This window comes from Clytia hemisphaerica, unplaced genomic scaffold (assembly GCF_902728285.1).
Source record: "Clytia hemisphaerica strain Z4C2 unplaced genomic scaffold, Clytia hemisphaerica genome assembly, whole genome shotgun sequence".
NCBI lineage: Eukaryota > Metazoa > Cnidaria > Hydrozoa > Leptothecata > Clytiidae > Clytia > Clytia hemisphaerica.
The window spans coordinates 992,802-1,044,138 of NW_027104274.1; the positions used below are offsets into that span (position 1 = coordinate 992,802).

General features: G+C 34.8%; 2 protein-coding genes across 2 annotated transcripts; both read left to right on the forward strand.

The window, feature by feature from the left end:
* The first annotated feature begins 16,912 nt into the window (after positions 1–16,912).
* LOC136816779 (voltage-dependent calcium channel subunit alpha-2/delta-3-like) lies at positions 16,913–26,622 on the forward strand. Its single transcript, XM_067073100.1, has 7 exons — positions 16,913–17,694; positions 20,360–20,527; positions 21,444–21,597; positions 22,122–22,204; positions 22,587–23,492; positions 24,035–24,592; positions 25,125–26,622. The coding sequence occupies exons 1-7, from the start codon at positions 17,064–17,066 to the stop codon at positions 25,967–25,969; spliced, it is 3,345 nt and encodes a 1,114-aa protein (XP_066929201.1). The 5' UTR covers positions 16,913–17,063; the 3' UTR covers positions 25,970–26,622.
* Positions 26,623–44,845: 18,223 nt separating this feature from the next.
* LOC136816781 (uncharacterized) lies at positions 44,846–47,822 on the forward strand. The gene has a single exon (XM_067073101.1). The coding sequence runs from the start codon at positions 44,983–44,985 to the stop codon at positions 47,734–47,736; it is 2,754 nt and encodes a 917-aa protein (XP_066929202.1). The 5' UTR covers positions 44,846–44,982; the 3' UTR covers positions 47,737–47,822.
* The last annotated feature ends 3,515 nt before the right edge of the window (positions 47,823–51,337 follow it).

Below are 51,337 nucleotides of genomic sequence, written 5' to 3' on the forward strand. Positions count from 1 at the left end.
ATTACGGTCCGCAAACCATATTGTCGAATATTGTTCGTCAATATATTGTGTAGTCTAAGTAGCCCTTAAGTGGGACTAAAATTTGATTTTCTGATTTTTCCGACCCTTAGCGGGACTTTGGAAATACAAAAAAGGTACCCTTAAGGGCGTCCCATTCCGTACCCTCCACTTGCCTAAGTACCCCCCCCCCCCCCCGGCAATGTGCCTTAAAAGGTTAAATCTTTCTAGTGCTGTTGTTTTCTTGCATTTTGACTAATCTTGATGACTGTTGATGGACCTTAACCAGCCAGGCGAGCAACACTTTTTGAAAAATGTGAAAATTTTCAACCTTTTTTTGAATTCAAAATTTCAAACTGGTATAAAAGCTTGTAACTTGAGAGTTAAGCAATAGCTTTGGTGCCATTAAAAATGCATACTTTTATAGGCTTTCTTAATGCATTATGTTTATGTCCTTTTAAATTAAGTGGTCAGGAGTTATAGCCATAAGTCTGGGAAAATTTTGAACGTATATACACGTCAATCGGGTTTGAAGGGCCAAAGAAAGATTTGATCCGCTTTAAGAAATTTTCATTGCATCTATCGAGGAATAGATACCTTTAAATTCTTAATGCAATCTTATCCTAAACGTGGTTCGGAATGTTTTAAATATTTTAGCAAGTAGGATTAAAACAATTTGATACAAATTTATTAATGTTTATTTAGTGAAAATTAATTTTTCATTTTATGGAATAATTTATGAATATCTTATCAAAATTATTCCTAAGTAACCTATTCATAAAATTGTAATTATTGATTTGACTTCTATGTACTTAAATGTGACATTTTCAACATTGCCTTATATTTTATTGAAACTTAGGAGTCAAATTGAGCAATAACGCTGATACCGTTTTTTAGTATTCAGCTTTGTACAGTGTACTAGGACTGTTACTCTCAGGTACCTAATAGCCGTTCCCCCCGCTAATTAATTTTTCCACCCAGGACATTCTTATTCCAACCCCCCTGCTTATTAATTTTTGGGAAAATGTTTTTGAAAGTTCCCTCTTTTGTCCTAATTCGGCTGTATTAGCCTCATTTTCAAAAATTTATTATTAATTATTTCAATCCCCCCGGCTATGAGGTACCCGAGAGTAACCCTTCAAAATCGAGTGACGTGTATATACACGTTCTAAATTTGTCAAAATACAAGTCTCAGACTTAAGGCTTATAACTCTTGACCACTTGATTTAAAAGGGCATAAACCGGATAATTCTTTAAAGAGTATAAAAATACCTTTCTAATAGTACTAAAATCATTGTCTAATTCTCAAATTACAAGCTTTTATGCCAGTTTGAAATTTTGGATTACAAGAAAAGTTACAAATTTTGACATTTTTCAAAACATGTTGCGCGCTGGAATGTTAAAACAACCACGAATTAGTGGTTCAGTTAGATTATGTGATTTATCTGGTATTCCAATGGTGGTTTGGCGGCCGCCTACTAAAGGAGCTGGTCAATTTCCCATCGGAGAGTAATGATAGGCGGCCTTTGATGTGCAACATCCCGAGTTGGCTTCAACTAAATTTCTGCGTAAACCTAAAAATATTTCAGTTAGATCTACTAATCCCCGAAAACTCGGGCTTCGGTCCAATCCCCTGGCTCCCAAATTCTTGAGGCGGTTCCCGTTCTTCAGATCTTTGGCGTGTAAGATGAACATTTCTGCATCTGGTTGCCAGATAAGATTATGATTAATATACCCTTTCTCAGTTACGCGGTGGTGAGAATATTTCAAAAATTAGGGATAAAATGATAAGGAGCTTAACAACAGAATACAAATGTCTTATATTTGGCGGGTAAGATTCTTATTGTTTAGAGCATCGAAATCCACGTTTAGTTATTCCGATTTAGAACGAGCTTTCAAAGTGGATGAAATTTCAGGGTATTTTTTTCACCTGAGACTTTTAAACGTTCACTGCCAAACCCTTTTAAGAAATCGAAAAGTTGACCCGGTGAAATTTTATCAAACATTTTCGAATTGCTCTGACAAGAGCTTTTTTTTCAAACACCTTTAAATTGTATTTTGTACGCCAAATTTCGTATTAAATGTTACAGCGGGCGAAGGTTCCCAGTATGAGATTAAATTATGGTCAATTGATGTACAATAGGTATCTGATAACGAGTATACTCTTTGTAGTCGGCAGCGAGGGGTGGGCTGTATGAGGGGTAATCATTTTATTTTCAAAGATGGTTTCCGAAAGTTTTTCGAAAAATATTTCCTTGCTGGTATCTCGTATGTGGTTAAAAATTTTTTCATAAAGATAATTGATTTTTTTTCTAGCAATGGTCTATAATCCTTTAAATCTTCCTCCCTAGGGTTAAACTATTTGGCCCTTGTGGTGTCAGAGGAAAACAAGGAAATACTGCTTACTAAACAAAGTTTTTACAATTTTTTGTTTATCTTTTTTTTGCATAACCAGCCAAGTTCGATTAATGGGTTAATACGTAAAAGGACAGCAGGTATCAGGACTTTCATAACTTAAATTCGTATGAAAAAGCAAAAGGTCAATCGTTTAATTAAGAGTAAAATATTGAAAATCTCAACATAATTTTGTGACAGTGATTTAGGTAGATTTGATTCAGATTCATTATTCAATCCTTGAATAGTATTATATAGTGCATATTCAACATTTAAGTTGTCATGGTGTTTCGGTGCAAAAATTTTTCCCTATAAGAAAGATTTGAATTTTTTCAAAATCAACATAACTGGGAATGCCTCTCTGTCTCCCTATTAAGAATTAATTGATGATTGAATCGAGCTTCTAAAAAATGGAGTATTTGGAACTGAAATTGAAAAGAGATCTTTAATGTATTTTACAAGGTTAAATTTTGTGTTTGGAGGAAATTGATACATTTTCCTATACTTATTCTTCTCCAGGCCAGCATAGGCTGGGTTCGGACTGTTGATAGTAATTCTTTGCTCCTAGCTGGCACACACCGTTGTTTCAACGTTTATCTAGTGTTTAGTACGTCGTTATATGAACGTTGAAACAGCATTGTTTGCCATCTGGAATTGACAAGTCTGGATAATATTCATATGCTCAATCGAAAGAAATATAATATTGACAAACAGAATATTACATTTTTCCAAAAAATAAATTTAATGAAATTTATAAGAATGTAGACTTTTATTGACATGCTTTATGAAATATCTTCATTAATTAATAAGTTTAAAAAGAAGAACATTAATAACAAGAATATCTTAGATTTATTCTTAAAATTCTAAAAGGTGTATTCTCAATAGCCGATTCATTCATTGATTGAAACAGTTGGAAAAGTAGTAACATTTTTTTCAGTCATCAAATTTGGTGAATTCTTAATAAAGAGAAAATTCTATCACGTCCATCATTTTTCTTCTTAAAAACGTGTATTCAATAAAATTTTTAAAAGAAAATTGAGAAGAAATATAGCATGGTAGATTTGGTAATCAAATATGTAATATTCATCAATAATTCTGTAGATCGAAATAATACTTCATATTCTATATTCTAAAAAAAAGGTTCGAAAATCTTTTTCAATTCTTCTTTCATCAGATAAAATTTCTATTTTAAGACGGCTGATGAATCAAACAGAATAAGGTTTTTTTTACTGATCATCAAAATTTAGATGGACATGTTTTTTGATAAGATTTGATTTTATGATTTTATGATTTTTATCTTTGGTTTTAGAAAGAAAAATTGATACAAGACATTTTATAAATGTGGCTTTTGTGTTATAAATTATTGGTTGGCTTCTTGGAATTTGAGATTAGAACCCAATCTTTGATGGTTTTGATAATCTTGAAATTCAAGATCATTTGGTCTTGAAAAAAAGTATGATCCTTAGTTTGATAATTAGATTTTGGAAGATTTAAAAATGAGTCATTTATGTTTGGAGAAATGATGAGGCTCGTCCTTAAGCTTTAGAGATCAATTCGAATCGTGGACAATCGATATCTTTTTCCCTAATAATAACAAAAACAGTTTAGCGCGGCTTTAAGTGAGGTCTTGGTAAAACTTAGGGAATTAATTCCCATTAAATGGTTCTGAATTATGAAATCACAAACATAAGAGTTGTGACTTGATCTTATAAATATCTTTTGGTCATGTATAAGTTGTTGATAAAAGACTAGTTTTCTTTTGTTTAGTGACAATTTATAACGAACGTCAAGAAAGATATCAGCTTCTTTCTTATCCAATATGTTTTTTACAAAATTGAATTTTGAAGGAGAAAAATTCAACCTAACTACATCAAATCCTTCTAAGTCGAGCAGCCCATTTTGGATGACAGATTGGATCTAGCGCTTCCTTTGTTTTCACGCTGCAAGTTTTTCAAATTCTGACGGAAAATATTACTTTCAATCTAGCGTTTGTAACAACAAATGGCTTCAAGTCCTACATAGGAGATTCACCTCTAGCCTTCTGTTTTATCTCGTTGCCATCTCATTGCGTACTGAGTTCGTTTTTACTTTAAACATGATTACAATCTTTATCCGTTGAATTTAATACCATCTTAAATTTTTAAATCTGGTTACAAATCTTTTTATAATTAGCTAATGATTCACAGAAAAATAGTCATTTTTTCTCTACTAGATCATACGTAGATAAGCTGGTTTAAAACAGCTGCTGCCTAAGCAACCTAGATATACGGTGACACCCCTTGCCCGGCTCAACGACCTTGAACTTTCAATATACTAGAAATGCAAGTCCCAGAGGTGTACTAGCGTTGCAAACTGAAGGGTGCCCCAAATTTCGACTCTTGGACCCTTCGCGTACTATAAAGGAGAAAGTATAGAAAAACTACGACCACAATTTGATATTTCGAGGAAACAAATTTTCCTATTCTTTTTAGACCTGAGACTTAATTCTATGATGGTAATCTTGGGTACTGTTAGAAAAAAGTCTTTTTTGTCCAGTATTTTTAGGAAAATCAATCAGACTATACGATTAGTCTCTCTATAATTTCTCCTCTAATTAGAAATCTTAAAACGTAATCCTAATTCTACGTGTTTATCCGTACGCAAGGTTTTATACCTCTTTTAATTTCCTTAATCCATACACAATAATACATATAATGGGGTTATAGTAAATCAAGTCAGTGCCAGATTAGCCTTATATCAAAGAATGCTAGCAAAACGAGATTTAACATCGCAGTGGGTCATTTTCTATTCAATTATATGGTAGAGATACCATGCCTTCGTATGCAGTTTTTTATGATTTGTGCATACTTGTTTAAAAGAGTTTGAGGGCAGTTAATGGTTTGATGGGATTTGTTTGATTGAGTCAAGTGAACATTTATACCTTTAATTTATTGCTTTTAGAATGTGTGTTGGTATTTGGCATGATTTACGGTTTATTTTCAGCAGATCGCACATGAAAACACAGCTGATTGAGTGAAAATTCTAATCTTAGAAGGATTGACCAAAAGACTGACCATAAAAGGTCTTGTAATCTTTAGAAAAATTTAAGACGTAAATTGATCTACTCGAAATTACCTTTCCAATTTAACACTTTTAATGATACATCTATTGATACTATTGTTTTTGGAAGAGTTTTTCGCTAGATATTTTTGAATTATTTCTTCTTTTTTTCCAGTTCTCAGGGTAAGCTGTGATAGGGGTGTACTATTAATCTAATCTATAAAATAGCAGATTTTTTTCCAAGATGTCGAATAGGAATTCTCTGAATTAGTTTAATAGGTCTCTTTTTGGAAAAAAAATGGAACAGCATTTTTAAGAAAATGAAAAATGATTTTTCACTTTTCCTATTTTCACTGTTAATTTGATCAACAGTAAATAAAACTAATCCTCTTCACTTCATATCAGGTTTTTTTTTTCATCAAAAAATTCATAACTAATTTTTCACTATATACAGCAAAGGTGTGAAGACGACAAAATTAATAACATTTTCAATCAAGTATATTTTCTGAGAAAACTTTTGGCAAAATCAAGAGGATCTTCATCAATAGTAGTTTTATTTTGCAGTTTTTTCAAGAATCGAATCAAGTATTTGTTATTGAACTATTGTGAAAATATACTCTTCTGGAGGCTACATAAATATTCTGGTTCTCTTGGTGTTTGATTCTAAAATATATCATACATGTTTTTTAAAAAAGAACATCCAAAATTTTTGAAACCATCGTATTTCTTTAATCTTTTGAGTCTAAAGGTCTAAAAAATGTTCTCTAAATTATTCTTATCTTTACCGTTTGTGAATATTTTTCTGCGATTTCCTAAGATATTGGGTGCTTTAGAGTTTGCGAAGCCTCAAAATGTTCTTAACTTGTTCTTAATAATTTGGCAATCGAAGCCTTATGTTTTTGTACCTTAGTTTTTTCTTTTAAAATGCGATGCTGGAAAAATTCGAATGTCCGTCTGGTGTAGATTGAAAAAAACCAACACATACCCGGCGCATCTTGTCAATCTAAAGGAATCTCGAGTCTCTTAGATAAAATATAGCTTATACTTCATCAGTACGAACTATTACCGAACTGAGCATTTGACGTCAAAGCATTGCTATCTTAATGATAAATCTGGGATTGAACGAGAAACAGGCGTTGTTTGTTTTATCTTAACATTTTAAGGTTGTCAGATCAAAATGGCGGAGTCTTTTTAATAAATCAAGATTACAAGAAAACCTAAGTGGATTAGGGATCAAACACTTTTTTATTCAAAGATTTGAAAGTTTTTGCTCAGTGTTCACTCTTGAATGAAATTGAGTGATGTATTTTATTGTAGGATAACTGCATATAAGCTTATCATTTTCTTTTCTGATTTGTTGCTAATATGTAAGCGATTCGCCAAATGTTTCGATTTAAGATTAATTCATGGACATGAGGGTAGAAGCAATATTAATGTTTATACTTTTCGACTAAGGAGTTTCTATATATACGTTGACACCTTTATGAATTCGTCCATAAAAGGGCCCGTTTGGACGTTCCATCGAACGGTATATTAAGGAAGTTGAACGGTAGGTAGCACACTGGAGAAGCCAGAAACTAGAAGTCTTCTCCTAATTCTAAGATTGAAAACGTTTTTACTCAAATTATAAACAGGCTTAAAAGTTCAACTCAGCGAGACTAAGGGTTTAAGTACTACTGTCTGGATAAAATTTTAGTACCTTACCTTCTACTAGACATAGTAAAGCAGAGCGTGTATTGGCTAAAACTTTACGATGAAAAGGTATTTTAATAAAATCTCGTCTTGTTTACATATATCAAAAGTGGATTTATTTGGATTAGAAAGCTCGTCAATTAAGATTTATACACTCATAATCGTTTCAATGCTAAAACATTTTCTAGACTTTGAGTCGTGACTATTTGTTTTCCAGAAATTTAATTCATTTTTCTACTTTTAATATGTTTGCAGTTGCACTGATTCCAAAAGCTTGCCATATAAAGTCATAAAAATATTATTTCCCTGGAGCTGCTCTTAACGAGTGGTTTTGACATATAACCTATAGACATAGTCCGAAATCGGAAAATATTACTAAATTAAAGCTTACTTTGGAAATTATTTAAAATTGAATCTTCACGTTAGTGAAAATTGGAGATATCTACTTTTTCAGGTGCATGATTTTACACCCCTGTCTCATTGATTGACTTTTTTCTTCTTTGTAGTTTAAGTTAACCCTATTCATACTAGGCTTTTAGGGGCGGTTCAGAACTAGGGGGGGGCTTTTCCTGTACCACCCCTTAACTTTTGATCTAGTGGGTCTTTTTGGATGAAATTTGGCACACAAGATCCTCGTGACGTAAGGTAACTTTTGACAAAAAATTTTTTTGATGACGTCACTCATCATGCCCAAATTGAGCAAAAACCGAAAATTTCCTTTGTTCTTATAAATAGCTATTGTATTCTAACAAAGGCTTTAGAAAAAAGTTGCCTGAGTTTAAAATGCTTATTTTATCCTAAATATTCAATAAATTACGGTTTAAACGATATATTTGACAATGAAAATAAATTTGTACTGGAAAAGTGTCAATTTTTGTGACACCTTACTGTCAGAAATCTCATCATGCTCAAGGTGTGAAAATATTTAGATGTCAAATTTTTTTTTATTTTGAAGCTAAATAAAAGTTAGGAATTTACAGAAAATTTCACGGCAAAAGCTCTATTATTTCAGGAGCTATTAGCAATAGTTTGACCTCCGAACAGAAAGAGCCCCCCCCTAGTACGAATAGGGTTAAAGTGTAGTTAAAGATGTCATTCCAGAGTATTTCGACGTTATTACATTTTCTGGACCCATAGTCGTTGTGGATAGCGCAGACGCGTTAGGTAACCCTACAGTTGTGGTCCCCGGTGGGGAAAATACCCTATAAAATTTCACCCCAATAGGAAATTGCTTTTGATTTCGCCCCCTTCCGAAATTAAATATAAAATATTGCACTCGAGCTTGGATAAACCATCTCCATTGGGATTTTGATAGAAAATTCTACCCCTGCTGAGGGAAAAAATTCCACCAGTGCTGTGAGGCAGGGGTGTTTAATCTATAACTTGGAAAAAAGTAACTGACTAAGGAGTTGACTCCAACCTTGATATTTTGTCAACGAACCTCATCTAATATGTTTATTGTGGTTCACCATATGTGGCTGTGCTACTTAAACCAAGTTCTCAATTTGTTGACAAAACAATAAGAACAATGTTTATATTAAACAAATTTTTGTTCAACTTTTTTTTCATCACATCTGTGACCTTATTTTCATTTTGCTAAAAAAATTTCTTTAAACCAATATTATCTTTTTAAGGATTTTTCTTATCTTAACTTTGTGTCCCCCCTCTTTTGGCGATTCGTTAGTAAGTTTGAGAACTCCACTTTACAAATTCACCTTGATGTTGTTAATATACTAAAATTTGAAAACATTTCAAAGACTCCATCCTCGTTTGATTTGTTAACATTATATTGTCATTTATGATTTGTCAACTGTATTTGCAAGGAATGTTTGTCTACTAAAGGTAATTCATACTATTTGGCAAAGCAATACTTTAAAAACATATCATTCTTTTAAACTATCTTCTTTAGAATCAACAGTATTATTGCTAAGTGTTATCTGATTGACTTTTGATGTAAGGGAGTGAAAACATTGTCATCGTTCAGATTTAGTTGAAGTGTTTCGATAAGTACAAAACTTAATATATCAACTTAGAAGTCATTAGATTTAGTGATATCATGAAAGATAGAGTAGTATTTGATTGGATCTTGCTGTAGAGGATGATTATTGATCAGATTTATATTACATTATTGAAACGTCTTATATTTGGAATGCTCTTTCAGATTTAGTTAAAGTGGTTCGATAAGTACAAAACTTAATATCAACTTAGAAGTTATTAGATCTAGTGAGTATTGTTTGATTGGATCTTAATGTAGAAGATGATTTTTGATCAGATTTCTATTATACCATATTATTGAAACATCTTATATTTGGAATGCGTGCTTTCAATGCGTAAACATTTATCCTTCTTTGTCCGTTAGAGTGAAAGTAAACATGGGAAATATATATGTTCGAAATTTACCGTCGTCAGTTACAAACCTTGTGGTTAATGATACGATCGTCTAGGACAGAATTGAAAACCAAGGTCAAGTTTAGACGGGAATATATTTGGTCTGACCAATATGTCGCAATCTCGCCATGTGGACAGTTTTTAAAAAAGGGTTAAGTATTACTCTAAGAGAAAGAGAAACATTGAAACTTAGAAGCTAATACTTCAATGCGAGGGTCACAAGGATCTAATTTTTCAATGGAAATACGAGTCAGAGAGGAGTAAGCAACAAGGATTTAATCCCAGTGCTGCGTTCTTTTGATAAACCTTCACAGAAGGTCTATTATAAATACACAGCTCCAACATGGCTTCAAGCTGAGGTTTTTTACATATGATATTCAATGATGGATTTTAGTTTTTTGTGTGTGTATTTTGTTTGTTGTATGTCTTGTTTTGTCAACTATTTGACAACAGGGTGATATTGGTAGTATGTTTAATAAAACACATTCCTGATTGAATTTCAATGGCTGTTTTATATGAGATTTTCTGGGATGATTTAAATTGAATACTACTTGAGTTTTGGAGCATGACTCTATGCTACACAAGCACTGGTCTCACTGGTCTTCGAATTTGTTTCAATGTTCAGAGGTATACGCTCTTTATGAATGTTAGATGGACGGTGAAATAACGCCAAAATGTATCAATTAGATACAAATCGCTATGAGATGGTATTTTTAAAATGTTTTAGATGTTTTACTGTGATATTTCGATTTTGAGAGTTAATACACAATGAAAGCCTCTTGAACGTTAAATATCTTGGGTGTGAAAACACCATATCTCCGTATTCAATTCCAAGCCTCTTTCCCGCGACTTAATGACCATAATAAAATATTATATCTAAGGAAGTGGTTAAATGCGTGGTTTGATGGTATAAGCAAAAATGGGACAAGAATGTATACCTGTTGTTTGCAATTAAATGTTTGGAGTTGATTAGCTCCGACTTGAGGAAGCGATTAGCTTAGTGTAGTAGATTAAAAAGTGATTTTTAGCCTTGGGTTGTATAGTAAATCCTTGCTGTTTGAAATTCAGTAATTGCTGGATCAATATTAAGATGTTCTTACTTTTTTGATGATTTTGAGTCTCATTACTTCTTATTAAAATGTTCTTATCAAGTGTATTTCTTGTTATTTTCGAGGTAAATGTGAAGTTTGATGACTGAGCTAATTCTGCTTTCTCATTGCCTCAGTCATTAAAATTTTGCAAAGTTTGTTTGTAATGACACACTATAAAGCCAATTAACGTTTTTTGATATGGGACATCGATATAACAAACGAGAAGGGAGCAGAGATAATTATAAACATTTTTTATTCGATATTTTTTTCTCGCTTTAATCGTAATCTGTTGTTTGAACTAACAGAACTCTGGTAGGAAAGGTTTAAAGATTGCTTGAAGATTTTTACAAATAAATTTTTATCCTGGATAGCACTTTCTATTTTGATTGTTTTGATACTTCTTGTTTTGTCGTCCGGAATTCTTTTCTCGAATTCCATTCCAAAGTCGGAAAACAGCGCGTGATCAGATCAAAACGTGATCGTGATTTGAAAGATTTTTGAGCCGTGATGCGTGATTTGGACCCTTTCAAAGGAATGCGTGATTATCCAAATTTTGATTTTTTGTTGATTTGCGTGATCTTAATTGCAGACCAAATTGCGTGGTGTTGTGATCAGAGTTACCGTTGGGGGACTCATTTAGCCAAATAAACCAATCAGTGTTCATAGAACTGTAAGATTGTCGAGCAGACTTTTGGGTAGCTAGCCGTAAATGTAATTACCTACAGTTCAGGAGATTGTACACACGTTTTCTTTTATAAGAACATCCAAAATGTTTGAAGCCTTTGAATGTTCTCAATTTTTTCAGTTTTAAGCCTTAAAAATGTGCTTACCATGTTCTGATTTTCGCCATTTTGTGAGTATTTTTGCCCATTTTTCTAAGAAACTGGTTGTTTTAGATTCGGCAAAGCCTTAAAATGTTTTTAACTTGTTCTCAACATTTTGGCCATCGAATCCTTATATTCTTAAATAGTTTGTTCTTATAAAAAACGTGTAGAACTGTAACGCTGCTTGGATGAGATGGATTTTGTTTTAACATAATTGTGAGCTTATGTAAGAGGTTACCCAGCTGACACACAACGTTTTTTCGACGTTTATCTAATGTTCACAACGTCCATATAACGTTAGATGAATGTTGAAACAACGTTGTGTGCCAGCTGGGTACGGTACATTGCTTATTTTTAGAATCGGTAGAACAATTGGTAGAACAGATGTTTGATTTGACTCAGATGAAATCAGATTTAATAATTCGATGTAATGATTTTAATTATTATGCTTGCGCGTTAAGATAGTATCAGCTTATTTTTCAGATAAGGATCTGCAGCTAAAAAGATATGTTTATAAGACTTTCAACTTGATTGATTGATATGGTGTTTTTTGACTATATTATGTTTCCGGGAAAAAGGCAGACCGCACTTTACTACTGAAATAGTCACTTTCTAGATTCAGCTTTTTTCTTAAACATCCTGCTGCATTTCGTTTCATACTATATCCCAGCTGGCACAAACGTCCTTTCAACGTTTATCTAGTGCCCACAACGTCCATGCAACGTTAGATAAACGTTAAAACGACGTTGTGTGTCAGTTGGGGTTTTAATCTGGATGTCTGCTTTTAGAAGACTGGTTAGGGTTCCCTACATCAAAATTTTATACCTATGTTTCTAACAAGAAAAAAACACCTAGGTGCACACTTTTATTAGACGCCCTGCTATCCTTAAACATCTCGACGTGAGGAAATTGTAAATATTAGAAATTACTTGAAAAAAGTTTAAGATTTTACTTTCTAAGTTCAAAACAGGATTTATAACCCCGTATGTAGAACATCCGATCACCTGAATATTCTAGTTTGAATATTTCCATATTTAACTATCCAAAGAAAGAAACAACATATAGGGGTGGACCACTGTCTTTTGCTTTGTAGGAGATTTTTGCTTTGTTTCTCCTTTCTCTCTCATGGAATGCATATTGGGATAGTAAGATGTCTGATTTTTTTAAGACCCATTGATTGAATTTAGCTATAGCAAGAAAAGAGTTACCCTATATACGGGCAAAAATTCAAAAGTTTACTCAACAACCAAATCGAAAAATTTGCGTTGAAGATAAAGATTTCTAAGCTGGCCGCCTAAGAAAACTCAGCAAAAAGGTCTCGTGGATTTTGCGCCAGCTTGATTTTGTCTTATTGCATGATGGCTGTACCGCAGCGCTATCTGAGTTTTTGCAATTTTGGCGCGTTTAATTGTTGAGCGAACTTTTGGATTGTTATGGGTAAGTAAGGTAAATGTGGGGGGCGTACGAGGGTTGCCAACACCGAAATACCGACAGATTTTTCTTAAATCACCGTAATACCGACAAAATTTTCCTGAAACACCGACACCGACGTCTTTTAGAGCAAGCTTAAGATTTTTATTCTTAGTACGAATGCTCAATATCACGAGCGTAGTAGTGCACTAGTTCAGTTTTTCTTGGAGAAAACTATCGCCGATTCAAGGGTTTCAAATCTTTAAAGCTCAGTTTTTCAACGACTAGTGGATAAACAAATCCAGAATTTTTAGGGAACACTTTGAAGGGTTTAAATTGCTATTTTTACTTTAGTGCTTACTTTAGTTGACTTTGAAGAAAAACATTTAAAAAGTTTTTAAAAGATCTTTGCAAAAAACGAGGGAACAAAAGAGATATCTGAATGTATAAAGTAATGGAGGAGGAGGCGCAACCATGGTTTGCGCAAACGGAGAAAATTTTCCCATTTTTGTCCTCTTGTTTAGCTAAAAGAGATCTTTTTGAACGTTGTTAGAAGTAAATATACCTTAGCCGAAAGCACCGTTAGAAAAGGGCGCCGCAAAAGAGCTCTTGTTCAGTAGCGACCTGGCTTAATTTTCTCGATGGTGCAAACTATGAAATAGGCGCCCCTGGTATTATTTGTCCTTATTTGCGCCCTCCATTATTAAGTGACATAAACTGTAAGAGCAGTGAATGGTTGAAAGTAGCGCCCGGAATCTTTGAGTTAAGAAACTTGGAATTTTTATTTATACGAAGATGGTGGTAATGATAACTTGATATTTATTTCCTTGTAATTTGAAATGTAAAAATCTTCTGGACAAGGAGGCGCAACCATGGTTTGCGCCGACAGAAACTTTTCAACTTTCAACTTTCAATCTGTCTAAAAACGCCCCATATTATACCGATTTAGCACCAAAAATAAAGACCCTCAAATAAAATACATGAGCTGTTGATACTTGAAATTGAAATTTTGTACCTAAGGCGATTTTGTAAGGCGATTTGTTCTACACAACATTTTTGTTTTCTAAAATTTTCTCAGAAAAATTACCTGATAATCTTTAAGCTTTTGCGCCGCTGGTCTTAGTTTTTTCTCCATTAATAAAGATCAATGGCTAAAAAGAGGCAGGAATAAGGGGCACGGAAACAAGAAACGGGTTATTTGAAATTTTGGCGCCGCAGGCAAAAATCTTTGGTGTGAGAAAGGTCAAACCAGCTTAAAGCCACATTGACGCTTCTTAGCGAGGTCTGAATTGCTGTTTTAAAAAATGCTGATATTTTATACATATAGCACTTTTTTAAACCAATCATCAAAACAAAAGAACGCGCGCATCGTCATTTCATTGTTCAATTAAACAATAGAATGTCCTCTTTCTAAAATTACATTTTAACAACCCGAAAGTTTGCAATGTTTTGACTTTTAAGAGATGAATAAGAATAGACGATATCGGCTTTACCGAATTCTCCCCAAATGATTACCCATGATGCATTGCGCAAGAAAATTCACGGACGATAACCCAAACCCTAACAATGCATCATGGGTAATCATTCGGGGAGAATTCAGAAAGCCGATATCGTCTATTGAAATAAAGTGTCTGTGTTTCTAATGCAGTAGCGTGAATAATGTTATGCTTTTGCAGAGTAAGCAAAGAGCCTCATGTATGTATAGAGTGGCTTTAAAAGAGCTCCTAAAAAGGAGAAAGTTAGTCAGCATAAGACCACAAAAACCACAGCGAGCATCAACAAGTTTCGATCTTTTTGGTAATCTCTCATTTGGTGATTTATTCACGGCATGACATTATAACGGAGAACCCCTCCCGATCCCAAGAAATGGGTTTTCTAATCATTCACGGGTCGAAACCCCTGAAGCTTTAGCATGTTTCTCATTACATTGTCTTTAAAACGCTTTAACCAGACAGGGTCGCAAACCGATTGAAACCAATGAAACTGAAACAAAGCCACGTGGGTAAAAGAAGGCACAAGCATATGGTTTGCGCCGACAGAAAAATATTTCAGGAAATCTCATTTGGCTAAAAACGCTCTCTTTTTCACAAAACTAGTCATTTTACTACCCCATCCAGATAAATAGTTCGTTTGATTTAGGCTGAAACTAAACTGGTATTGAAAGCCTGCAAAGAGAGCTCTGCAAGGGGAGGACCACAGGAAGTATTTTATATTGAACGGCAAATGAGATATGATTCGAGGGCCAACCATGGTTTGGCCCGAGGAGGCAAAATTTGAAATTTAAGGTGCCAGAAATGCTGAAAAACGCATCTAAATCATAGGTTAATGGATTATTCCGTAAAATGAAAGAATTTAAAGATTGTTGATTTTTGATGAGTGCTGCATTCGAGACCTCGAGAAATTATGCAAACTTGGCTTTCTTTACCTGTTACCCACTATTATGATTTTTTTCATAAAGTGCATATTTCCCGTAAAGAAGTGGTTTAGAAACACCAACACCATTATGCACACAATTTTAAAAAGAGGATGAGACAGGGTAGCTACCATAAATAGCTATATTATAGCTACAATTCTACACTTCATAGCTCCCGGGGGGGGGCACTTAGGCAAAAATAGGTACGGGGACGTGCCGCTGGTCAGGGTACCTTTTTCAGTGTTGCAGAATTACTGACAGGGTATCTAAAATTGCAAAATTCTGATCTGACAGGGGCGCAATTTCATGATGTGTGTCTGACAGGGTCTGTTTTTGCCGTTTTTGCATGTAGAGTTCTTTTGCAAATCGTTTTGACGCGGCGGTGAGCAGGCTCCTGCGAGAGGCAAACACCTTTTTGCAAATACTTATCGCACGGCCAACACAGGCGCTTTGCTGCTGTTGTCTCGCACCACACCCCCGCCATTGTGCCCTCTTAAAGGGATCGAGGCTAATTTAGGCTAATTTCAAAGATACCTCTATTGAACTATTTAGAATAAATGTTCAGCTGAATAGTGGTACTAACAACATTGTTTCCGGAAATTTTTTTTGAAAATTGTATTCTTTTCGAGTTCGAAATCGAAGACTTCTGAGTCTTGCAGGGATCGTGCATCTCCCACACAAAGCGCCAGTAATGCTAGAGCGGGAATCGGAATCTTATGTGATCCTACGGTAATCCTGGAAACGGATATCTGAAATTTATCTACGTTCATTATTACGTTTTTTGAAACTTTAGCGTTCTATTTGTTCTTGTACATCTATAATATTGTATGACCTTTCTAGCTTTGAAACACATTTTGTGGAAGTGCAGAGTGATGATTTTGAATAATATTAAAGATATGTTTACTTTGTAATTTCATAACTCTCGTCGTCGATTCTTTTGGTCGGTTTTCCAGGTATTGAGGTTTAATGAGCCCCCCCCCCAGCGGTTTGCGTGATGGCGTGATTAGAGGTGCCGCTGGGGGGGGGGCCTCTTTAATGTTTATGCAATGCTGTAGTTTTTTAGCCTGGAAATGTTGATATCACGTTATATTTTACGAAAAACGCGAAAAACGTGTATAAAGAGTAGGTTTTTAACATAGAATCTGACAGGGTAGGTTTTCCAGGGTAGAATCTGACAGGGTATAGGTTTTTCACAGTAGAATCTGACAGGGTAGGTTTTTCATCAATTTTTTCTTCTAACAGGGTCTATTTTTCATCAAATTTCATTTCTGACAGGATCGACTTTTGAAACTCCAGCGGCACGTCCCCGTCGGTCGTCAAGGTCAGTGCCCCCCCCGGGTCATAGCTACAATTCTACTCGTCATAGCTACAATTCTTGTATAGATAAGATATTCAATAGCTGAAATGCAGATTCAAAAACTTTATGAGATCCTTTGAAATATGCAGATTCACCGCCAGTATTTCTCGAATCACCGAAATACCGACCCAAAAAATCAATTTTACCGTCACCGGAAGGCATGTCCAACACCGAAATACCGACACTTTTTACTTAAAACACCGAAACACCGACGCAAAAAAGGGTCAATACCGACACACCGACAAACCCGTACGCCCCCCCCGTAAATCGCCAGCCTTCTTGTTAATTGCTAACCTTTTGTTCTTTTAGTGTACTGACAGAATAATAACAAATAAAAGCAAAATTTCCAATTTTGGAAAATTTAGATTTGTTATGAAGAAAAGGAAGTCCACTTTGTAAACATTGGTGAGAGTCTGGGTGAATAAAAAAAGAATATATTTGGGATATTGTTATTCAAAATGACTGATTTCAAATACCTTGGATTTATATTGTTAACAATCTTTATACTATGGTTGCCTTTTGGTCAAGCAAGCAATGAAGTATATAATTACCGTCAGCTACGGGAATCTGACTTCCAAGGAATAGCTGATAAAATTCATACAAAAATCCGTGATTATGCTAAAAAGACTTTACAAGCTGAGAAAATTGAAGAACAATTGAAGAAATTGAATTACATTGTTAAAACTGTAGATGGTCAAACATTAGAAACGGATTTCTCAGCTGGTCTTGAATCGGTTTTTAACGGAAAACAAAAAATCTTGGAAAATATTAAACATAAGGCTGAAAAAGCTGAAATGGATTATAATTATGATCAAACATTTGACGAAGAGCATGCTTATTTTAATATGCGTGATATCAAAACACAATACAATGAAAATCAATCTCTGGTAATTGTACCCAAATTTTCAGATAATGTTCGTGTTAATTTCACGCATAGCTTTGTACAAGTACCGACGAACGTGTACGCGTACAAAAAGTCCGTTTTAGATCAGGTAACATGGGGAGCTGAATTGGATGAAACATTTGAAGGCAATTTTAAGAACTCGAGTGGATCGCTGTTGTATCAATACTTTGGAGATGCTTCTACAGGTATGGGAGATTTCACTTTTTGATCAATTTTTATATATCGTGACTTTTTGGCATGTTTATACTCACAAGATTTGAGTCGTTTAAGGGGATTCAGAACATTTAGTCAAATTTCGAAAAACGTACTTTTAGTGTCAAAACATTTTACCGACCTATAGGAGTATGCTCTGAAGATTTAAAGTAAAAATATCAACTTGAAGGCTAGATGCGAGCTTTTAAGGGGGTAGTCATATGAGAAATTTGAAATGTCATTTTTTAAACTTTTTGTTATATCTTGTGAAGTAGTAAATATTTTTCAATGAAACTTTCCACAATTGTAGCACAACTATAAAGGATATGAAAAAGTAAAAAAAAATTCTAAAAATAGCAAAGACGGGGGTAATATCGTCCAGGGGGTAAAAGCTATAAAAATATTGTGTCAACCTTTTAAGAAAAGCTAAGAAAGCTATTCAAAAATTTTTTTTTGGTGAAGGTTAGTATTATGAAAGTCTCCAGAATGAGTGGAAAAATTTTTCAAAATTTCAAGCCAGGGGGTCTGGGAACCTAAAATTTGTACTTTTTCAGTTTAAAAGTCAAAAAATGATTTTTTTGAAAAACTGCTTCATTCATCCTGAGGCTTACCATAATGGAAAACTACCCTGAAAATTTCAAGTCAATAGCTTTTCTCAATCCTGAGAAAAGGCTGACAAGGTGCGGGAAAACCCCCTAAAACGTGTGTTTTGAGAAAACGGCGCAGAAAGTTAAAATAGAGGTTTTTCTCAATTTTTCTGCGATACATAGACCGATTTACAAAATTTTTGCTGTGGTTGACCAAAATGGATTGACACATTTACTTTTAATGTTGAAAAGGTACTGGAAATACTAAAATAGTCCAAGTTTTTTGAAAAAAATGGCCTTCCACGTGCTCCGGGAATCTCCAAGTATTTTGCGTCAACTCTGCGTACAACGCGTAAACATGGCTTTACGTCAATAAAAGTGCATTTTCTCGTCAAAAAACATATTGCCAACAAAATATATCATCCTTGTGCTCTCTCAAATCTGTTTATATCATTTACAGTTGAATTTCAGTGTTGATCTTAGGGAAACGTGTCTTCAGGTTGAACGTCAATCATGCATAGTTTTACTCAATTTCCCAGGATCGCCTCCTGGCGCCATGAAGTGCCACGATTCATCAAAGACTAGATTTCCACTGGATTTAAGACTCATAATGGATACATCATTGAATGTGTTTAGTTCCTTGTTTCAAACTTTATTCATACCATGGTTCATAGTCTATAGTCCATCACTTTGAAAAGTTTTTTCGGTGTACAATAAGTTTTACTGCTCGAAAACATCAGTTCGCAGAATCAAATTGTTGCTTTCACTCAAATTATAGGCTTCCAAAGCTTTCCCAGATGTGAGAAATGAAATGAAACATTCAATAATATCATAATTCAATCCAAAACAATACATAAGCTCAGTTTCCATGTCAAAAACACAGCTGACTGCCTCCAAAATGTGAATGTTTTTGAAAATACCAGTTCTTCGGTTACCATCTTTAATTACGTCATATTTAGAAATCCCGGGGAAAAAAGGCGGTATTGACTTAGACGCCCAAAAAGGGCGTAAAGAGAGCTTTCGTTTGGTATGTCATGATGCTATGTTTAGAGCAGCCATACGGAAATGAGGCCCTAGCAACGGATGCGATTTACCGTTGCTAAGGAGAAAATTGTATACCAGGGCTCATAAGAAACCCTATATATCGGCAGATATTTATGCCACGGCCTTGAAATTTTCAGGGTATGTTCAGGAAGGATAAAGGATACTAAAAAGCCTTAAATCCCGAAATTGATAAATTTTTCACCAATTTTCAAAATCTCATATGACTACCCCCTTAAAGTTTATGGGGTAAATTTTTAGTCTTTTAGCAACCGTCCTACAAATACTGTTGGGGAAGTCTAATGAGTGCATCACATGTTGAATTTTTTGAGAATAAAACTTGTGATTAAACTGCTTCAAACATGTTAGAAGCTCTTGTATTACCCATGACATCAAAATTACTTTATTAACAAGAAAACTGGTACCATTGGAAAACCCTGCGTGACAGAGATGCACTTTGTTTACATGACATGACATGAGGCCCCCATGCGGTTTTCATGATGACGTGATAGGGACTTTTTTGCAACGTGATTAAGTGATTGGAAATTATCTTTTCGTTATTGGGCTTTTCCAGAAAAAAACCGTACACCCTCTGTTGAGGAGCTCCAATCTTTTGTGAACCACCCCCTTTGAATTCCAGACAATTTTAGGATCATACCCCTCTAGAATTCTGAATTTTTACAGATTTTCAATCATTACCCCTATGGAAAACCACTTATTTTTGGCGGATTTTTGTCTACTGCTATGGAATTCCACTGCATTTCAAACCATACCCCCTTGGAATGGAAATGGACCTCCTCAACAGGGGGTGCACGGTTCTTTTCTGGAAAAGCCCATTGCACAATGAGAGGTCAAAACATGATCGTGATTTGAAAGGTTCTTAAGCCGTGATACGTAATTTGAACTTTGTCAAAAGGATACGTGATCAGAGTTACCGCTAGGGGGCCTCCTATAGTGAATATTATGTTACCTTAGCTGTCTTTTAAGGGTATTATTACCTGAATAATATGTTACTTTCGATATATTCCAGGTATCTTCCGCATCTTTCCTGGAAACATTATGGGAGTGAAAGAAGATGAACATAAAACGGATTTGTACGATTGTCGGCGACGTGTGTGGTATATCCAAGCAGCTGCTAGTGCAAAAGATATCGTCATTGTCCTCGATCTTTCTGGTTCTATGATCGGAAATAATATTGGTAAGTATAACAGACATTTGAAAATTGAAGAGGATGATATACTTTCTCTTATACCTTATCGGGGAAAACTTCGTCAGGGAAAATTTTCGTCGGGGAAAAATATTCGTCACTTGGCCGAAATTTCGTCACTTTTCCCCGACGAAGTTTTCCCCGATACCCTTATCGCGTAATGGGTAATCAGGACCACTGTGCGCTAATGACGACTTACTATTGGTCCAAAGTTTTGAAAAATTTTGAAGATTTTTGCGTCTAGCCAACGGGAGGCCATTAAAGAGGTGCAATCAGTCCTTATTACCCATGATCCATTTCGACTGTGAAATGGCCTATAATACGGAGTGTTTCAAGTAAGTGAATTGCAATAAATATGAGTGGTTCGTAAAACTAATTAAAAGGGGTTTTAGCCAATTTCGTAGCCAGACCCACTCGCACCACTTTTTGATTTTCCTGTTGGACGTGATACAATCATTTTACAAACCTTTTGTGAACGCTATCATAATCATCAAAAAAGCGAGCTAAGGGACTGCGACGAGTTTGGTTTTAAGCAAGTCTGCAAATTTTATTTATATTCTAATTCTCAAATTCTTCTTCCAAGTTATGAAGGAACAAAACAAAATCTGTTTTTCTGTTTTTCTGCTTTTGGTTCGAGGAAAATGAGATTCTTTTTCACTTTTATAAAGAATGATGAAGGCGTTCTTTATATGAACGGGTAGAGGATCCGGTAAAATGTATAGTATAAATGCAGGCCCACGGGCTTTGATAAAGCTTAAAGCTTTAGGTTATCCTTCTTTATAGCCTGTAACAAACTCTTCTTTGCTGACTGAAAAGATAACGCCAAGTTTTTTTAAATATAAAAAACGCCCGTGGGCAGGGTGGTACAGGCAATCTTCTTCATTGATTTCACCTTTTGTGTTTCCAGGTATTGCAAAGATTGCTATCTCATCTTTGATTGACACATTACAAGAGAATGATTATTTTAATGTCATCACCATCAACACTGAAGTCAAATACATTGTCCCATGTATCAAATATTTGATCCAAGCCACCAAAGAAAATAAAGAAATGATGAAAAGGTACAAACAATTTCTTTCTAACTTCAACCTTGCTCAACCCCACTAGGTAAACTAAAACTTCGAAAAAATCCCCACTGGCATATACCTTATATAATAATCGCATCACCATCTTTGAGGCCTGTATATATCTCCGGGGAGCCACTCGAGGTAATAACCTACCGTACGTATTTTACTAAATATCCTCTGCACTGTAAGGGTCCGATTTCAAAGGCATATTTTTGGTTGCACGTACGGTCGTTTTTAAATCAAGTGCCCCCGGGTGTATATCTAACACGATATTGAACACTGTTGTTGATCAAGGTCCATCCAATGTGATGAGGGCGTCATAAATGTCTGTGAGTTGACGTTGCTTTGATATTTCGCCGAAATTTTTACGGATGAATGAGGAGATTTACACTATGTACTTTATTTGCCACTTCATTCCATTCTTCTCCACTCCATTACTTTTCTCACATGTCTTGACTTAAAGGCGCTTAAAATCAGAAATTTGACACCCCCCGTCCATTTTTCTTTTCTTCCAACAGGGTAGTACAAAATCTCACGGAGGCAGCCGAAATTGTGGATGTCAACAAAGGCATGGACGAAGCATTTAAGATACTAAATATCGGTGAGTTCTGGACTTATACTAGGGATTTCTTTTGCTTATTTTTTTACAGTATTCAAAATCTAATACAAGTTTTGGTAGCATATAACAAATTATTAGATCTATTTTCCACTATAGGAGAGCCAGATTTTTTAAACAATTAAAGTTAGCAGAGTAACAATGAAATTGATCATTTTTTTAAACATTATTTCCTTGACCTCCAAAAATATTGGTTCTTCTTACAAGAAAAGTGTTATATAATGTATATGCTGTGTGTATGAAATATATAAATAACTAACAACTCGAACAGATACGGGAAGAAGGACTTCATCGGAAGGAGTAAGGAAAACTAAATGACGCTCGGAATCAGAATACTGAGATATGTCGTACATTTTTCACATTGTAGGTCCTTCAATCAATCGTACATCTGCTGGTTGCAACAAAGCCATCATGTTCGTTACTGACGGGATAGAAGGAACTTACGCCGGACAAGAATCATTCGAGAAAAACAACCCAAATAAAGATGTACGGGTATTCTCATACCTTGTCGGCCGAATCAAAAACCCGAACGAGAAAGCACTGAAAAAGATGTCGTGTGAAAATAATGGTTTTTTCTATAAAATCGAAACATTAGGAAATATATGGGATACCGTTCTGGATTATATTCGGGTTATGAGTCGCCCGTTAATCCCGAATTTAAAAGACAGTGGTCGGAAAGAACTCAAGCCAACATATACACCAGCATACCTGGATAGTGCTGGTTTTGGCATGGTTATGACAATCTCTTTAAGCGTTTTCAAGAAAATAAGTTATATTCATAATGAAGACCCAAATGACGTCAGATATTTGTATGAAGGTTTCTTAGGTGTAGCTGGTACAGACATATCTTTGAAGAATTTGAAGGACCAAGTTGATCAATCCAAACTTGGTGTTTTTAGTCGTGGTTTTGTTATCAATAACAATGGTTTTGTTTTGATTCATCCGAAATTCCGTGACCAGTCTGGCTATCTTCCTGTTCCCCCAAATGTCCTTATCGATGAGTTAGAATCAGCTCAGGATCAAGAAGATACGAGTGCACTAAAGAAGCAAATGTTGAAATTAACGGCTGATGACCTTGAAGGTGGTCCTGTCGAATTCATTACCCGGTCAACTTATGATGATGGTCGAAAAGTGTATTCAGGCAAAACAAAATATTGGTATAAATTGCTTCCTGATGCTGATTTGGTTTCCGCCCTTGCATTGGATGAGATTGATAATACTTACTTAGCTGTTGATGAATCGACACTCGAATTAAAGGCGATCAAGGAAAAAGGTATCAAACATTTTAATCCATATCTGAGAGTGTGAGAACTCAATCTTGAAACTATAAATTTTTTGAGGCCATAATACCATCTGCTAACTTCTGTTACAATTTGACATTAAAACTTTTTTCACATGCACGTAAAATCTTCCTTAAGACCTTACGGAGAATCGTTCGTAAGACTGTCTTTTGGGAAATTCCCCGATATTACGTAGAGTTTTTATTGATAAAGAGGGTCTTACTTGACTTTTCCTTCCGTTCAAAACAATACGTAAGCTTGGGTAAATTTCCTATTCCTGAAGGTGTTAAGTAAAATAATAAAAGGTGATAAAAGGAAGAGATGCGGTAAATTCTCGCTCATTCCGATTTCTATCATTCTAATATTTCTATAATTCGAACTTGTTTCAAGTCAAGAAGAAGCTCTCTTAAAAAACTTTCTATAGTTCGAATCTCTCTGTTATTCGAACTGACACGATTCCCGCGTTTGAGTTTGACTTAACGAAATTCAACAGAATACAAATTGCTTTTAATACCAAATTCTTTCTTTTCTACAGGAATCGAAGCCTTAAAGCCACCAGTCGATGACTTTGACTATGATTATTGGAATTTGACAAAAACCAACACGTCATTTGTTACAATTGCACCATGGAATTATTGCAACTTACCCGAATCATTACATAATAAACCACTTGGTATGAAATTCTACCCAACGGTTGGCGAGATCTACACATTCATGAGTAAAAATCCAACTGATTATGAAAAGCATTGTAAAGATAAAGAGTTGGTAACTCGGCTTTTAGCAATGGCTGGTGTAACGAGTGAAACTGTGGATAAAATTTGGAGTCAATTCCAGTTTGATGAAGACCCTGATATGATTCAAGGAGCTTTCTTTGCAACCTCCAGTGGATATCAAAAATATTTGTCTTACCATAATCACACAGATCCTTCACCGCCCTTCAATCGTGATATTTTACGGACCAAAGTATTTGAGACTCCAATCACAAACCCGGATATTAATCTCTTTTTATCATCGTCAGCGCGTGACAAGACTGTAGGACCAGTAAAGATCTCAATCATGCATCCTTTTTGGAAGCAAAAGAACATTGCAGCAGGTAATATTCTTTTTTTGATTCTTTTTCTTCCACCAAAGATCAAAACGCACAGCTGGCACACAACATTGTACCAACGTCAATCCAACGTTCATAAGACATCCAGACGAGCCTGGATGAGCGTTGACTTAACGTTACGTTGGCATGATACCTCCTCTCACAGACCCGGTGGAAAGAGTTGCTAAAATTCCGTCCACAGTGAAAAATTATACTCTAATTTTTGTCCCCTCTTAGAATAATCAAATAAACAAATCCCCACTGCAAAATATTTTGCGATTTTTTCATCCCCTTTGAATTTTCTAACCTAAAAACAATGGCTGTAAAAAGTCTACCGGGTCTGTAAGGGGGTGTAAAATGTATCGCCAATAGAAGATAAATTTAGAAATTTGTTTTCATGGTAGAAAGGAAGGAAGAAAATTTGGCACAGACCTTCAAACATAGGAAGCGGAGTTTGTAGTCGACTTTGTAGAGACTTTATTCCTAAAAATAAAACATTTCTATGATTTTAAAATTTTTTGCAATTTTTTTATTTTAGTAACCGGTATTGAAATCAACAGTCAACTCATTTACAATTACTTAATGGAATCGGCAGAAATAAAAATGACTGAATTCAGTACATTAGCTATCTGTAAAGATACTGAGAACGCTTTTTGTGGTGTCATTGACGAACATGGATACATCATCACTAGCAACCAAGGAGAGGCTTACACAGGACAATTTATCGGGGAACGCTTAGGAGAAATAGTCGATGCTCTACCGTTCTTTACCAAAATTGAGCTTGAAGATGCACAAGCAGAGTGTCCGCTATCAGACGAAGTTTCCGCCGCAAATATTTTGCTGACGCCTGCAAAATTAATTTTCGGTTTTATTACCGGGCTTTGTAAAACATGTTATTGGTTGGTTATTCAATTTGGTATTGTTTTGATTTCATTGTTTGAGCATGCGCAAAGAGTTTATGCGGAAGTACCAAAAACAATACGGGTAAGTTGTACCAAAACAATGCCGTTTTACCAATTCGATATGAGTAAAATCCAGAATGGAAAAATATTCCAGGAAACGTATAAATGTGAAGATTGTTCGGATAAAACAAAGGACTTTAAATTAATTCGAATCAATGATACTAATACAATGCTATTGATGGCTGAAGCAGACTCTAATTGTTGTTATAAGAAGCGAGTTAGTATGAATCACGTTAAAAAAGACTCGACCATTGATTGGTGTAATCCGCCCGAGCAACCGTACAGGCGGTCGCCCGCTGTTTGTTTGAACGATACGACTTCAAAACCGGAGAATGCTAAATGTGGCTCTGGATTTGTTGAAAAACCATCAATTTTGGTTTTAACGATAGCTTTTATGTTAGTGTGTTTCGTTTTTGGATAAACCAAAGTTAAGCATCCATGTGCATAGTTATTGAGAAAAATATGGAATATTTTTATAAATGTGGAATTTCGCTGACTTCTGGCTTAGTCAGTAGTAACTCAATCACTGCAAACGTTTTTGTTGAGAAAATGGCTTTAATTATAAGGAACTTTTGAAATAATGATGAAGTATCTTAAAATTTGCGGAAAAATTTGCGTTATAAATGATATATTACATTTCCGTAAAAAATGTTTCCGTACGTTTCTAAAAGATGGCAAAATAATCTGAGTAAAATAACAGAGTTGTGGAGTTACACATTTCAAAGCTTGGGCAAAAACACATCCATCGCATATCAAGAGGATTTTCTTGGTTATTTTTGAGTTATTTTACCTTAAAAGACACTAGTTTCTAGCAATGAGGAATGAAATTTTGGGCAACTACAATTATAATTTCCTTAAAGCAATATCCAAAAATTTTCAAATTTACAATATAAGAATGTACTCTATAAGAATAATCAAAATGAAATCAGATATATTTCAAATTTAGGTCCAATTTGGATCCTTATCTAAGTAAGAATACCTGAAGAATATTTAAGGATAATTTTTCCCAAAAGAGTTAAAAATTTCAATAATGAAATGGAGAAAGATCATTCTTATGAAAAAGCGTGTATGTGCAAAATGGAATAACTATAGCGAAGGTGCCTCATTGCATGAAACAAAGGAAAAATATCAACCTATTTGGACGTCCAAATAACGTCGTTTCTACGTTACATTAAATTTCTAAAAAGAAGGATAATTTAAAAACAATGTTGATCCCTTGAATGTGCTTTAAACAAATTACGGCTTATATTAATAGAAATAGTGTGATAAACCTGTAGTATTTAAGTTTTACCAAAGAAATAAGAACGAGGACAATTTTACTCTCAGAAGTGCGACAAAAGAGCAGCTGAGCCTCATCAAAAATTTACTGGTTCTTATAAAAAAGGGTGTATAATACAAGGGCTTGCAAATGTCTGGTTTTCCTGTATAATTACGCACTGCTGAGAAATCTTCATTCATACAATAGAGCTTTATATATTTTTGTTTACATACTTACTATATAATTATTTTATATTATTGTATTTAATTTTTTTTTTTTTGAAGCTATAAAAATTGATATTTACCCTAAGAGGTAGTTTCGATCCCAAGAATAGACCATTTTAACTTCTTCTAGGTGTGACAAAAAGCTTACCTAACTAAAAATTAACAACACCAAATTTTAACCCAGTACAGAGTTTTGAGTGAGGCCCGGGTAAAATGAAATTATATTCTTTATCCGGTCGAAATTCGGAGATTGATTGTTTCTGCCCCGATCAATACAGCAATGGTATTACGCGTTTTTTTGTAAGAGCATCCAAAACTTTTGAAGCCCTTAGATGTTCTTAACTTTTTGGATTTCAAGCCTAAAAATGTTCTAATAATATTCTTATTTTCAGCATTTTTGAGTATTTTTGTCCATTTTTCCAAGAAAGCAGGTGTTTTAGAGCCTGCAAAGCCTTAAATTATTCTAAACTTGTTCTTAAGATATTAGTCACCGAAGCCTTATGTTCTTATATAGTTTGTTCTTATCAAAAAAACGTATCAAGCTCAACTTGTTGGAAGTGCTTAGTGAACTCTACCCATGAATTTATTATCCTTTGTTTCTTAAAATCATGTACTGTATTCCTAAGTTTTCAAAAATATTCTGTAAAATGTTCTGAGATTTGCCGTTATGGTTGTATATGTCATAATTTTCATCATTCACTAAATCAAGCAAGACTTTATGCAAGTGTGGCTTAACCCTATTAGCCCCAGGGGGGTAGAATGTCTACCACGCTGGTGTTCTTCTGTGTATATCTCAGAGAAAAACTTTTGAAAAACGATTTGAAATTTTCTGACTTTTAATAAAATTTTATTAAGAGTATTTGTGTAAATTTTTAGGGTCATAGATTGTCTAGAACAGGCTTTATGACTTTATTGTGAAACATGACATAAAACCCAGCTAAAATCGCTTAAAACTCAAAATTTTGAAATGCTGATACAACAATAATTGTATTCTTTTTGTATTCGAACTGGTTTTGACCCATTTCTCCATCCTTAAACTAACATATTTGTACCCACTTAATTGTACTCAATAAATGAAAAGGCAAAATAAGATTCCAATTCACGTTACCAAAGTAACTTCGTTTATAAATTATCTAATAAATTCCCCCTTCTTTTAAACGCCCCTCTTGAATAAACACCCCTCCTTAATTTAATTAACGCCCATGGCGTTTATTCGAAGTAACACGGTATCTGAAATCAGGAAACTTCAAAGTACCTTATGTACCAAAAAAGAAGCTTGTAGCACTAAGGAATAAAAAGTTCATTTTTTTCTACTTCCTCTTTCATCTTCATTTTCAAAAATCAAAGTACTCTGAATTGTCTTTTCAACGGTATAAAATATGTTATTTATATTTTAGGCATCCGTTGAAAGAAAAATGGTAAGCAAAACAAATAAGAGCACACTTAAAACGAATTGACTTAAATAAATTCATACCCTTTGAATGAGAGCTTCTACTATCAGCAAGTTACGCTGGGTTCACCGAAGCCAAATGAAAATTCCAGAACCCAGATGCAATTATTTGTTATGTAACATAGCATTAGCCTGTTATTAAAGTTACTTTTTAATCTCTCTGCTTGATAAGAGGTCATCCCACCAGATAGCAAAAAAAAATAAATGTTCCGCGTTTTAAGTCTAGATCAACTGATGTATTTACAGACTTGACTTATCACTGTGAATGATTCTGTTACACACTTTCTTCATAAGAACACGAGGCTTACAAAATGGTGAAATTAAGTTTATGTTTTGAAGAAAATTTTATTTTAGGCTTAAAAATCAAAGAGTTAAGAACATTGGAAGGCTTCAAAAAATTTGGATGTTCTTATATAAAAAAACATGTATTGTCACTCAACTAGCAAATAACGTCAAAGTAACATTTTTAAAACGTCCATAACGTCAGGTATGTCATCTGAATGTGGATACAACGTCTTGTGTCGATGCCTGGGCTGTAGAATTGATTGTTAGATATGGTATTGGAATATTTTTCTTTGAGTTACTCTTTTCATCTTTTAGTTTGGTTTGAATTTTTGTTGGATTTGAGAAGTTTTGAGGTGGAGGAATTTTATTTGAAATCTATGGAAGGGACATCTTTTTGGAATGGGGAGAAAGATTCTCATGCTATTTTCGATTAGATTGTTAAAATAATGAGGTGTTTTTATCCCGCTTATATAGATCCGTCGGACGCGATAACTTTAGTTAAACCCCTTCTCACATATCCAGTATAGGAAATCTTACAGCTAGTGGAGATTAAAACAACGAACTGGAACTCACTATTAGAAAATTTACACTTATCCTGTATCTTATAGCTCGAGACTTTGAATCCCGTTGTTTTCAACTCAGAAAATTCAGTGAGGATGGAAAAATAGCAAAGATTGTGCAGTGTTGATTTGCTTAATTGATTTGATTATTTTCAGCGGGGGTAAAAATTGAAGTATGGCAAATTTTCCAGAATAAGGGGTTCCATCGGGTCTGTGTGAAGATGGTGCTTAGGTCAAAGTTTAGCCTTCTAAATCTCTAGAACATTCTCTTATAGGTTTTAAAAACAATGATTTGCACTTTCTAGGTCACTGCTCAGTAAACAGTAAGGTTATATAAGTTTCAATTTTCCAAATAATTACGCACGCACAGTTAATGCTGCGTTAATTTCTATTCATTTTATGCTGTCCCACAGTCATTTTGCTTGTTTAAGTAAGACTCAAGACAGCCTCATTTTAATTCAAATCAATAAAAACTAGTTGGAAAGCTCTTCCAACTGTTTTACATGCTGTAGGAATTAAAAATTAAACTTTATTCTTTTTAATTGAATGCCAGCCTCTAAGTTTTTCTGTACAGGAAGTTTATGACTTTGGTAAGTTTTGGCAGAGCAATTCGTTACCCAGCTGGCACACAACGTCGCTTCAACCTTCATCTAACGTTATATGGACATTTTGAACATGAAATCAGGGCCGGTGAATCAATTTTGAAAGTGGAGGGGCCAAATAGTAAGTGTCTAAGGAGGCGCCACCATGATTGGCGCCGACGGGCCTTTCTTAGCCCCCCCCCCCCAGTTTCGCCGGCCCTGGAAATGAACGTTGAAAGAACATTGTGTGTCAGCTGGGTGAGCTGGTCAATGATTGTGGGATAAGAATCAGGCTATAATGGTTGGCAGTTGTTCGATCCTAGGGTTAAAAATAAACCCATTTACACTCGGCTTTCAAAGAAGATTTTACTTTCTGTCTAAATTCCTATATGGGGACCGAATTTTGAATGATGGACTTATTGATGAGTGAGAACAAAAAGACCATTTATATTACAGGAATGCTCGGACCAAAGATAATACATCAAAGATAAATTGTTGAAATAAATACATAGGGGAATAATCTCGTCTCCTGGGGCGGGTGGATCCAACTAAATAGTGGGGTGGTGGGGACAATTTTGACCATTCTAAGTCTTAGGACGTTCTATTTACATCTGCATCTGTAGATTTTGAAATAATTCGTATTCAATTAGCAGGGAGGGGTCACAATAGCAGAATGAGAGGATTTCACTAAATTTAAAGAATAGTCGATCGGGGGGACAAAAATCCTAGGAAAACTCTACAGTGACCTACATCTCAGATTTGTCGACTGAATTCAAACCCAATTAATGCTGTAAATGCCTGAATGTTGTGTTTATTTTTAAATTAATCCCAATTTTGTTTTACTGACATAATGCAACGGTAGTTTTGCACCATACTTTGATAATTCTTATCATCTCCAAATTAAACCGTTGTCACCTATACGTTAAAATAGCTATACTCAATTTCATTAAACTAATTGCAGAGGTCGCCTACTAATCTCAAAAAAGTATGCCTTAATCATGTGACGTCACAGTTTGTAAATTTCCTTATCTTATATTGATTCAGTTAAGGGGATAGAGGGGATAGTATTTAACAGAACACATGCTTTGCGTATTTCGAAATGTGATGATAGAAATAGTGCTCGCAAAGAAGGATTTGACTATACTCAACCTCGTTCCCTGTGTATTATCAGGTTTTTTATTGCTTACTGATGGTGCTAGAAATTCTCTGGCGTCTATCAGTAATGTAAATAAAGCCTGGAATACACGGGAACGAGGTTAGACTATATTAACAATTAATTCATACATGATGAGGCAAACTTGAGATGGTAAGATTGTTTGGTGGATTGTTTGGTGAAGTGTTTGATCTCTTCTAATTGCAGATACAATCATGGTCGTAATATTTGAGAAAAAAAGAGAAATTCCTACGAAATCTTATAACCACAAACGATTTGGAAGCGCTCTAAATCAGGTTGGAAGGGTAGAGTTTTAACTCTGAGTTTTAACGCTAGACTAAAAACTTAGGACCTTAGAATCTAAGGATCCAAAAGTTGAAGAATGCTCCAATAGGGCTCAGAATATAGCCTGGAAGTCTATAAACCCCTTCCGAATTGAAATACTCGAATGAATTTATCAATTAGCCCAAAAGCGACTTTCTCGCCCGAACTCCAAATTTCGAAAAACGAGGAAATAAGTTAAATTCCCAATAGATGACCATGATTGTACTTTCCGCTTTTATTATATGCCTAGTACTAAAATTTCTTGATCTTTATAAAAATTAACCTAACTATAAAAGGTATGTGTGATCGGGCTGTTTACTTAGTCGACTTGTCGGCTATCGATTATCCTATCGAATCTGGCACCAGAAGCTATTCATGATATGCGCCATTGCAACGTCTTCTGACATTGCATCACGGACCCAATAGCTGATTGGTTGTAAGTGACGTAATATCAATCAATATGTCACTTTCAACCAATCAACTGTTGGGTCCGTGGAAGACATTGCATATCATGAATATGATGCTATGGATGTCAGGATTACGTTGTTACGACGTTGAATCAAACTTTGGATGATGATGCACTTTGGGAACTGTTATACTTCCTAGAATTCTTTAAAGAATTTACAAGATCAAAAGGAGCTAAGCCAGAATATCTTTTATATCTGGTTAAGGATTAGCGAGGTAGAGTTTTCCGTTCTTTTTTTAAACGAAGCCCAAACAACGGTGGGACACTTTTTGTCAGATACTGTTTAGATATAATTCATTTACCAATTCTCATTGACATCAAGGATCCCAATTACTGGCACACAAGACGTTTGAAACACAAAACAATTCTACTTTTAAAATAAGGTATCGGTAAAATCTAAAGTACTAAAGCCTGCTGGAAGCCCAAAGTTAATCTTCAATGACGTGCCGTCTTTCTTAGGGTGTTTTTTTTCCATTTTATCATACAGTAATATCATTTGTCATAACTTAAACATATTTTGCACTATAGGTGTTCGTTTGAGTTTACCGCGCGACAAGCATTTAGTATATATAGCTAATGATCTCAGATGTATATGTATTGGTTAGTCGCACATTTGTGTTGAATCATTTTGGCTATGATTAAAATCACACATATAGATTGGGTTTCCTGTTTAAACTTAACTTAAACTCTACCTATTACTTAAAATGCTAGATTGGTATTTATACAGGATCTAAAATACTAAGTCTGGTTGCAGTAGTTGGGCAGCAGTTATATTACATCATATATGCGTGGTGTTTCATTATGAATCTGGAAGGTGGTAAGTTTTGTTTGCGAGACATTTATTCTAGATAGTAAGGAGTATAGCATTAAATCTAAAACCAAAGGCTATAGAATAAGGAACCTTAAATCTTCCCCAGAAATTCGGAGGAAGCAAAAGGTTTTATTTAGCCTTAAGGTTTACGCGGACTGAACCTAGCACTTTCTTACATTTTTCAAATTCTGGCAGTGAATTTTACTTCCAATATACCGATTGTATGAATAAAAACTTGGAGAACCACGCAACTAACAAGAGTCTTCGAATCCTACGTAGGAAATTCGACTCTAGCCTTCGGTTATATATTATTGGAGTATCTATCATAGTACAAAAATTATTTTACGTTATATATTATTGGAGTATCTATAGTATAATTTTATGTTGCGAATCTTTAGGTTATATCACTTTATCTTTTCCAATGTTTTAGGCTTAAAATCGAAAACTTTTCTGTAACTATTTTGACATCTTTTTGACATAAAATAAAGACGTGTCATATATAATTTTCCATACGGGTTAAAGTTAAACTAACATGGCCTGATAGCATCCTTGTCTAAGTGCACCAGTGGAAAACTTTGTCCAGGTTTGCTCCGAGCAAATTTCCTACTCCGAGGGAGGATACCTAGGCAAATAAAGGTACTGGGTATGTGTAAGGTTAGGGTAAGGGTCTCTCTAAAGTTTTATAAAAACAACAAAAACTCAAAATGAGTCTCTCGAGAAGTGCTACCTTTAGAGTACCACTTTTCAAAAAACTTCGATCAAAAATATCGAATATTGCTTCGTTCTAGAGTATATAAAGGTAAGTGATAGGGGGTTAGTTTAATTGCAACAAACCTGCTTTATTTTTTAATATTAGGACAAATGTCAGCTCAGCAAAAAGTAGAATAGTAAGGATATACATAGCTCTGATTCGTTTATGGACCACATGGATCGAGTGCGTATTTTTACTAGTTTGAGAGTTAACGAGGGCCAATGAAACTAAACGATGACGTTAGGTTTGGAAGGTCAAATGATGAAATAAAAATACTATGACTACCATTTTGAATGATTTATTATACTATGGCCCTGTCATATGGCATTTCCTAGATATGTCACAAAGTATCAATAATATCACAGTTATTCAGGGTACTAGGTAATATAAAATTGCATGTAGCCTGGTGTGCTGATGCCATCATGTTCTGTCATGTTAAAGTGATTTTCATGCTATGGTCCTTTCAAATAGATTGGCTTAAACTCAGTGCAAAAGTAAATGGAGAAAAGGGTACAGTGAGGTTGGATGGGGTAAGTTACTATTTTTAATCTTTTTTATAATACGATTCAAAGGTATATGTGGTATGTAAAATGGACAAATCATTACTTATAGGTAAATATATTCTAAATAAGTTTTGAGTCTATCGATCCAGTAATATTTATATTGGAAGTTTATCGTGGCTTGGATCACGAGATTTGCGTTATGCTACGTTTCGAGAGATTCTTCTCCCATCATCGGCAATGTGGATGATGTTTTCTCCTCTATTTGTACTAATAGACCTTCTGATTACCCATAATTATCAAGTGTAATTTCCTAACATGGTTGTACAGAAAACATCCTCCACATTGCCCGATGATGGACGAAGAATCTCTAGAAACGTAGCCAAAGGTAAATATATTGTTTATTTTGCTTGAAACACAATGACTATGGTCTAGTACAATCTGGAAAACGATATCAGAGCGAATTATTCGCAAATCGCCGATGAAATATTTGGACCAACATTTATGTATCCTGGTATTATTGTTTATCTCATTGAGCTATTTCATTAAAAATCCATACAGGGGGTGAACGAACCTTTTCAAGTCAAAATAAAATTCTTGGAAATATGAGGACACCCCCTGGAAAATGGTAAAATTTGGAAAGATTTCTTTTTACGCTTTAAAGTGAAGGTGGATTAAAACCTGTTTTTTACCCCCTGGAAATTTAGAATAACTTTTTATACCCTGGAAAATGAAAAAAAAACACTCTTTTAGACCACTTGGAAATTGTTCTCCGATTAACCCCTGGAAGTTTTCGTCCATCCCTCTGTATAGATATAAAATGGAATGGTCCATTTGATATTGAGTGCATACAATCTTAATACTATATAGCCGATACCGCACTTATGGCTATCAGTCCAAAAGTCTGCTCAACAATCAAACACGCCAAAATCCCAAAAAAATCGGATAGTGCTATGGTAAACAGCCACTTTGAAATAAGTTAAAACCAAGCTGGCACATAATTTGGGAGAATTCTGTTGGGCAGTTTCTTTGAGCTGCCAGCTTCGTTAATATGTCAAAATAATTGGCTACTTGCATTTTCAGCGGAAATACTTTTATTTGATTAAACTTTTGGATTGTTAACTGTAAGTACGGTAGATTTTTGGTGGATTTCTTATGCTTTCTTGAAAAAGTGTTTGAGATCAGTAAATATATCTTGAAAATATGATGTTTCAATGAAATTCAGAATTGGAAATATCATGAAATATGATATTTCCACAACTTTGGAAATATAGAAAAGTCATATTTCCATATTTACAAAAGTTTATGGTAATATCATATTTTCAAGATATTTCCATGATTGGAAAATCTTATCTCTTTATTTATATCGCCAAATGGTCTTGTGCATAAATTTTCTCACCCTTTGTCTCTTGGTCTACACTACTTTTGCGATACTAAACAGCTCTTGAATTACACTATGAGTTGTACGTTAAAACTCTGAATGAAATGAGTCACTTTTCTAACGTTTTTATGAGGAGGAGGAAACACAGACGAATCTAAGCCGAAGGGCTTTATTTGCAACTTTAAGCTTTCTCCAGCAAAAAAAAAGCAATGAAAAAGCAAAAAATTTGACTTTTTAAATTTCGTGCCGATGGATAGGATCTAGCATTTTAATTGTTTTCGGAGCGCGAGATAAAAAACGTAGGCGACAAACGCTATTTCACATCTCTCAAACCGGTGAAATTGCATATTTTAGTCACGTGACTCTGGTAGGAAATCCTTCCAAAGATGAGCTTCACTTTTTGATAAAAGCTGCAAATCTAGCCCTTCGGGCTTTACAGATATCTGTGGGAGGAAACAATCAATTTTTTGCTGACTTTGCATTCTTTTCAAGAGAGCAATTAAAAGTTGGTTTGATCACATCGCCCTCACAAGTTGATAAGGGAATATTATCGCTTATGTACCATATAAATTTGCTTGATCTTTTTAGCAGTAATTAGAAAAAATAAACGATTCAATAAGAAATAGAACGGCGGTGAAATAGATGGATATGGCTGCCAGTGATTGTTGTTTTGTTTTCTTCGGTGTAGGAAATTTCATAAGACAGTTACTTTCAAAATTTATTTTTACTTTAATCACTTCAATACAAGGATATCTTACATTTTTCAGGAAAGCGCCGCCTCTACGCTTGAGTTTTCGATACCATCGTCGAAAGAAGTTTTTCTTGTAAATTTACTACCAAATACCAGTCTCAACAAAAGCTGACTAAACTAAGACTTGAAAAGTTTATGAAAATGTTAGCGTTTGCATGAAAATTCATTTTTTGATCTTGAATTTCTGCTGCAAGTTTAGTTTGTATCAGCCCGAGCACCACAAAGCGGTTTTTCACGTTTTAAGAAGCTTCATGCGAGATATTTCATGGAAGAGGAAGGGTTTGGGGCAGGGAACGTGTGGTAAATCAACCTCGATGTTTTTATTGATATCACGTGTGTATGTACACTTGTTCTGTTTAAGCATATGTTTTTGAAATGGGAATCTATGGATTTTAATTATGACATTTCATAACCTCTGTGGTAATAGCCTACAGCCTGCCGTTGTCTCTGTAACTCTCAGTTCTTCTCCTCCCTCTTATACCATATCAAAACTATTTGATCCTTAGGGTTGCACATCAGCAACTTGTCTTTTTCATTGTTTTCTTTGTGTCTGCGATAATCGGATTTAAAAACCATTCAATTGCCGTCATGGCATATATAAGGCTCTGTCTTCATCTTTATTAAGATCATTTTGTATGAGCCATCACGCCCCTATTTTTACAGTACTAGCCAGACTCCTCCTCTAGCTGTTAATATTTCAAGCTCCACAGTCTAGACCCAATAGGCATCATCGGAGTTTGGATATTGACACGCCTTTATTGGCAATCTTTTAGTCAATCTTTGGATTTACCCGTTTGTCTGGCAAACTGAAATTTACTGCCTCATCAGCCATAACAGTGATGTCTTTTTATATTTGAGATAAATTTAAATATTCATTATCAGAACAATAATCATTAAAGGTGACTGGGTTATCCTTGATTTTGGAACAGCTAAACCCCTCCCGTAAAAGCAGCTACTTTGTTGACTGTGGAAACCAATTAATTTTTGATAATTGAATTCTCTTTACCTCGAGTTAAAAATTATGAATGGGTGGGATGATAGTAGGTATATGTATTAATTGCTTTAAGTTTAGACGAAGAGTTGGTGTTTAGACGATGGTTGTAGCTAAAAAAGTTGCTCTAAAAATCAATGTTTTGGCAAAAGTTTTGGGCAGGGAAAGCTAAAAGAAATCTAAGTGCTATCCTGCGTGAGAAAGCTACAATGTTCTGTTTGCACATTTGACTAAATTAAGCGCATCCGCTTAAACAGAAAAGATGTTGATTTTCAACGGGAAAAAGCTAATCCTTTTTGTTTTTATTTGGCCTTTGGTTTTGTTTATTTTTAACGCGGAAACACGGAAATGATACAGACGATTGTTGTCGTTGTGTTGGCATGTCTCCTATTTAGTCAGTATATTAGACTAGAGAGGAGATAGTATATTATAAAGAACTTGCAAAGAGGGGACATTTCTCATTCTAGAGTGTTCATTAAGGCTTAGGAATATTGTTCCATTTGTAGAGTATTCGACTTGTTAAAAAATCGACTAGAATGTAATATCGAGTTTTTTATTTTACGTTTTTGAGGACAGCGATTTGGAACTACCTGCAGTTCTGACCCGCATAATTGGGGACGGTTAAAGTGCTTGTTTACCGTCGTCATCCTCAGTTGATCAGGATCTTGACAAATCAGAAGCTAACCTTCTCCGCTGCTCAAAAACACAAACGCTTGTCAAAGGGGAATATCTTCTACGTCAATTGAATTGCTCGATGTGAGCAAGGCGATCGAGTCTGTGCTTTTTTATTAATCCATAGGAGCACGTTTTTCGCATAATATCATTTACCACTACTCAGTTTCTTGGAGCTCTCAAAAGGAACCGATTTTCTAATAAGATTTCGAAGCACAGTTTATTAGATAATGAAGCGTATTGGAAAGCCAGTTAGTGGGTGGATTTTATACCTGGAGAATCATACAAAACAATATTATTTGGTTGAGGTAGCTGGTGTATACTTTCTTAAGTTTTGTGGTATGGACAGTCTACAAGATGATGGCAATATGAGTGTTTAGATTAACCTTTTGAGTGCCACGGTCATTTTTTTTATAATTTTTTTTAAAAAAATCGCTAGTTCAAACTTTAAAGGCTTATATCTTCGGATCTAGAAGGACGTAGAAGCTCGTTTATAGTCCGTTGGATAGCTTAGAGTCTCCTCTTTCTTTTAGGCGCCTTCGACCTTCCACTGCGCGGACCTGACTGAATGATAAAAAGGTGCCGAGTGGTAAAACTTCAAACTAATTCACTGGAGGACAGAATCAAGTTAATCAGGGCCAAATGTGGAGGATCTTGGATCACTCATTGACCAAAAATGGTCAAAAAGCGGTCAAAATCTTAAAAAAGCGGATTTTTGTCAAATTTTTGCATTTTTTTTGACTTTTTAGCTTAAAATATCAAAAGACTCACTTTTGATTTATTTTTTTTGCTTGGCCGTGAATCCCAATCCGATTCTTACGAGTTAGACCAAAATGACGATTTCTAACTCAAACTGGGCAATACAGGAGGGCTTCGCCCTCCTACATAGCCCATGCTTGATATATACGACATTGGCACTTAAAGGGTTAAGTATTTTGCTTTTCTATGACTAAAACCCCTCTTTATTTTCTGTTTTAGGCTGTTACATATTGGTAGCTTCTATAAAATGGATCTTAGTTTTATGCCTTTTTCCAATCAGCATTAAAGAGAAGTAAAAGAAAATAGATTGATTTTCTACTACATGCTTTCAAATAATTCTATATAGTACTTGGAAATATCTTTTCAACGATGCCAAGAAACATTGAAACATTTATTAAAAACAAAGAAGATAATATACACAATTGAAACTTATGAATTTGACGCATCCAACTTAACTTACATTAATGTAGCTGTTTCAAAAGAATAGCAATCTTTCCTTTCTAAACGACAGATCCGATCACGTTTTAACTATTGCATTGAAACACTAATTTTTTGGGACCTCCTTTTGACTAGGTGACCCTTAGTAAGAAAATAGCTAAAGCAAAACAGATACAAAAAATCCCAGCTTGCTTATTTTTTTGGATTTTATTTATAAGAATTATGAAAGCAGTGATCTTTATGACTATAAAGCTCGGATCGGATTTTTGGATTTTTCATTCTGACCTTAAAAATTTTCGTTTGAAAGCTGGCACAAACCTTCGCACGTGTTTTTCAAGATTGTATCTCAATAATTTCCATATGCTATGAAATATTTGAACATTTTACAAAAAATTTCTTGTAGAAAAGTACCAGTAATCACGCCGTGATAAGCTATTGCTTTAAAAAATCAAATCACTGTTTGAATTTAACAATTTAAAACAGAAATTTGGCGCGTATCGCGAAAGGAATGTTTAATATTTTAACAACATACATTTCGCTTCGAGCTTAGCACGGTTAGATGTGGGCTTTATCCAGGGTTTAAATAAGTGGCTTTATATTTACTGTGTTTTTTTTCATTCACTTCAAAAATTAATTTTGACTGGTTGAAAATTGATGGCATAGTTCGAATAGATATAGATATGGATTGAAAACAAGACTTAAGTTGGAAAGTGTTTTAACAGAGTATCTTGAAAACCACGTTTCTTTCAATTTTGAATGAAATGAGAAATTGTGTTTCTGTTTTTTTTATTTGGTGCCACTTTTGAACTTTCTCATGACATAATGTTTTTGTTCAAAATAGAGAAAGCTTAATTTTAGATGCGTGAGTAGGATTTAAAATGAATCAGATAATTAAACATCAGTCAGGTAAAAAATATCAAGAAAGAAGTTGAAAAGAGCACATATAAATTTACATCCTTGCGGCTTTTGTTTTTTTAATTTTGATCAAATTATTTTGGGTGTGTTTTTGTTAACTTCATTAACCCACCCTCTTTTTCAATTTCTTTTATTATGTTAATTCATTGCTCTATGGGACAGTGTAGGAAATACGTTTACCATAGTTTGTACATTGTATAAAATACGCTAAGATAAGTTTTATCATCCTCTTCTGAGAGCTTGAATTATGGTCCTTTTTAAAAAAAGTAAGTCTTCGTGGTTAGGTCTAATTCAAGTTTTATGAAAAAGTTGAAATTATTTCTTAGGCATTCATTTTTTTGCATAGACTGCTCAAAATATGTTAGATTCTAATGAAGCTCTCTTCAATCAAGCGTAATGCTTTTTCCTTCTTTAAAATTTCCTAAGACCCTTTTTAAATCGAAAAACTAGTCATGGAAAAGTTTTAAATTCAAGTTCTAGTTTGTTTTGGGCTCACTGTTTTCCATAAGGGCATAAGGGTATTTAGTCGCTTTATTGCCTCATTGAAGGCTGTCGAAATTGTGTCAAATACCTTGGTACACCCGGTAGGATTTTTTCAGCCAGTGGGTAAAAATAACAGACTAAAACTCCAGCTGGGATGGGAAGAAATAGTGAGGCAGTGAGGATTTGCTTATCTGATTATTTTCAGCGGGCGAACAAAAAATTTAGGGTATAATTTCCACTGAAGACGATATGTTAGCCAATTTTTGCTTCCGGGACTGTGAGGAGGGGATGTTCTTATTTAATTTTTTTGGTGGTTATTTCCAACAACCTCTAGAAAATTGTATTATGGTTAGCAAAAGTAGGAACTAAAGGCGCTGTAATTGTTGATCCTAATCTTCGTTTTACAATCAATGAATCGTTATCTTACTCAAACATTATTAAGATCCCTAAAATGAGATAGCATTTTTATATGAAACGGTATGTTTTTGTGACCATAATTTGATCATAATCCCTCTTATCCCTTGTTTACATGTTCAAAATTAATAAGCTTTGATGGATTTTGTATTTTTAATTGATGAAAGCTCACATCAAATTTTTGCTCTTGATCGTTGACAGGTTGGTGCCGAATTTTTGAATTTTGTTGTATTACAGTGGAGTTTCCATAGCTCGAACACGCATGGGAAAATTTCGAGATATAGATAAGGTTTGCATTGTTCTGAAAGGACGAGAAAACTTATACGAATTAAGGAGACATTCGAGTTGTAGAGGTTTGTCTAAAAATGATCATTGAAGCAACGTTATGGAGTAAACAAAAGAAGTCAAACATTTTGTATTAATCATGGAATAAAATCAAACTCGGAAATAAAAAAAATTGACACCAAATGATATCAGACAGAATTCGGAGGTTTCTTAACTCCTTTGATACTGTGGGAAACTAAAATACAAGGATATTTTCAAGGCCATGGTGTATACGTCTATTTTAAATGCAATTCCCTCGACTTTGGTTAAATCAAAATAGGTCATGTTTGGGTTCGTTGGAAAGCTCTTTCTAAAATCTTTTCAGTTTTTTTTTAGGAATCCTTTATTAAAAATTACCAGCAGCTGAAAGAATCGTTCATAAGTAAAGGGAATTTAACTGGTTAGTATTGTACTGAAAGAATTGACTCGTGTCACCTAAAGTAGGAGATTAAAGCGAAGGGGTACTTTGTTAAAAAGGAATAAAGGAATAAAGTGGAATAACTCAAAATAAAATGGTCTAATGTAGTTGTTTACCAATGCTTTACTATTTTGACATGAAAATTATAATTATATAATTCATCAAATAATTTTTTTTTTTCATGCTGTTCTCATAATTTCCTGGTACTCCTCCCATTTCTTTGCGTGAGGCCAATGAACAATTTTCTTTATTTCAATTATCCGTGGTCAAATGACGTAATCTTTGACGTGATTTTCTATACAGAACCTCACAGCATGAATGTGAGCAAGTGTGACCATGTAGAAAAAATTATTTTAGGTATTATGAAATAATGAAAATTATTAATTCAAAACACTTCCAAAGGGAACAGAATATGCTTCTTGATTTTTTTTCATGGGAAATTGTTGGCTTAGAGTAGGGAGAGGTTATTACACTAGTAAGAAAGAGGATTTAATCGTCTATAAAATAGGATTTTTGTGCAAATGTCTCTGGAACATAACAATTACACAATTAGCAGACCATTAATCATTAATCGTTGGTCTGTCAGCTGGGATATTTACATATTAAAGTTGGACGTAATGAATCTTTAACTCAAAAAGTAAACTAGGAGCTAAAATTTCCAAAAGAGATGCATATGTAAGTTCTGAATGAAAGGAGTTGTTAGCTCGCAAAAACTACCATATTTGTCTGTCGATCATCTTAGCTGAAACTTTAGGTCATTTTAGAAGTTTGACGTCATCAATTTCTGACGTATTTCTGTATTTGATAAAGATCCTAAAACTTTAAGATCTTTTGAGTTCAAACTGACTTTTAAGGTGTGAAATGTGTAATAATTTACACTATACTTAGAAATCGTTTAGAACATACCAATTATATTTGCTTTAGGGTTAACACAATATTCAAAGTTGCATGTACACTTTGGAAATTTGACACGCTTGGCTTAAATCTTCATATCTTTTAGTCTTTTTTTCTAGACAATTATTTATTAGTATCCATCGGAGTTATAGTGACCCCCTTATCATCAGTTTAAAACTCAGATTTATCTTACTTATATATCCAGAACCTTTTGAGTTTTATTCAAACTTGAGCTTAATCTTGACTGGGTAGGAGTTTTATTTTCAGGGTAAATTTTTATTCCATCATTAAGTTGGCTGATCATCAGCAGCATGATGGCAGGGGGGCAGAAGGGGGAAACTCCCTCCCCCCGCTCTCAGTGGCCAGTTTTTGAGGGGTGCCAAAAGACAAGGAGCGCAATAAGTCACCTTACGATTACGACCTTTGCTTTCTTACACCTCAGAATCAGCAGTTTTTAGCCAAAAAAAGAAAATATTCTCGTGCTTGCTTCGTTCGCCTAATTTCTCCCAAAATACCACCTTTCAAAATTCGTTCCCCAGTGTTTGGTTGACCCACCACCCTAGTACTGATAATCCCAGCAAAGGGCAATATTTTCATTGTTATGGAATTCGCTATCCTCGTATACCTCAATATCAAGATTTTTAGCTTTGTATTTATATGTTGAAGCCAGAGGGCTTCAATTGCGTTTAAAGCATCACTCTGGTTCATTAGCTACATAATAATGATTTATTTTCTTCATACATAACGTCAGCCTGATCCAAATACTAATGGAAAATTATTTGTTGCGACCTTAGAAAACCCTCGGAGTAGTTTAATTTCCTCGAATCATACTAGAATACATGCATCGTTACAAAATTAAGATACAGTCGACGCTCTCTGATTCGGATTTCAAGGAGAATTGAATTTTCATCGATATCAGGTGTCGTAAATCGAATTGTCAAGTGTCGTTTATGAGAGTTTCTTGTTGACGGCTACTTTCAATAATGTCAAATGATTGTCAAATACGAAAGTCGAATTAGAGAGTGTCGACTGTACTTTTGCTTTGTGGCACAAGCACGCTCATGAACGTTGTCGATAATCAACATGAGAACGACGAAGAATCGAAGGAATGTAAAATCTTTGCATTCTGTTTCTATGCTATAAGACTTGGATTTTGAAGAGTTTTCTATACAAAGATAAGAAAAAAGGTTAATGTTTTGATTTTCAATTAACGTGTGTAGCGGGAAAGATGTCCTGTGATGATTTAGAGAAAATTTAAAAGGGTTTATTAGAGTGAAGAAATTTGTTTTGTTTTCCATGTTGAGAGTGTCTGGCGACTTAGTCTGTTCATTTTAGAATTGCCGTTAACTATTAATGCATTGCCAGGGATCCGATTCCTAATCAGCTAAAAGCGCTAAACTAAAATAATGTTCCTTTAGCCTGTATCAACTTGGTTTCATGGAAAAGATCGACAATTTCTTGGCCTTTTATCACAGATTTGACGGTTAGCTTTAATAATCATAATCACTATGGAAATTGTTTGAATACGAGACAAGTGATGTTCATGACGTAATTTATGAAAAGGTCTATTGCATCAACGTTGCCAAAATACACATAAAGCATATGTTTCTCAGATGTCCTTGCTAATTCCCTTTACATCTCTATTTTTCACATAAAATCGCATCCTCAATCCTAAGATATTGTTATTATTTACGAAATTACGAAATCTTTTCCGTTCCGCGTTTTTACGATATCTTGTTATTTTCGTGTGTAGTTATTGTGTTTGGTAGTTACTGTATTGGCTCGGGAGAGTTTGCCAAAGTTGTTGAAATACGACTTTCTATGTTGTTTCTAAGTTTGAGTTTTTCGACCCAGTGATATTCATTTTGGAAGTTTATCGTGGCTTGGATCACGATATTTACGTTATGCTACGTTTCGAGAGATTCTTCTCCCATCATTGGTAAGGTGGAGGATATTTTCTTTCTACGTTTGGTTTTCTTTGATAATGTTGTTATCAATATTCTTTGCTAAAGGTTGACCAGACTTCTTTTGGTAAAAACTTCTTTCTGTGCAAGATATCATTTTTGGTGATTTTGTCTGTTTGTTTGTTTGTTGTTTTTTTTTGATTTTCTATGTCTCGGCGTTTTTCAGCCGAATATCATACAAGACAGGGGTAGTAAATTGGAATTAAAACCAAACGCTTTATTAGCTGGCAGTAGCTATGTTTGAAGCTTATCCAACGTCGCGTTATTGTTACATTTTTAACGGATTTATCGGTTATTGGGATACGGCAGTTAACACGTGATGTATTATTCTTGCTTATAAAATGAGATGGATTGAAATATTTATGATACGGACCAAGGTACGACTTCAAATTTATTCAACACTCGGTAACGTGGGTTTTTCAATTCTAATTCTAACGTAGCCTGATGCTTTTGTGAGGGTTGGGATAAGTCTAATGATTTTTATGAAACTAATTTCCTTATCTTCTTATTAATTCTTATCTTCCAGCAATATCTGAAAAAAAAACGAAATAAGTATTGAAAAATGAAAATGTCAACATCTAACCACAACTGAACTGCAATGAGAAGACACTATAAACCGTTTGATTCCAAAGCATACTGACAAATTCAACAACATCGTCTTGGAAACATGAGTAACAACACAACAATAAAACCTACAGATTTGTTACCAGTTGAAGCTAAGGATATACCACAAATCATCATCTGCATCGTTGGTTTCCTTGGTAACCTTGTCGTCATCAGTGCAATCATATTCGATAAACGTCTTCAAACATCTTTGAATTATCTGGTCCTCAATTTATCATTCTGCAATATTTGTGTTGTAGTATTTTCGATTCCGTTCCAACTGTTAACTAAAAGACACCATCATGATTTTATATTTGGTGAACTTGGATGTCAACTTATCTATCCATTTGCCACGTGGGCTGTGAATGTTTCAGTATCCTCGTTACTGACTATAACAATCGAGCGATGGATTGCTATAGTCCACCCGATGACTTGGAGATCTTGTCAAAAACATACTTTAAAAATGATATTTGCAAATCATGTGTATGGTTACGTCACTATTATTCCTTACGCAGTTCATATTAGACTCGCAGTTATCCCTGGGACGGAGCTACGATACTGTGCAGAGATTTGGGATACCGGTACAGCAAAATTCTATACAATACTCTTGTTTTTATTACAATATTTACTACCCCTTGCATTAATGATGTTCTTTTATACAAGCGCCTGGATCCACCTTAAAAGACAGAATGACCATACGATTCGTTTATCAGAAGAAGCGCGTACTGCTCGATCAATGTCGTTAAGATTGAACAACGAGGAAGAAATACGTGCACGATTCGCCAAACGAGGTCGAACAGAATCGATTTTATCGACAACTTATTCGGGAGAAGCTAAGGACATGTGTTTGATGTTTTGCTTGAAGATGTTCCGTGTTAGCAACTATTATAAACGGACTTCGTCTTCGGCGTCCTCGTCATACGATAATGCCGATTATTTCATCGCAAACGGTCGCCGACGGCAAACGATCCGAACATTTTTCATGTTCCTTCTCATCATCGTGATCTTTGCAATCAGCTCGTTACCTAATCAAATTATATGGCTTGTTTATAGTTTCAAACAAGGAGCTAAATTCTCAGAAAGTGTTACCTCAACATTTGTTATCTTCCATTACTTGAACTATATCATGAACCCATTCATTTATGGTGGATTAAACAAATACTTCTTGAGAGCTTATAAACGTTTATTTTTGTGCTCTCATTCAGAGGAAAATAACAACACTTCAACAACATTAGCTCCTCCATGTTCACCCGGACTGACAGGACATCCAGATTTATTCCGGGAAGGAATTATCACTCGAAACCCGGTCAACGTTATAAGTGCCGGATCTCTTGATTCTATTTATGAAGAGGCAGAAGAAGAGGACGAATGGAGCGTTGCGACGGATAAAGATCAAACGCCGGTTTCCTCACCTCCAATGTCAACAAAACGTGTTAAGTTCAAATTCTCAGTCACGTCAAATCCGTTCCGTAAATTATCAACCATTTCGAATATGAGTGATCAAGAAAAGAAAGAGAGACGACATCGTAAGATTTCCCAAGCTCTGGTACAGGATCGGCAACGTAAGTTAACGTTACCCGCCTTAGCAGCCAGTACCAGTATAAATCATGAAGATAAAGCCAGAATACGTAAACATTCAGTACCAGCACAAATCCAAAATCCAAAAGCGTTCATCTTTGATGATAGTTTCTCAGTACTTCCACCAACGCGAGTTAACAGTTCAAGCTTGAAAGATAAACTGAATCTTCTAACAAGTAGAGTATCTCCAAGATCGAGTGTTACTGAAATTTTGAATAACAATACACTGCCAACTAAGGCAGTAACTTCGAGGCGTAGAAAAACAGGTATTTTCAATATGACTGATTCGGGGAGCTTTGAAACACATAATAATGGACAGAAATCTTGTTTTGATCAAATTTCAGAAGAATCTGAAGTCTCAAGTCATTCTGAACGAAGCAGTCTGCTTAGTCATGATTCATTAAAGAGAAACAGCGGCATAACTCATAGTAAAACCTTCGGAGGGTTCCACAGGAACTCGTACATCGATAGTGAAACGAACTGTAAAAGATCGTCTTGTTATTCGCAACAATCTTTCGCTGAAAGTACTAACAGTCTTGATAATGATTGCACCACTACTGAACAACCAACGTGGTATAATAATCGAAGTTTTGATCTCAAAGACGGTAGCTATGAAGATGTTCACATTAATCTCAGCTCCAGTAATGAAAATTTAATTGACTTGAAAAGAAATCTACTGGGTGATTTATCAAAAACCTCCGATAATAAAGCTGAAATTGTTGAATATCCAAAGTTATCGTCAACTTTGGAAAATTCAGATTCGAAACAAAATATTAGACGTTGCTCAAATACAGAAATTGACTGTGATAATATGGAAGAATCTCAGTCGTGTAGTGACAATCTCATTAATGATTCTAGAGCATGCGCAAACGATTTCAGACACAATCCCGGACAGGAAACTCGCGCATGCGCAAATGATAGTGACAATGAAGAATTAGATAAAATGCTGGAAGAAATAGAAAATCTCCGAGATTCTTGGTATCTTGACGGCTCCTCAGATGTCCAAGAGCAATTCTGCTATTTGTTGGCAAAACTGGAAAAGCATTCTTTGACAAGGCACCTGTCAACTTCTAAAAACATTTCAACACAAACTTCAGATAACAGGGATCTTGAAGACTCCAGCAGGTCTTCATGTATCGGTTATGAGGTTTCTGATGAGATTTCTTCGATGGATAAAAGACAAAACTACAAAGACTATGATTTCGACAGCCTTGATGAAATGCCAGAATCTTATCTTTAAAAATTATTTATGTTGTATATGGAAAAGAAATTTTTAAGATTGATAAAATATTTCTAATGAAAAATACACTCAAAATGTTCAAACCATTCTAGCGCCCCTTGATTAACTCAGCCTGTCCCAAAATAACGAGCAAATAAAAACAGGTCAAAAAGTAGTCTAAGAGATTACCGTTTTTACCTATAACCATGGAATTATTATAGACACTGGAAAAACAATGAGCTGAATTTTGCCAATTTCTCATGTACAAGCCTTGTCCGCAGTAATGACATTATTGTTCACCCTCCTTCCACTATTAAATAATTTTTCGTAGCATTTTAATTGCATTTCTCATCAAAATACACTTAGCCAATTCCCAAATGAGACTTTAAGTTCTCCTCCGAGATTCAAACTTATCTAGTTAATTACTAATTATACCCGTTATGACGTTTTAAATTTCGAGAAAGATGCAAAAACATGCTATGTATAAGAAATTGAATATTGACACAAGATATTTTTAAACTTCAACCTCAAGAAAGCCACCGTGCCCCCACGTGCCACAAAAAGATTTTCATACCACAGTGGAGCTATGAGACTCACGCCTAATATATATCAATCTCAGCCCTTCTTGGAGATATATTGGAAAGATATTCCCAATTCAAAATTTCGTGTCATTATAAGCATTTTGTTTGATTTTACTCGTCTGATGATGTTTTTCTCACACCAGATTTCATACATGTATTCGCTTGGTATTCTAGCATTTATTTTCAAACTTTTAGCCAGCAAAAGTATGATCAGAAAAAGTTAGAGAACTTTTTAGAAATAAGAGTATTAATTAATTTTCAAAATCAGAGTCCTTCGAGCAGCCATGACAGTTGTCCTTTGTGGACAAAGCCTGTACATCGATTGTTTTCTGAAACAATAGAAAGACAATACTCCGCTCTCCACCGTTTCATTCGATGTTTATCCAGAGTCTCTATAATAAATCCATGCTATAACAATCCAAAAGTTCCCTTAACAATTAAAAGCGCCATATAATCACAAATAAAGAGGCTTTACTGCAGCAACATCCGAATTTTTGCGATTTTGGATTTTTATAGGTAAATAGTCAAGAACTAAGGGTGTCGGAAAATTATTCAATCCAAAAAAGACTATTCAATCTACCAAGATTACTGATTACTGCTAGAAAGTGTTGTTTGAAATGTGAAAGAAATCTTTGCTCAAATTAGCTGCGGGTTTGGAACGTTTTTTGAAAATTATTCTCACATCTTTCCCAGGCCTCAGACGCGCAAATACGCAATTTTGAAAACTCTCTTTTTATCGACATATTAAAGAGTCTTTACACATAACCACACCATAATCGATGAGGAATACCGTCGTTCTGCATAAGATTCCCATTTCTGCACTAATATTCCTTTGCCACTCTTTTATCGGGAGAAGACCAAGGTTCCGGGTAGTTGAAAAATGAACTTCGGAAAGTTAGGTAGTTTCGTGAGTAAACACGAGATTTTCCGTACCTTTACAAACAAACTCTTTCTAATCTCATGCCGGTTATCCCGGGAAAAATAGCGGAAAGATTCTGGAAATGTGGCGAGAATCTTAGTGTGTAAATGGGAATCTTATACAAAACGACAGTAAAGAATTGATAGAGAAGTACGCAAGGTATTGTCGATTTGTTACATCAAATCACAGCGTGGTTTTGCCTAGACGATGCTATTTTCCGTTAGATAGATAGTAAGCGGGAAATATGCACACAGTTGACAGTCAGCACGGTGGTTTGCAGAAAAAATACCGCTGCATGGTAGAGTTGAGATGAAAGTAAAAACCTCCTCCACTGCTTACTCTGTCCTTATTAAACTTACTCTGTTCTCAAAACCATTCCGTCTCCTAAATTTTTCTTTTTTTAGTGACTTTAGGATCGTCTAGGTTTTACCTTTTCTTCAACCTCTGCTTTTTGCGATAAAAATATTTTTCTAACACCCCTTGTAGCCCTACACTCCATGCTGCCAATTTCGAGTTTGCTAGTATATATTTACTCTTTCGAGGTTGTTGTCGGTTGTTGTCGTTTCAATCACTCGGTTTGGAGCAGCCCGCAGTTTTGACCTCCAAAATCGAGGGCAGTGAAAGCGCTCACTCAACCAGGATTTATGGGCTCTGATCATAGTCGAAAGATTGATTTTAGTATTTGAACATAAAAGTGACGTTATGAACTTTATAAAGACGCTAATAATTAATAAAATTTTCTAAATTAATGCATCAAAAGTTATGGCTGTTTTTCTATGAAAAATTGGGATGGAAAATTGGTCAAGAAGCACTGTTTTGAAGATTTTGAAGCAAATAAGCTTTTAGAAAAATTTTCCGAAAAAACAGTTTTAGTTCGATAAAAGATACACCATCTACCGCAAAAAAAAATTCGAAATGCTTTTTCTTCGCCGAAACTAAACTCTTCAATGTTGAAAATACTCTTCTTCGCGAAAGTCTTCATTTTCTTCTTCGTCAATTTTTTTCAATGCAATTTTTGAACTTTCAGATTCAGGAATAGTTTGTCTAACAGAACATGTATAACATGCCATAGTTTTGTTGGTTAGAGCAGTCGCAGAAAACACATTTTAAACACGACAATTATGAAAAATTCACTATGGTCAGAGCCCTTTAACAAATCTAAATCTAATTGTCTCCTTCGCAGACAAAACACACATACATAAACTCGGTAATAGCTCAAGGTACATGGTAAACGCGGTAAAGTTTATGCACAGGACAACCAATAGCTTCAACATATTATCGAGCTCTTTCTCATAACATGTTTAACAGTGTGTGATAATCTTTTAATACGCTTATAAACATTTTACCACACAATAATCAGTCACTTTTTAGAAATTACTTTATATAGTTGATGTCCTTCTTTTCTCTAACAGGCGATAAGAAACAGCAGTTTTTGGTTGATTTTTTAATAAGAGTTACGGTTTGAACGAGTACAGAATTATACTTTCTTTTGTTGGATGTTTTATGCTGAATTTGTAGCGAACAGTCGTGTGGAAGTTGAATGCGATAAAAATCAAGGAATAGTTTTCTTATATAATTTCGTGATATGATCTTGTATAACTAGACATTATAGTCTAGTTCAGGCCCGGTGGAAGCGGGGAGACTGGGGAGCCTTCAGCCTCCCCACTTTAACGGTTGTTTCACCAGGCCTGTAGTTTATGTACTTAGACACGGTCTTATAATATGTTGACGTTTGTTCATCGACTCCATATTTCTCGTCAAGGGATGTCCATTTATGAATATTTTTGTTGCTAGATTAGCTTGATAATTTGCTTCAACTCATTACGGGGTGGTAGACGTAGCCGTGAAAAGTGATGATATGACGAAGTGTTTTGATAGAAAATTAAGGAAAAGACTACAGTAACAGTAGACTATCGCTTATTAGAGCCTCTATTATTTGAATCTTTCGAACTTATTCCTAGTCCTCGTCAAAGAGAAACCCTCCCAATATGCTTTCTATCTTTCGAATCTCTCTGTAATTCGAACAAATGAGATTCTCCGCTCGAGTTCGAATTAGAGAGAGTCAATTGTATATGTTCAAGAGTGGTTTAAAGACATGGATATGGAGTCAATGGAGTGACTT

Coding starts and splice junctions, on each gene's coding strand:
- LOC136816779 (XM_067073100.1), top strand. CDS start 17,064: ATGACTGATTTCAAATACCTTGGATTTATATTGTTAACAATCTTTATA. Junction 20,528..21,443: donor TATGATCGGAAATAATATTG/GTAAGTATAACA, acceptor TTGTGTTTCCAG/GTATTGCAAAGATTGCTATC. Junction 24,593..25,124: donor GCAAAAGAACATTGCAGCAG/GTAATATTCTTT, acceptor TTTTTATTTTAG/TAACCGGTATTGAAATCAAC.
- LOC136816781 (XM_067073101.1), top strand. CDS start 44,983: ATGAGTAACAACACAACAATAAAACCTACAGATTTGTTACCAGTTGAA.